Source organism: Dipodomys merriami, unplaced genomic scaffold, assembly GCF_024711535.1.
Source record: "Dipodomys merriami isolate MVZ:Mamm:240054 unplaced genomic scaffold, mDipMer1.0.p SCAF_782, whole genome shotgun sequence".
NCBI lineage: Eukaryota > Metazoa > Chordata > Mammalia > Rodentia > Heteromyidae > Dipodomys > Dipodomys merriami.
Window position 1 is genome coordinate 352,449 of NW_027206382.1, and position 72,089 is coordinate 424,537.

The window sequence follows — 72,089 nt, forward strand, 5'->3', positions numbered from 1 at the left end:
TATGTGGTTTGTGAATTTAAATAAATTTATTTTCGTATAGTTCTAAACATATTTGTACATGTAACAAATACTGTATTTTCAAGAAGCACATACTTTATTTAAAAAGGCTTTATTACTTGGTCACTTTTTGGAAATATTTGCACTTGAGTTAAAAAAATGTTTGAGCTAGGCATAGTGATTTGTGGTTTCCATTTTCTAACTATTGGGGAAGTGTAAATAGGGTTTGTAATTCGGAGAGACTGAGAAAATATGAGACCTTATCATAAAATTTCCAGAGTGAAATGATTAGAGATATAGCCATCCCTAGCAAGATATAGAGCACCTGGTTATCATATTCTAAATCTTGAGTTAAAACACTAGTAACATCAATCTTTTGTCAAAATAAAAGGACACATATTTCAAAATGTTTATTACTTAAAACTTTATTTACAAATTTCTCATGTCCTTTATTTCTTAATTTTCAATTTACTTAATATATAAGAAGCCACTCCCAAATTACTCAAGCTGATTCAAAGCTTTGGCAAATTACAAGGGTATAAAATTAACCCCCCAAAGTCAATGGCTTTTCTGAGAAAAGTGTGGCTGAAATTAGGAAATCAACTCCATTTGTGATAGCCCCACAAAAACTAAAATACCTAGGAATTAGCTTAACCAAAGAAGTGAAGGACCTTTATGATGAAAACTTTAAAAACTTGAAAAAGGAAATCAAAACAGAACTTAGAAAGTGGCAAAAACTCCCATGCTCCTGGATTGGAAAGGTTAACATCGTGAATTGGCAATACTTCCCAAGGCTATCCACAAATTCAATGCGATACCTATCAAAATTCCAACATCATTCTTCAAGGAAATAGAAGAGGCAATCCAAAAATTCATATGGAACAATAAAAGACCCCAAATAGCAAAAACGCTCCGCAACAGAAAGAACACCGCTGGAGGAATATCAATACCAAATTTCAAACTCTACTATAAAGCCATAGAAATAAAAACAGCTCTTTACTGGCATAAGAACAGACCTCAGGACCAATGGAATAGAATTGAAAACCCAGAAATGAACCTACAGACCTAGAGCCATCTAATCTTAAATAAGGGAGCTAAAAAAATAGAATGGAAGAAAGACAGCCTCTTCAGTAAATGGTGCTGGAAAAATTGGTTAACTACTTGTAGAAAACTAAAGCTAGATGCATATATATATCACCTTGCAGCAGAATCAACTCCAAATGGATCAAAGACCTTGGAGTCAAAGCAGACACTCTGAAAACATTACAGGATGGAATAGGAGAAACTCTAGGTCTCCTTGGCACAGGCCAAAATTTTCTTAATAGAGACCCGGAAACACAACAAATCAAAGGAAGGTTAGACAAATGGGATTGCATGAAGTTGCAGAGCTTCTGCATGGCAAAGGACGTAGCTAGCAAGATCAATAAAAAGCCCACGGATTGGGAGAAGATCTTCAATAGCCATACAACGGACAAGGGTCTCATATCTAAAATATACTTGGAACTCAAAAAATTAAATCCCAGAACAACAAATCCTCAAAGAAATAACCACCCAATAAAGAAGTGGGCTAAAGGCTTAAAGAGAAACTACTCTGAAGAAGAAAGAATGATGGCCAATAGACACATGAAGAAATGCTCAACGTCCCTAGCCATAAAAGAAATGCAAATCAAAACAACACTGAGATACCACCTCACACCAGTTAGAATGGCAAACATCAAGAACTCTAATAACAACAGACGCTGGAGGGGATGTGGACAGAAGGGAACCTTACTTCATTGTTGGTGGGAGTGTAAACTTGTTCAAGCACTTTGGAAAGTAATATGGAGGATCCTCAAAAGACTTCACATAGAGTTCCCATATGACCCAGCAATCCCACTTTTGGACATTTACCCAAATGTTTACAAACAAGACCACACTAAAGCTACGTGCACAACTATGTTACTGCAGCATTATTTACCATTGCTAAGATATGAAACCAACCCAGATGCCCCGCTGTAGATGAATGGATCAATAAAATGTGGTATATATACACAATGGAATTCTATGCCTCCATCAGAAAGAATGACATTGCCCCATTTGTTAGGAAATGGAAAGACTTGGAAAAAATTATATTAAGTGAAGTAAGCCAAGCCCAAAGAAACATAGTTTCCATTGTTTCCCTTATTTGCAATATCTCGTATATGTATGAGTCAAGCAGAAAAGGTCAGATAAGGTGATGTTAGGAAAATGAACCCTTAGATAGGTATTTAATTGCTTTTTCTCTGATGCATTGCTTTCTAACGCATTTATAAGATTATTTCTTTGTTTCTTTGTATGTCCCTCCCCCACAGTGTAACCCCTACTTTCACTGTATTTGATGTCGGTATAATTTGTGGGGGGGGGAGGGGTAGAACAAGTGGTTTAAATAAGGATACAGGTGGACCCATTGCAACAATGAGAAGTACAAGTTTTCATGTCGAAAACGAACTTTACAACTTTGGTGCCTCGGGGCTGGGGGAGGCTGGGGAGGGATGTGAAGGTAAAGAAATGAGGAAGCTACAATGCTTGATAAGAAATGTACTCATTATCTTTCCCATGAAATTGTAACCCTTCTGTACAATATGTTCACAATAAAGAGTAAAAATTTAAAAAAAGAATCCAAGAATCTTGTGACTATTTTATTTCTACTAAACTTTTAAATAGTATGAGCAATATTATGATTTCATATTTTAAAATAATTTTACTATTTGTAGAAATTTCCTGTTTAATATGATAGTAACAAATGTGTGTATGTGGTGTGTGTGTGTTTGTTTATGTGTTTTTTTGTGTGTGTGCTTTGTGTGTACTTTGTAATGCTTGGGAGATCACACAATTGCTTCACATATGTTAGGCCAGTGGTTTACCTCTGAACTATACTATCTACTTATAATACAAATTGTATTTTAAATTATGACTTTGAAATTTTCATTCCTAGTATGTTTTTTCAAAATTATGTATGATAAAATGTGATCCATCTTCTATCCACGTTAGCAATTGTTATTGTTATTCTTTCTCTTATTTATTTGGAAATTAATTATATTCCTAGTACAGCTTCTTTACATTATAACAGCTCTACTCAATGCTTTATTTTCTATTTTATTTTTCCCATGTTATCTGACTTTCAGTCCAATCTATCAGGTGGATTACAAAGAAACTAGATTCAGGACACTTTATTTTTCTCCTTCTCTTCTCTGATTTCTTTCTGTTTTTTGAAACAATACCAATGACATAGAGCTCCTCTGTGGTCCACCATTCTTCTCCCTCTCACTCTGTTCTGCAGTGCAGCTGAAGTAGTTATCATTCAGCTTTATTATGCTGTACTGCTATCTAAATCTTAACTCATGCCTTAGTTAATTTTAGTTGCACTGAGCAGTCTCTAAGACATTTTCTATATATAATATCAGGGGTTTGTATTTTCACAAGGTGTGAAATATGAGTGACTATCAAATATTTAGATATCTCTGTAGAATATTGGTCCACCTGCTCAATAATCTCATATGTAAATTCAAGGAATACAGGTCAGTCAGAGAAATCTTGTAAAATGGTGTAGCTTGAGCCTTCATAATAGCTTTTAATAGTATTACCATGTTTAGTAGTGAAGACAACATAGTTCTACTATAAGAACAGACACATAGAAGAAGGTAACAGATTTGTCAAAAATAAATTCTTAGTTTTATGATCCACAGATTTTGAAAAGGATGCTATGACTTTATGAAATAAAAACAGAAACTTAAATGGTTGTGTTGGCACTATTGCCTCTCTACATTTAAAGAATGATCTTAGACTACTGCCTCAATCCTTTGTTTGTTTGTTTGTCTGTCGGTCATGGGGTTTGAACTCTGGGCTTGGGCGCTGTCCATGTGCTATTCAGCTCAAGGTGAGCACTCTACCACTTGAGCAACAGCAAAAACTTCCCGTTTTCTAGTGGTTTATTGGAGATAACAGTCTCATGGACTTTCTTGCCCAGGCTGGCTTTAAACCACGATCCTCAGATGTCAGCCTCCTGAGTAGCTAGGATTACAGGCATGAGCCACTGGCACATGGCCTACCTCAAACCTTATAAAAAATGATTATCAAACTAAATGTGAATTGTAAAAACCTATAAGAATTAAATGTAAAAATTCATGACATTGATCAGTAAAGGTTTCTAAAAATTTGACATGGAAAACATTAGGGGCTAAAGAAAAGCAAGAAGTGGATTATATCAAGTGATAACATTTCATAACTCAAGGGACAGTATAACAGAAATGAAAACATATCCAACAGAGGGCACAGATTTGTTAATGCTACAAAGTTAATGCTATAGTGATTCTGAAACTTAAGTATTTTTCTATCTTCTAATTCTATATAAATTTTTTCCTGAATAAGATATTTCTTTAAATAACATATGTAATTTAATAGTCAATAGGAGGAACATATGAAATAAGCTTCCCTTTAGTGTCTAAGAAATAATAAAAAGAAAACTCACTAGTATGACCATAATATAAAAAGAAGACCCAAAATATAGTAATGCATTTGTGGATAAATTGATATCCTTCTCATAGTGATCGATTTGTATAATACTGCAATCATTTTAGCAAACAAGTTTTCAAATCTTCAAAGGTGAAGGAATTGTACAGGATTCAGGTATTACACTTTTATGAATGTATGAAACAGAAGTAAAAAACTTTTTTGGACAGAGAATGTAGTTAATTGACAGTGAACTTGAATAGTAGGTGTGAGACCCTGGATATGATCCCCAAAGACAAAGTTTGAAAAGACACACTATAGAGAATATATGCTGGTCAAATTCCTGTAACTGAATTTTATATCTATTTTAATGTCTGTTCTAAAATTTACAGCATTTCTATTTGAAGAAATACAAGTTTGTGAAAATTAGGGTTTGAAAACCTATGAAGGTACAATTCACTTCCAAAGCACTAAAATGTATACAATAAAAGGAGATATTATATTGTAAGTGAATTGCATGTCAGGAAAAAAAACTATTGTTAAAACTTCTTCACACAAACTGCAGAATTGCTAAAAAGATATTTTTGGTGCTGGCTAAATACTCTTTGTAAACTGCTGCATTTAAAACAAAGATGTGATTTCTGTTTATTTTGAGGGTATTTTGTCCGTTTGAGTTTATACAGAGATAACTCAATCCAAAAGTATATGTGATAAGTAATTTTTATTATTTTTATTGTGAAAAAACTGTACAGAGGGGTTACAATTACATAGGCAAGATAATGAGTACATTTCTTATCAAGCATTGTAGCCTACTCCTTTGTTTGCCCTTCCTATCCCTTCCCATCCTCCCCTGCCGCCCCACCCAATCCTCCCCGCTACCGCCCCCCACTGTTGTAAGGTTCATTTTTCGACTTGTACATCTCACTGTTGCAATGGGTTCACCTGTATCCCTATTTTTCCCCCATGGTTTCCCTTATTTGCAATATCTAGTATATGTCTGAGTCAAGCAGAAAAGGTCAGATAAGGTGATGTTAGGGAAATGAACCCTAAGATATGAATTCAAATGTTTTTTTTTCTTTCATGCGATTGTTTCTAACACATTGATAAGATTATTTCTTTGTTGCTTTGTATGTCCCTCCCCCACAGTATAACCTCTGCTTTCACTGTATTTGATGTCGGTATAATTTGTGGAGGGGAAGGGAAAAAATTTCTAATTAATTGAGAAACTTTTCTGGAGGAAACTTTTAGCAAATGACAGAAGACACAAATCTATGCATCTGCATTTTATGAAAGTCATATGTTACTTGTTCAATCCAATTGCTTATCTCTACTTTGCTAGGAAAAACGTATTCTCAAGATAAGAGCCCAAAGCAATGAAAAGAACAAAATACACAATCATCTTGATTTATTGGTGAAAGTAACAATAAAATAAAGCAATTCCACTTAAGGGAATTCAATATTAGTGTATGTGAAGATGTTGCTGAATGCCAATATCCATTAAATTTTTGGAATTTCAATTTCTACAAACATATGAAAACTAGAACAATAAAACAAATATAGACTTAGAGTGAACCAACCTTGAAATCATTTTCTTAATTGTTTTGAAATCACAAAAGAATTGATACTCCTTTGCTTTGGAAATCATTTAAAAACATTTATCACTTATGATAATTCAAATACCAAGCAAGAGTAATTTTATATAAGCATTGTAAATATCATTTTATTACTATTGTAAAATAGAATAAAAAATAGAATAAAAAACCACTCCCAGTATATGACCTACCTATCATTATTCTTAACTTCTAATGATTACCTAAATATCTTAAACAGTATAAATAGTCATGTCTTTAACACAGACATAAATATTCTATACTTTTTTACTTAACATTTTCCAGGGGTATGTATTCATGTTTCTAAGAAATGTTCACAGCAGTTAAAAGATGCCTTTGTGAAATTAATATGATACAATTTGTTGTTGGTGGTGTTGTTTGCAAGGCCTGGGCATTGTCGCTAAGCATTTTTATGCTCAAAGACAGCACTCCAGAAATTGAGGAAAAGAGCTAATTCCTGTTTTCAGTGGTTAATTGGAGATAAGAATTTAATAAGTACTTTTCTGTCTGGGCTGGTTTTGAAAACAATTCTAAGATCTCACCACCCAGAATAGCTCATATTATTAGGGTGAGTTACCGGCACTTGGTTTCATGAAGTATTTTTATTAATTTTAATTATGTTTTAAGATGTTTGTTTCACTAGGATTTATATCATTCTGCAAATAAATTTAGATATATGTATATATTTCTGATGACAAATAATCTCTAAAAATGTACTATTTTACACATAACATTTATATATATATGTATATATATATATGTATATATATATATATATTTGACAGACACCCTCTAAAATTTTCATGTTACTATTCTTGACCTTTTTCATTTCAAAGATATACACTCTATTTTTCTAAAAGTTTCCTAGATTAAAATAACTAATATTTCAATAGAAAGTAGAGTTTATTACTTTCAAGGGAATTTAAGATATACATATGATATTGTAGTAATATTTACAGTGTATTACTTGAAAAGGTTCTGCCCAAACTTAAATATTTGTTTGTTGTAAAGGAGAGGGAGGAAGTTAATTCATACTGATTAGGAATTTTCAATGCTTCAAAAAATCTATTCCATAATTTGTTATAAGCACATAGTGAAGCAACCTGATATGGTTTAGTTTTTTTTGTTTATTTGTTCAAAATTTCAATATGGATGCATGCAGAGTGGTAACATTAAAATTATTAATCAAAAGACAAATAATAATAAAATCATAGACACATATCCAACGTTCAATAATTAGCACTTATGATACTAATAATAATTTTTATGGAGAGGATGATTACCACAGTGTAGCCCGATAATGACGATGTTGTGATTGAAAAGGAAAAAAAAATCTTTAAATATCTTTGAAGCTAAATTTCCCACATTGAATGCATAGTTATAAACAGAGTTGGATTACATACAATAACAATAACAAGAGGAAGGCTGGGAAGCTGACTCAGAGGCAGAGTGATGGCCTTGGCTACATGAGGCTCTGGGTTTGAATCCTCAGCACCACATAAGCAGAAGAAGCGGGAAGTGGCACTGTGGCTCAAGTGGTAGAGTGCCTTGAGCTGAAGAGCTGAGGGACAGTGCCAAGCCCAGAGTCCAGGCCCCATGACGAACCAAAAAGAAAAAAAAACGAACCAGAATAACAAGAGGAGAGTTTGAATATCAAGAAATACAATCACATAAACAGGTAGAGACAGTAAAAACCGTAATGTTATTCCAGCGGTCTTTCTAATGTATACTCACTGTTCTTGGTGGTATTATTTTCTTATAAATAAAATCATTTATTTCCGTATTTTGATGGACTAAGATGTAGGTTTCAACTTAGTGTGATTAGTTCAAATAACATTCTCATATAGATACTATTCAATAATCAATGTTTACCAATGATATATTAAGAACATGTTCTTCATGACAGCTATAAATACATGATACAATTTACATAATACCACTTACATAACTGCAGTTACCATAAAAGGACACAAGCTACAGAGCCAGGAGTTAAAATTTATTTTTATTTCTGCATGAAACTATTTCTGACTTTATACCAACAAACTGAATTTGACTCTTTCCTTATTTGTAAGCTAAGGTAGAAAATGGAAGGACTGTTTCCTTTCTTTTTCCTTGCTCTAGAATTCAACAAATATAGTCTTCAATATTTCTAGTAGATTACATCCATTTACAGATGAGAAATATAAGACCAACAGTCAATGTTGTTAGTAAATAATGGTACTAGAATTTTTCTCTTAGTTCTTTACTCTGTGTGCTTGCAAGGAGAGTCATTTGGTGAAGGAGAGGACCAATATGAAAAGACTATGGGGAAACATGCATACTTTGTAAACAGTTGTTTTAGGACTGAGTGACTGGTGATGAGTATTTGCAATAGGCTGGTGTCAGGGGCATAAAAAGGAGTACATAGAAAATACATTATGACAGAAACTGAAAAAATCTTGATCATTCATCTTATCTATGGATGGAGGTAGGGTAAGAAGAAATATAAAGTGTTTTCACATCTCTGTCTCCTAACTGTGTTAGTTACATTCTTGGTGATAAGGATTTCAGGAGGAAAAGATGGATTTAAATGAAAATAAACTCTCTGATAGTTCTAAGGTTTATGTTAAATAGATGCCAAGATAGGTCTATTTGAACAACATCAAAATATCCACGAACATGAATATGAAATGTAATGATAAATTCAGGGACATTATTAAAGGGAAGAGGAAAAGGAAAGTTCTGACAAAAGTGTGAACAATGTGAGTACCAGTGTGGACAAGATTGGAGGAAAGAGACAAATAAGGAAACAAAAAGGTAATAAACACAGATTTACAGAAGAAAAAGAAGGAAAGAAATTTCAGTAAGGAAATCTACTATTTGGATTTGAAAAGTAAAAGGACATCGACAAGATCAATAAGAACAGTGTTTTGGTGAAAGTCATATTGATAAAATGTTGAGCTATGAATGTGAAGACATAAAATTCTGGACCAATAAATTCAACAGGTCCTGTTGATTCTCAATGTTGGGAACAAATGCTTTAATCCTGACCTTAGAAATATTATACAGATATAACTGTCATGAACTTTTCTTAGAGGTATTCTGTGAACATTTTTGAAAACTTTATTTATCCAGGAGATTATAGATTGAACTAAAGCACAGACAAGCGTAATTTGTCCTACAGTTCCAATTAGTGACTCATCTATCCATATCAGTTCGGGATTTTATTGAAATATATTTAGATATGTTTGGATATCTTATCAGCCTACTCATTATAAATGTAGGACAAGTAACACCAAGTATTAAGTTGAACATACAGCTTTACTGATGTGACTGAAGACTCCTCAAATTGATTCTTCTTTAAAATAGAAAATGCTTCAATAGCTATTGACACATCATAACTTCCAAATACTGTATTGAAATGTAATTTTTGTTAGGTATATCTCCATGCTGAAATAACCCTGTCTATCAACCTGACACAAATTTGTATATGTAGGAAAGTGTTCTTATAAATTTCAAGCTTTTATTGAATGAAAGAGTTCAGACATTACCCTCACCACTAGGATTAAATGCCTAAAAAGATAAGACATTTTGCTTTAATGCCTTTCTTTCATTTTCTCATACACATTGCCAAGTTGTGAAGGTTTCTGTTGTAACAATAATACAATCATGACTTGTATTAAAACAACATCTAGGATCTAATGTTAATTTGGATACTTAGTAATTAGCTCCAAATTTTGTGGATATTTTTATTTCTTTAGGGTAAACTAATGAGCTCCAGGAAAATTTCCCTAAGGAGCCTTTCACTTCTAATATCACTGTCTCCAAATACTTTAAATTCTACATCCTCTAATGTGGGCATAGGATTATATTGTGGAAGTTTTCTCCTCAGAGAGTGACTATTACTCTATTGCTTAACATGGACAAAGTACTTTCATACATAGACTGGGCATGAGCAAACAAGAAGTGGTAGTTGAACAATGTTCTTTGCAGTTTGTACAGATGAAATGGAAATAGAGCAACTATGAACTCAAAAGGAATGTGCAAAAAAGACAAAGGCACAAAGTAGAATGTGCCAAGAAAAACTGAAGTATAATTTCAAATAATGTGCTCAGGTGTGAGGGTGTGTTCAAAGTACAGTTTGACAATGTAGTTGGATGTCTTGGGGAAAAACGGCTTTAAACTATTCTGGGATAATTGTACAATAGAAGCCCCTAACTCTGACTCTAATCAGCCACAACACCATCTACTTAGGGACTATTTTCCAAGTGCAAAAATCAAACAAAGAGGGCTTATCACAGTTAGTGTTCAAGTTGAAGCAATGGCAATCACATAACTTTTCTTATAAGTATTCATTTATTTTGGAGCATTAGAGTAGGAAAAAGCCAAGTAAAATTCTGCATTTACCTAAATTAAGTGGGACATATTATATTGGGATCTTTTAATTTGGTAGTTATAGATTATATTTTTTTGTACTGTAACTTGGGAACATTGTCTGCTGTCAGTTATTTTCTTCTCTTACCCTTATTTTGCCCTTCCACTTACATGATTATTATGTAAAGAGTCATCATTGAGCTTGCATTTCTAAATTTTTCAAATTATCTGAACTAATTCATACTTCTGGCAGCCTCCTATATCTTTCTCAAGGGAAATATTTTGTCACTACCATTTTTATCCTATATGATATTGGATATCTTCCTGCCTAATTCAGTGCAAGATATACATTAGATTCATTCAGATATCTCAACACTTCTGCCACCATAAAATACTGTTTTATTTGGAAATCATGACATTAGTATATCTGCTGAGTTGCCATCTGTCATTTTGAATGGCCTTAAGTGATACTTACATGTAATCATGTTTTAAACCGATATACCACTCAGTAGATGAGGGAATTGAAAAAAATGTGTTTTATATATGTACGGAGGAATTCTATGCTTCCAATTCATAAGGAAATGGAAAGAGCTGGAAAAATCCTACTAAGAAAAATAAGCAAGACACAAAGAAACAGATTCCATGGTTTCCCTCATTTGTAATAACTAGGAAATATCTAGGATAGTCCTAGCAGATAAGTAGAATGGCTCAATAGCTATGTATAAATGACCACAGAAAATGATGCTGAGCAAAATAAACTCCTAGATATTGAAAGAGAGGTTTTACTTTGTGGTTGTTTTTTTTAATGTACTATGTGATTTCTTTTTTCTTTTGTGTTTTCCTCTATTTTTTGTCCACTGTTGTATTTGATTTCAGTATCCTGTGTATTATATATACATTTATCTTCATTTGGCAAGGGAAACGTAACAATAAAATGGCCCAACAAAGGACAAATGGAAAACCAATGCAATAGCAACACTCACAAGACAACATGTTAGAAATTTACTTTACAACTTGTGAGGAGTATTGGGGTGAAGGAGAAGTGTGAGAAAAATAAGGGAGGGGGTAAAAATTTTGAGATGTTATATACCCACTACCTTACAATTACTGCAACTCCTTCTATATATCACCTTGACAATAAAATTAACTTAAAATGAGCTGCATAATATATAATTTCACTGTATTGGTATAGTAAATATTATTCTATGTGTATTATCTTTTATAAAAATGAATATTTGGCCTGCTAATTTGAGTTACCTCTTTATTTATCAGAGGGACATCAACATGAATGTTATCAAACTATACAATATTGTCAGAATACACTTGCCATTATTTTTTTAAAAACATTATTTTAGTATTGTCTCATACTAAAACAGAAAACAGTTCAAATCTATGGAAACTACTAACTTTGAAAACTCACTAATTGTTAAGAGGACAGAATATATCTGTTCCTCAACATTCCTATGACTACTAACTACTCATTTTCAAATTCTGAACATGCCATACCAGAGACATTCAAAACAGTAACTGTTTGCATTTTAATTAATTCAGCAATAGATGCAGTTTCCAATGAGGCATTACATATTTAAAAGTCAACAGGAAAAATAGACACGTTCTGGTAAAGGATAACACTAGAAGTATCTATAATAATTAATTCCTTAAGAGTAAACATTTCTTCATCAGAGTAAGCTATTATTTCTATGACAATCAATCCCAAATTTTCTTCCATAAAGTCATTCTAGCCCAACAATTTCCAACTTGTAAGGTGCACCTTAAAATTCCCTAAATTCACATCATGACTACTTTATCACTATAGTGAAAAAATACTACACTTATCCTAATGTGATGCCCTTCCTATTGTGGCAAGAATACTACACTAAACTTTGCTACATCATTTTCACCACAGTGGTATTCCTGAGATCAGAACACTTGCAAATATTATTTATTTTTATTTTATTTTATAATTATTATATATATATTATCTATCATAGATATTCAGGAGATCTGTATATATTAATATTAATATTTGAAGATTATGGTTGAAAGCCCACCCAGGCAGGAAGCTTCTTTAGATTCTTACCTCCAATAAAGTCATAAGGAAAAGCCAGACCCAAGAGGCACTGAGGTTCAAGTGGTAGAGCAGTAGCCTGGAGCAAAAACAGGCTCAGGGACAGTGCCCAAGCCCTGAGGTTAAGCCCTAGGACAAAACAAGCAACAAAAACAAAATAAAAACAAACCTCCATCCTAGCATTTTTCTCATTGTATACAGAGGTACATAATTAAGAAAATTTCTTCCTGTGTTATGCATAGGTAGAAAAAAAAAGATGTCACACAATTACTCTCTTCATACCACATTACACCAAAGTCTCAAAAGATTGCTCCTTTTCTATATAAATTAATATAATCAATTTGTTGACAGTTTGTCTAGATTATTCACATTATCTTCTTACACATGAACTGTTGGAATTATCTATTAACTAAGTTCTTATTATACCTCCCTTGAAAGAATATTATATTTTATTTATGAAGGTCCGGTTGTGGGGCCTGAAGTCTGGGCCTGGGCACTGTCCCTCAGCTCTTCAGCTCATGGCTAGTGCTCCACCACTTGAGCCACAGCGCCACTTCTGGCTTTTTTCTTTTTGCTTATGTGGTGCTGAGGAATCAAACCCAGGGCCTCAGGCATGCAAGGCAAGCACTCAACCACTGAGCCACCTTCCCAGCTGAAAGAATATTCTAGTCAATTAGAATGCCAGACTAATTAGTGAATTTGTAAATTAAACCTTTTACTTGAAAAGAATTTTGTAGTATCCTATATAATATTAAATCACAAACAAAAAATATCTATTTTAACTCTAAATTCTAATTTAACCAGGTCTACAAAGTCCTACATTAAATGAACTTTCCTATTTCATCAGGCTTAAACTTTTGTAATCTTTCATCATTTCTTGGCACTCTAACAGAATGATACTTACTTTTTCAAATTTTTGGTTGGGAATCATGAGCTCTCTTGCATCTAGAAATGTTCTGTAATTAAGACAACATTTAAAACACCATTGAGGATTATATATGAGTTGCATTTCAATAGGAAACTTGACTTCTTAAAGCATAATGACAAAATTAGCCCAAATTTCCAACTGTGTATTCCTTTCTTGTTTATTTTTTATTCCTTTCTTGTTTGGTTTTATTGAGACAAAATTATAGTCTTCAAGTTGGCCAAGTTTCTGATCAGTTCACATAACTTGGGAGTGGAGTCCATGGGGTCCATTAAATACAAGATCATGTCATTTTCATATTTTTTTTCTTTTTTGCTATTTTTAAATTTATTATTTTTTATTGGGAAAAATTGTCCAGAGGGATTAAAATTACCTGGGCAGGATAATGCGTACATTTCTTCTGAAGCGTTGTATCCTCCTGCTTTGTTTCCCCTTCCCATCCCTTCCCATCCTCCTCCCTTGCCCCCACCCAATCCTCCTCCCCACCACCAAAGTTGTAAAGTTCGTTTCCGATATAATGACTTGTATATCTCATTGTTGCAATGGGTCCACCTGTATCCCTATTTAAATGATTTGTTTTTTTCCCTTCCCCTCCACAAATTATACTAACATCAAATACAGTGAAAGCAGGGGTTATGCCATGGGGGAAGGAATACAATGCAACAAAGAAATAATCTTATAAATGTGTTAGAAACAATCCCATGAAAGAAAAAAAAAAGATTTGAATATATGCCTTAGGGTTCATTTCCCTAACATCAACTTAGCTGACCTACTCTGCTTGACTCAGACATATACTAGTTACTGTAAATAAGGGAGACTATGGGACCTATGTATCTTTGGGCCTGGCTTACTTCAGTTAATATAATTTTTTCCAAGTCTTTCCATTTCCTAACAAATGGGGCAATGTCATTCGTTCTGATGGAGCCATAGAATTCCATTGTGTATATATATCACTTTTTCTTGATGCATTCATGTACTGAGGGGCATCTCGGTTGGTTCCATATCTTAGCTATGGTAAATAATGATGCAATAAACATAGTCATGCTGGAAGCTTTAGTGTGGTCTTGTTTGTGAACATTTGGGGAAATGCCCAAAAGTGCGATTGCTGGGTCATAGGGGAGGTCTATGTGGAGTCTTTTGAGGAACTTCCATATTGCTTTCCAAAGTCCTTGAAAAAGTTTACACTGCCAACGACAGTGCAGTAAGCTTCCCATCTGTCCACATCCCCTCCAGCATCTGTTATTAGAGTTCTTGATTATAGCCATTCTAGCTGTGGTGAGGTGGTATTTCAATGCTGTTTTGATTTGCATTTCTTTCATGGTTTGAGAGTTTGAGCATTTCTTCATGTGTTTATTGGCCATCCTTCTTTCCTCTTCAGAGAAATTTCTCTTTAAGTCTTTAGGACATTTATTTATTGGGCAGTTGATTCTTTGAAGATTTGTTGTTGGGGGATTTAATTTTTTAAGTTCCAGGTATATTTTAGATATGAGACCCTTGTATGTTGTATGACTAGTGAAGATCTTCTCCCAATCCGTGAGCTTTCTAGTGATCTTGCAAGCTATGTCCTTTGCTGGGCAGAAGCTCTGCAATTGCATGCAATCCAATTTGTCCAACCTTTTTTTGATTTTTTTTGTGTTTCTGGGTCTCTATTAAGAAAATTTTGGCCGGTGCCAAGGAGATCTAGGGTTTCTCCTATTCCATCCTGTAATTTTTTCAGAGTGTCTGCTTTGACTCCGAGGTCTTTAATCCATTTGAGTTGATTCTGGTGCAGGGTGATAAGGATCTAGCTTTAGTTTTCTACAAGTAGTTAACCAATTTTTCCATCACCATTTACTGAAGAGGCTGTCTTTCTTCCATTCTATTTTTTAGCACCCTTATCGAAAATTAGATGCCTATGGGACTGTAGGTTCACTTCTGGGTTTTCAATTCTATTCCATTGGTCATCTTGGATGTTTTACATCATATTTCCCTATTTGGATTCCCTTTAAGTTTGCATCTAGTCTGATTGCCCCAGCTAGCATTCTAATACTAAGTTGAAGAGGAGTGGAGAGAGCAGACATACTTATCTATTTCCTGAATTAATAAGAAATGCCTTTAACTTTTCACCATAAAGTATAATGCTGGATGTAGGTTCGTCAATTCTTAGCAGAAAGAATAGCACTGGAGAAATATCAGTTCCAAATTTCAAACTATACTAAAAAACCATAGTAATACAAACAGCTTGGTACTGGCACAAGAACAGTCCTGAGGACCAATGGAATAGGACTGAAGACTCAGAAATAAACCCACTGACTTATAGCCACGCAATCTTTGACAGGGGAGCATGTTAATCAAATCAAAATGGATCAAAGACTTCAAAATAAAAGCAGACACTGTGAAAGCATTACATGAAGGATAAGAGAAACTCTAGGGCTCTTTAGAACAGGCCAAAAACTTCTTAATAGGGAACCAGAAACAAAACAAATCAAAGAAAGGTTGGAGAAATGGGATTGCATGAAACAGCAGAGCTTCTGCATGGTAAAGTTCATAGATAGCAAGATCAATAAAAAGCCCACTTACTGGGAGAAGTTCTTCATAAAACAGACAAAGTCTTATATCTAAAATATACTTAGGACTCCAAATCATAAATCCCACAACAACAAATCCTCAAAGGAACAACTGCCCAATAACCTAGTGGGCTGAAGACTTAAAGAAAGACTTCTTTGAAGAGGAAATAAAAAATGTCCATTAGAGACATGAAGAAATACTCAATTTTTCTAGTCATAAATGAAATGCAAATCAAAACATTGAGATTACACCTCACTCCAGTTAGAATGGCTGTAATCAAGAAATGTAATAATGACAGATGCTGATGGGGATATATCTAAAAGGGAACCCTACTGCATTACTTGCAGCTGTTTAAACTTGTTTAACCACTTTGGAAAACAGTATGAAATTTCTTCAAAAGACTCCACCTAGAGCTCCCCAATGACCTAGCAACCCCACTTTTGCTCACTTACCAAAATGATCACAAAACTACCAGCACAACCATGTTTATTGTAGTATTAGTCACAATAGCTATGATATGGAACCAACCCCAATGCCCCTCAGTAGATGAATGGTTCAAGAAAATGTGGTACACACACACACACACACACACACACACACACACACACACACACACACACACACACACACACACACACACACACACACACACACACACTGGAATTCTATGCTTCCATCAGAAAGAAGTAAGCCAGACCCAAAGAAACAGAGAACCCATGGTTTACCTTTCTTTGCAAGGATTAGTACATGTCTAGGACAAGTAGAGAAGATCAAAGCTAGGTACATATGACCATACAAGATAATGTTAAGCAAAATGTACTCCAAGTCAGAGACACAATTGTTTTTTCCTTTCTTTCTTTTGTTTTTAGTATGATTATAATGTACTCTATGATCCTTTTGTACGTTATTCCCCCACGGTAAAACCCTGTTTTCACTTTATTTGATTCCAGTGTTCTGCACCATATATATATATATATATATATATATATATATATATATATATACACACACACACACATATATATATGTATATATATATATACACATATATATATGTATATACATGTATATATATTTATTTATATATATATATTTGTAATTTGGGGAGTGGAAGGAATATAGCAGGATGCTTAAATGGGGATGCAGGTTGACCATTGTGATAATGAGATGTACAGGACACTGTGTCGAAAATGAGTTTACAATGTCAGGCAGGGGTTGAGGAGTGAGGAGTTGGAGATGTGGGGAGGGAAAAGATGGCAGGGGAAAAACAAAGGAGGAGGTAACAATGCTGTATAGGAAATGTACTCATTATCTAGTTCTGTAACTCTGAGCCCTCTGTACAGTATTTTTACAATAAAAATATATTAAAAATGTCTACCCGATATAAATTTCCAGTGCTGCCTTCAGAATTGCATTTTCTGCTTATTCTGGCTGTGGTTAGGTCCACCTGCCCAATGGATCAGTAGTCTTCAAGGCATCTTGGTCCTGCAGTGGGACTTGGATTATCCAGTGGTGTTTGGAACCAGGCCAAGGACAGGACAAAACCACTTCCAGGACATGGCTTCGTCATTGCCCATGCAACTAGGATTGCAAGCAGAATTTCTCTGAATTTGACTACAGAAAACAATCAGTGAAACAAAAGGCAAGGCCACCAAACACCTCCCCCCTCCCCCAACCATTTCCTCCTTTCTCCCTCCCTGGGAATGTAGAAAATAATTTTGCATGTTTTGACACACACACAAAATTCCCACCATCTCCCCTGGTAAACTTGGTTTCAAGTCACTAAGTCATGTCAACGGATAATGCTGCATTCATTATTCTGGACAAAATCTTCAGGTTGTTTGATGCTTTAATTTGTTGTTGCTGTTGTTGATGTTGTTGGTAGGGGTGCCTGAACTCTGGGTCTGGGTGCTGTCCCTGAGCTGATCAGCTCAAGGCTAGTGCACTACCACTTTAGCCACAGTGCCACTTCCAGTTTTTTCTGCTTATGTGGTGCTTAGGAATTGAACCAGGACCTCATACATGCAAGACAACCACTCTACCACAAGTCTTCTTCAACCCTAACGATTTAATTCTTTAAAATTTCTTTTTGTCAGTCATGGGCCTTGAACTCAGGGCTTGGGTATTAACATATCCCAGAGTGCTTCAGCTCAAGGGGAGCCCTCTCCCAATTGAGCTACTGTGCCTCTTCCTGTTTGGAGATAAGTGACTCACAGACTTTCATGCCAGGATTTGCTTTGAACAGGTAAATTTTTTTAATATTATTTTATTTTATTTGAGAACATACTGTACAGAGGGGCTACAATTACATGGGCAGGATAATGCATACATTTCTTACCAAGCATTGCAGCCTCCTCCTTTGTTTACCCTTCACCTCCCTTCCCAGCCTCCCCCCTCCCCCCACCCAATTATACCCCCCTCCCCCCCCGACATTGTAAAGCTGGTTTTGACATGACATTTTGTACTTCTCATTGTTGCAACAGGTCCACCTGAATCCTTAAACGACTTGTTTGCCCCCATCTCCTCCACATGTTATACTGACATCAAATATAGTGAAAGCGGGGGTTACACTGTGGGGGAGGGACATACAAAGCAACAAAGAAATAATCTTATAAATGCGTTAGAAACATATGCATGAAAGAAACGAAAACATTAAAATACATATTTAAGGTGAACGGGTAAATTTTTAAATTATATTTCTTCTAGGTGTTTATTGGTACATTACAGTTTTTCTGGAATTTAAAGTTTTCTGTAAACCTTTGTCTTCAAGTAATGCAACAGCATTAAATATTACATTTCGAAGCTATCCTTTAGCACATCCATTTTAAAATTATTATCTTAAGATGAAATTCTAATTCTTTGTAGTAACAACCCATTAAAATCCCAATGGGAAATATGCTAATTTCAGCAGCCTTGACTCTCCTTCCTCTTTTTTTTTTCTCTCCAGTATCTTTTCTTGTTTTGGAACAAGTGTCATGGACTGTCCAACCATTCAAAAGGAAGATTATTCCATTAATTTAATAGAAAAGGAATCCAGCCTGCCTGCATCTCAAGGCAACTTTGAGTATAATGTTAATCTAATAATTCATGTCAGTGGATTTTCAGTCATTTCAAAAATTTTTTCTTTAACCACTCATTAAAGAGGTCCCAAAAAGCTAGAATCAAAAATCATGTTCTTCTTTCTAAGAATGTTTTAAAAAGTAGTGATTCAACAAGACATATTCTATTCTTCCAAGATTCCTATGTGAAGAATTTCTGTTTTATCATAGCCCTTACCACTGATCCCTTCCCTTCAAAGTTGTAGCTTTGTTCAGTTTTCTTGTTTCAGCTTTCATTTTGGTATTAGCCTCAGTAATATCCTTGTAGTATTTGACAATGAAATCCCATTTATTGTTAGAGAGCTCAATTCATATTGCCAAAGGCAGACTCGTGAGCATATCATAAAGCATAAACTATTGAGTATCATTAACATGATCATATGCAAATATTCCATAAATTAATATAAGTACCACATAAATTTGCAACTTCTTAAACTTTTAAAACTGCAAAGTAGTTACTTATCTATGTCATAAAATAATTCAGATCACTGGTAGAAGAGATTAAGCTGGAACTTTTGTTTATATCATTCCCAATATTTTTGTCAAATTTTCTTTTCTCATTAACATTCACCTTAGGGCCTGCTTTTCCTAGCAACAAGTTACAAGTTGATATCCTTGGATTTTAGTCCCCTCTGAGTAACGTCTATAGTTTCCACCACTAGTTAGTTCCTCATGTTAAATACCTGAGGAATAACGTCCCATTGTGCCTGCAAGAGTAGTACCCAATTCGACTGTCTGTGCCTACTCTTGCCTTGCTTTGTTTGGGAATGTGTTACCAGAGACAGGGATATCAGGGATCAGGTAGCTGGAACCATGGTGTTAAGAATTATGGGTAGCAAAATGAGTAGGAGAGAATAGGATAACATGGAAAGGGTAATTATGACTGTAATTGCTGAGTTGTATTGTCAGTAAATTGGGTAGCAGCAACAGCTTTGCAGGGTTTGGGGTAGCTAATACAGGCATCCAGAACAATTTAGCATTGACAAGGAAGCATAGACAAAGTGAAAGATAAAAGTTGTGAGGCATTGTGGGAATTCTTTTCTACCCACGCTAAAAACATGGAGGAGGGTTATTTTAAACTAAAACTACAAAAGATAATTTAAGGTCTTGGTGCTAACAAATCTGTCCAGGTGTTATTACTTTAAACAGAGAATTCAAAGTGGATTTTCTTCATGAATACAGAGATCAAAGGTATTATAATTCTTCTTTCAAAATGCAAATTAAAGGGAAAATTAGTCAGGAGGTAAAATTCATATTGAATGTTAATATTTAAGAGGAAAAGAAGATCCTAGATGGCAGACTAAAGACAAAGCAATATCAGAGCATTATATGTTCAATAATAAAGTAACTTTAATTGAAAAATTGAGCTGGAATGTACACATAAGGCAAAGGCAAGCAATCAGCCTAACACCAACAAAGAAACACCATATTGTATATCTCAGAAAAAGGAACCAAGTTCCTTATCCTTGATTTCAATGATACACACACAGGCGCGTACGCGAGTGTGCGCGCGCGCACACACACACACACACACATACACAAATGTATGCAACAGCTCAATCTACTCACATCGATTCAACATGAATCAAAGATCTTCAAACATTAAAAGTTTGAAGTCATACTCTGAAAACATTACAGCATGGAATAGGAGAAACCCTAGGTCTCCTTGGCACAGGCCGAAATTTTCTTAATAGAGACTCAGAAATAGAAAAAAAATCCAAGACAAATGGGTCAAATGATATTGCATGCAATTTCAGAGCTTTCGCATGGCAAAGGACATAGCTAGCCAGATCACTAGAAAGCCCATGGATTGGGAGAAGATCTGCACTAGACATACAACGTACAAGGGTCTCATATCTAAAATATACCTGGAACTGAAAAAATTAAATCCCTCAACAATAAATCTTCAAAGGAACAACTGCCCATTAAATAAGTGGGCTAAAGACTTAAAGAGAAACTTCTCTGAAGAAGAAAGAAGGATGCGCAATAAACACATGAAGAAATGCTCAACCTCTCTAGCCATAAAAGAATTGCAAATAAAAGCAACATTTTGGTACCACCTCACCACAGTTAGAATGGCAAAATCAAGAAATCTGATAACAACAGATGCTGGAGGGGATTTGGACAGCTGAGAACCTTACTACATTGTTGGTGGAAGTGTAAACTTGTTCAACCACTGTGGAAAGCAGTACGGAGGTTCATCAAAAGACTCCACATAGAGCTCTCCTATGATCCAGCAATCCAAATTTTTGGGCATTTAACCACATGATCACAAACAAGACCATACTAAAGCTACCGGCACACCTATTTTTTATTGTAGAATTATTTACCATAGCTATGATATGGAACCAACCGAGATGCCCCTCAGTAGATGAATGGATCAAGAAAATATGGTATATATACACAATGAAATTCTATGCACCCATCAGGAAGAATATCATTGCCCCATTTGTTAGGAAATGGAAAGTCTTGGAAAAAATTATATTAAGTGTAGTAAGCCAGACCCAAAGCAACATAGGTCCAATGGCTTCCCTTTTTTGAAATAACTATGCTGAGTCAAGCAGAAAAGGTCAGATAAATTGATGCTAGGGAAATGAACCCCAAGATAAGTATTCAATTATTTTCTTTCATGCAGTTGTTTCTAACATATTTATAAGATTATTTCTATACTGCTTTTCATGTCTCTCCCCCTGCTTTCACTGTATTTGATGTTGGTACAATTTGTGAAGTGGAAGGGCAAAAACAAATCGTTTAACTAGGGATACAGGTGGACGCATTGCAACAATGAGATATACAAATCATTATGTCGAAAAATTAACTTTACAACTTTGGTGGGGGGAGGATGGTTTTGACCATCTCCTTTCCAGTTGAATTATAGGTGTAGAAGCAAAACGAAATACAAAGCAATACAAACCAGTTCTTACGATACATCATTTTTCTCTGAACATCTTAAAAATAAATTAAGACAACATGAAATAAAAAATCCATTGATACTATCAAAATTCCAACCTCATTCTTCAAGGAAATAGAAGAGGCAATCCAAAAATTCATATGGAACAGTAAAAAACCCCGAATAGCAAAAACGCTCCTCAATGGAAAGAACACTGCTGGTGGAATATCAATACCAAATTTCTAACTCTACTATAAAGCCATAGTAATCAAAACAGCTTGGTACTGGCATCAGGACCAATGGAATAGAATTGAAAACCCAGAAATGAACCTACAGACCTATAGCCAACTAATCTCTGATAAGGGAGCTAAAATAATAGAATGGAAGAAAGACAGCCTCTTCAGTAAATGGTGCTGGAAAAATTGGTTAACTGCTTGTAGAAAACTAAAACTAGATCCTTATATATCACCCTGTACCAGAATCAACTCCAAATGGATCAAAGACCTTGGAGTCAAAGCAGACATTCTGAAAATATTACAGATGGAATAGGAGAAACCCTAGGTCTCCTTCGCTCAGGCCGAAATTTTCTGAATAGAGACCCGGAAACACAACAAATCAAAGAAAGGTTGGACAAATGGGATTGCATGAAGTTGCAGAGCTTCTGCATGGCAAAGGACATAGCTTTCAATACCAATTGAAAGCCCACAGATTGGGAGAAGATCTTCACTAGCCATACAATGGACAAAGGTTTCATATATAAAATATACTTGGAACTCAAAAAATTAAATCCCCCAACAACAAATCCTCAAAGAAACAACTGCCCAATAAATAAGTGGAATAAAGACTTGAAGAGAAAAATCTCTGAAGAAGAAAGAAGGATGGCCAATAGACACATGAAGAAATGCTCAACCTCCCTAGCCATAAAAGAAATGCAAATCAAAACAACATTGAGATACCACCTCACCCCAGTTAGAATGGCTATAATCAAGAACTCTAACAGCAACAGATGCTGGAGAGGATGTTGACAGAAGGGTACCTTACTTTATTGTTGGTAGGCATGTAAACTTGTTCAACTACTTTGGAAATTAGTATGGAGGTTCCACAAAATACTTCACTTAGAGCTCCCCTATAACCCAGCAATCCCACTTTTGGGCATTTACCCAAATGTTTACAAACAAGACGACACTAAAGCTACCAGCACAACTATGTTTATTGCAACATTGTTTACCATAGCTAAGATATGGAACCAACCCAGATGCCCCTCAGTAGATGAATGTATCAAGAAAATGTGGTATATATACACAATGGGATTCTTTGCCTCCATCAGAATGAATGTCATTGCCCCATTTCTTAGGAAATGGAAAAACTTGGAAAAAATTATATTAAGTGTAATAATGCAAGCCCAAAGAAACATATGTCCCATGCTTTCCCTTATGTGCAATATCTCGTATATGTATGAGTCAAGCAGAAAAGATCAGATAATGTGACGTTAAGAAAATGAACCCTTAGAAATGTATTTGAATGTTTTTTCTTTCTTTCATGCATTTGTTTCTAACTCATTTATAAGATTATTTCTTTGTTGCTTTGTATGTCCCTCCCCCACTGTATAACCCCTGCTTTCACTATATTTGATGTTGGTATAATTTGTGGAGGAGATGAGAAAAACAAGTCATTTAAGGATACAGGTGGACCTGTTGGGACTATGAGAAGTACGAGTTGTCATTTCGAAAATGAACTTTACAACTTTGGTGAGGGGAGGGGGGAGATTGGGTGGGGGAGAGAGGGAGGCTGGGAAGGGATGTGAAGGATAAACAAAGGAGGAGGCTGCAATGCTTGATAAGAAATGTACTCCTTATCTTGCTTATGTAATTGTAACCCCTCTGTACAATATGTTCACAAAAAACATTAAAATTAAAAAAGAAAAAAAACCCTAAGCTTAAAACATCCTTCTAAACAAGTTAAAGAAATAATGAGAACAAGTATTTTTAGAATAATTTCAGAGAGCTTGAACTCAGGGCCTGGGTTCTGTCTCTGAGATTTATTACTCAAGACTAGTGCTGCCACTTTAAGCCACAGTGCCACAGAAAAGTCTCACCAATTTTTCTCTCCAGACTGGCTTTGAACTAGGATCTAGAGGTTTCAGCTCTCTGAGTAGCTAGGATTATAGGCCTGAGCCCCTTGCACCTGGCTAGAATAATTGCTTACCTGAGACAGAGGCTAGTTAGTGTTAAATGTCAATCATGTTTAACTTTGTAAAATAAAGTTAACTGAAATGCCTTCCACTAGAAATAAGGAATTGAATGTGCAGATGCATTACAAAGTTCTTACCAAAAGCTACATATTTTCCTTTTTTTTCTTCCAAAATTGTTTGCTTTCCAGAATCATACCTTATCTTTCCTTGCTGGTTTCTTTAGTTTATTTCATACATGCCCACAGCTCTTTCAACTATCAGTTCTTATGTTAAGACCTTGCTAATATCTATTTTCAGTCCAAACTCCTTGTATGTACCTCTCATCCATATATTCAAGTGACATAAAAACTTGTGAAACAGTAAATATCTCTTATCATTACTGGATATTAAAGTGTAAGTAAAATTTAAGAAAATAAAGAATACCATAAATAAACATAACATGATTTTAATAGTAATGCTAAACATAAATAAAACGTTGATTATTTTCCCGAGCAATTTAATAAAAACCTCAAGGAAAAGAAATCAACTTTTTTGAGGGCTGATATTATGGTTTAAAATTAGGACCTAACCTTGTCACTTAGGCTTTTTCCCTTAAGGGTGGTGCTCTGTATTTTAACGACAGCTCCCTTCCAGTTTTATTTGGGGGATCATAGAGAGAAAAGAATCCCATGGAATATAAATTATTTGTGTCCCTATCTTGGGGTTCATTTCACATAACATCCTCTTATACAGTTATATGGTACCATGTACTAGTTACTCCAAGTAAGATTAACCATGGGACCTATAGTTATTTGAGCCTGGCTAATTTCACTTAATATAATTGTTTCTGTGTCTTTCCATTTCCTAGCAAATGGGGTGATGTCATTCTCTCTGATGGAGGCATAGAATTCCAGTGTGTTTGTGCGTGTGTGTGTGTGTGTGTGTGTGTGTGTGTGTATCACATTTTCTTGATCCATTTATCTACTGAGGGGCATATAGGTTGGTTCCATATCTTAGCTATGGTAAATAATGCTGCAATAAACATAGTTGTACCAGTAGCTTAGTATGGTTTTTTGTGATCATTTGGATAAATACCCAAAAATGTGGACTGCTGGATCATAGGGGAACTCTAAGTGAGGACTTAGAAAACATTATATCAAGTGAAGTAAGCCAAAACCAAAGAAACATTGCTCCTATGTTTTCCCTTATTTGCAATAACTATTACATGTCTGGGGCAAGCATAAAAGTTCAAAAGCTATGTACATACGACCAGATAAGATGATGTTAAGTGAAATGAAACCCACGATAGGGTTTATAATCTACCAAGTGTTTTTTTATTCTTTTTATGTTCCTCCCCCATGGTTTAACCCTTGTTTTCACTATATTTAGTGTTGGTGCCCTGTATCTTGTATACACCCTTCTCTAGCTTGTGGAGCGGAAGGGAAAAAACAAAATAGATAAATAGTGATACAGGCTGACCCATTGTAACAATGAGATGCACAAGACACTATGTTAAAAAAAAAGAGCTTTACAATATAGGCGGGGAAGAAGGGAAGGGAGTACAGGGGATTGTAGTTGTGGAGGTGGGAGGGGAGAGTAGGGGAAAAACAAAGGAGGAGGTAACAATGCTTGATAGAAAATGTATTCATTAACTTACTCATGTAACTATAACCCCTCTACACAGCATTTTTAAAAATTAAAACCTCATTTAAAGAACAGAAGTTGTGCCGAACACCTGTGGCTGACCCCTGTAATCCTAGCTACTCAGGATGCTGAGATCTGAGGATCATGGTTCAAAGACAGCCCTAGAAAGAAAGTCTGTGAGACTCTTATCTCCAATAAAACCACTAGAAAACAGATACTGGCGCTGTGGCTCAAGGGGTAGAGCACTCCCCTTGAGCTGAAGAGTGCAGGAACATCGCCCAAGAACGGAGTTCAAGCCCCACGACCGACAAAAAAAAAAAAAAAAAAAAAAAACAAAAAAAAAAAACAGGTGTCATGTACACCAAGTATAGTAGCTCCATCTGTAATCCCAGCTGATTGGGAAACAGAAATGACAAGGATCTTGGTCTGAGGCAGGCCAAAGAAATAACTGCCAAGACAGCCATCTCAACAAATGAGCTGGCCATAGTGGTTCACATCTGTAATCCTAGCTAATTATGTGGGAGGCATAGGTAGCAAAGTCTTAGTCAATCTAAGATCTGACCAGGGCAGAAGTTCAAGACCTCAAGTAAATAAAATGGACTAGAAGTATGGCAAAAGTAGTTGAGATGCTTGGTGCTATACAAAGTCCTGTCTAGCAAGCAGAGAACCCCTGAATAGAACCCTAGTAATATTCCTTTCTTCCACCAAAAAGCCTAAATAACTTTGTCCTATTTGAACATCTAATTTCAAGGCCACTGATAGATCAGAGATGATGAAATTATCTTAAAAATTAGGTTTGCAAAAGAGACAAAATTCTTTAGGTTTTGAAAAAATTGAAAAGGTAGGAAAATGCATGTGATATTTGTTAGCTCCATAATTCTTGAAAACATAAAATGTACCCAAGTATTTAATGTATATCCACATGTGTGCATATATCCTTGTATGTATATATATATATGTGTGTGTGTGTGTGTGTGTGTATAATCATATATATATATATACATACATATATATGTATGGTTCATCTCTTTTCTGTGTAGCAAATGGTACAAATGAATCTGTACAATCACTACTCAAAGGCATGCATAGACAAAGAGAATGAGCAGAGAACTCATACTCAGGAATCTATGGTTAGCCCATAACCTGAAAATCTTTTACATCAGTTTGCATGTGTCAGTTACTGCAGTACAGGGACAATACGATGGCAATGAGATACCAGGCAGATGAAATGATAAATGAGAGATACAAATGGTACAATATTAATTCTGATGAGTAAGAATAATTTCCAGTGTGTGTGTGTGTGTGTGTGTGTGTGTGTGTGTGTGTGTGTGTGTGTGTGTGTGTGTGTGTGTGTGTGTTACATTTACTTGATTCATTTCTCTTTTGAGAAGTATCTGGGCTGATTCAGTAAGCATGGTTGTGCTGAAACCGTTACTATATCCTGGTTTGTATTTTTTCCGGTAAATGCCCAGGAGTAGAGTTGTTGGATTATATGGAAGTGGGTAGTCAAAAGAGGAGTGAAGTGGGAAAAGGCAGAAGATTGAATAGGAGAAAAGGTGTAAAATGCAGAGAGGAATCCAGTAAATATCATATAAAATTAAGAAGAGTGAAGGAAGAGCTGTATAAGGGAGGGATGGAGGGATGGATGAGAATGTTGAAAGGGTTGGCATTGATCAACGTGTATTGTACGCATAAACTGCTTTGTTAAATGATAACTGCTTTGCTACTCAAAATAATAATTAAAAAATCATGTCACTAAAATATTATGCAATTAGAAGCAAAGCATGAGAATCTGCTCAGATAATCTCTAGGGTCAATAAATCTTTTTTGGTTAGGATAAGTTTTAGAACAACACTAATGATACATATCATTTGAAGAAAATTTAATGATTTCCAGCTATTTAAAATAATCATTTGTGAAGACATGGCTCAAGTGGTCGAGTGATACTTAGTGAGCAGAGCTGTAAGATAATGAATTCAAGTCTCAATATCGAACAAAATTAAAAACAATCAGTATAATTCAGGCACTTTCCAGTGCACTAGTAGCTCATGCATTAATCCTACTTTAAATCAGAAAGCATAGCTCTGGGGATCTCAGTTCAATGTCAGCTTAGATAGGAACGTCTGTGAGAGTCTCATCTCCAATTCACTGTCAAAGAAAGCTGGAAGTGGACTCATGGCTCAAGTGGTAGAATTCTAGCCTACAGCAAAAAGCTCAGGGGCAGAACCCAATCCTTGTGTTCAAGCCTTAGAATAGTGCATATACATCACAAACAAAGTAAGTCACTCAATTTCTCAACTTTCCATTTCCCTAATTCTAACTCTAATTTTGGACAGAACCCTAAGAGTAATCTTGATGATAATAGTAACCCAATCTTAAAATTAATGGAAAATCCTCCTGTTTAGATACATTCTAACAGATACTCATTGCTTTTGAAATGATTTGCAGTTTGCTCCAAATACTAGATTCCATGACTTGGACTATGAAATCGTTCCCTGTTATGAATCATTAACCTCAAATCTTCATATTATGAAAACTATCTCAGTTTCCACTGATCTTAACGTTTACTGAACTCCTATATCTCCAAAAAGAAGTTGCAGGTTTATTTAAAATCTACTTTAGTACCTAACCCTAACTATATATAAACCTTACTAGAAACCTAACTCTAAATTTAACCCTATTCAACCTTGAATAGGAAACTTAGGAAAACTCTGTAGTTTTTGTTAAATTTCAAACTTATTATACTTGAAAATGTTAGCAGAAAACTCAGTTTTACTGTAAAGCTTACCCTTCCCTAAGCCTAAGTCTAACCTGAACTAGAACAGTAACCCTAACCCTAGAATTAATAGCCTTTGGATTCTAAAAGCCATACAAATACATTAGTTTTTATTCATCCTAACTTTGATTCAACTCATCTTTCTAAAAACAGTTTGTAGTTTTACTCAGTATCTTGCCATTTTTGTAACCCGAAACCTAACTGGAATATTGAGACTAACCCTCACACTAATCATACCCTAATCTTAATATTATTAGCACTTTCTTATTTCACATTCATCTGAATTCTAACTAGACTTGTTATTTGAAGATTTACTTTCAGTTTGGCCCTAAACTTTCCATTTCCCTAAGGCTAACTCTAACTTCAGCTGGAACTGAAACCTAACTTTCACTCTAATGATAGTCCAATTCTAATGTTTAAGAAAAAAACTCTAGTTTTTAATCATTCTAATGGATACTCCAATTTCACTCAGGAAATGCATTTCAATTTGCCCTAATTCCCACAAAATTTTTGACTCTACCTCTGAAGTTATCTTGTTCCCTAACATGAAGTATTATATTATTTGTCCTCAAATTCACTTATCAGGAAAAATACTGTAGTTTCCAATGATCCTACCTTTCCCTGAATCCCTGTACCCTAAAACAATTTCAAATTTACTTGCCATCTAATCCATTACTTAACACTAACTCTTAAGCTAAACCTGGCTTGAAAACTCTCATTAATCATTACAAGAATGATCACTGAGAAATAAATATAATGATAATGCTCTAGTTACTATTCAATCTCTCATTTTTGCTCCTACTTGTTAGTGAAAACTGAATTTTTTTTGGTCAGTCATGGGGCTTGAACTCTGGGCTTGGGCGCTATCCCTCAGCTCTTCAGCTCAAGGCGAGCCCTTTACTGCTTGAGCCACAGCACCACTTCCAGGTTTTTGGGTGTTTAATTGGAGATAAAGAGTTCTCGTGCACTTTGCTGCCAAGGGTGGCATCCAAATGCAGTCCTCAGATCTCAGTCTCCTGAGAGGATAGGATGACAGGCATTGAAAAGTATGTTTTGCTGGGTGCCAGTAGCTCATGGCTGTCATCCCAGGTACTCAGGAGGTGAGATAAGAGGACTGGGCAGGAAAGACCCTGAGACTCTCATCTCCAACAAACCACCAGAAAACTGGAAGGAGTGCTGTGGCTCAAATAGTAGAGTACTTGCCTTGAGCTGAAGAGCTCAGGGACAGCACCCAGGCCCAGCATTCAAGCTCACAATCGAAAAAATGAAAGAAAGTAAAACATCTTCGCTGCAAAGATGTGGAGGTGTGTGTGGGAGGGTGCTGTGATTGAGAGACCAGGTGCTGGCCTCACTTTACAGACATTCTAAGAACTCCCCAAATTTGCACCTGTTTGAAGCCACAGTAGAATGGATGGTGTCTTACCAAAAATTCAAGTGGTCAAGGCCTATGGCAGGCAGGGAGTGGGCAAATGGGTGCAGGGGTGGGATTGTTGTGTCTGTATTCTCCCTAATGAAGGATGGATTTGGATGCTGGGTGTCAAAGTTTGTGGTCTGATGAAATGGGTTTTCTCTGGGTATATGAAGATGGATGATGTCTGGCACCTCTGGTGGCTCACAACTGTTATCCTAGCTACTCATAAATCTGAAATGTAAAGATCATGGTTCAAAGTAGCTTGGGCAGGAAAGTCTGTGGGTCTTGATATCCAATGAGCCACCAGAAAACAGAAAACGTCACTGTGGCTCAAAATATAGAGTGCTCATCTTCTGCTGAAGAGCTGGAGACAGCGCCCTGACCCAGAGTTCAAACCCCATGACCAACATTAAAAAAAGGGGTTGGCTGAGTTTTTGACATTGCAGTGTGTGCGGTAGGAAATTCCATGCTGGGTTCTGAGACATTCCAGATATGAGAGGCTCAATGATGTGTCTACAGTTAGTCTGAGTATGATAGTGCCATCTTCTCATGGGTTGGATGTGATCCTAATAGAGGGAGTTCATGGTTTTGTTCTCAGGAACTTCTAAGGGCTTGGAATATTTGTGTGTGTGTGTGTGTGTGTGTGTGTGTGTGTGTGTGTGTGTGTGTGTGTGTGTGTGTGTGTGTGTGTGTGTGTGTAATTTTACCTCGTCTTTTTCTGTCCCTTTCCTGGTTGCTGGTCTGCCTCTTTCTGATCTCAGATGGTGCCTATCCTTCACACCGACCTTGCTTTAGCCACCTATTAGGGTCTACAATGAGTCCTAAATTGCCACAGTCCTGTGTTCCAACTTTTCTCTGGCGCACAAGTCTGGCTGTCCCAATATTTGGTCACCTTCAGCGGATTCTGGGTCAGTGATGCCAGCTGGCATAGGGTCTCCTCTGCCGGAAAGGGAGGGCCTCAGTCATGTGATGTCCTATCCTTTTCCTCAACTGGGCCTCTGACTTCATATCCCTCTCATCAGGCTGGCAGTGGAGTGTGGAATGGGGGATTGCTGGTGGCTCTGGCCAACTCGAACTTGACAGCTGACTGAAGACTGCCCAAGCAAGGAGGATCCAGTGCTACATGGGAGGTGAGGGCAAGGTGGCTTGGAAGTATAGGTCAGTTTCTAGGAAATGTAAACGTACTTTATCACAGGACAGTCTATCTTCTGGCCCCAGCTGTGCCCCTCAGGTCCTTCTAGGCAATTCCAGGTGCTCAGAATACAGAGGCACAGACTTTAGATTCCAGGGCCAGGGAACTGGGGGAATGAGAGACTGGTATGGCCAATACCTCATTGTTTTGGGGTATTAGTGTTGTTCCCGTTAGTGGGATTCCTGCAGTTCTCTTTGAGTGTTCTCAGCCTGCTCACGCCATTCCTCCCTTTCTCTTTGAGTATTCGCAAGTTGTTCATGCAAATCCTGTATCAGTTTTTGAGTAGCTTCCTCACACTTATGATATTCCTGTATAAGCTTTTGGAATGCCTCCTCTCTATCCCTTTCACGCTCATACAGAGTCCTTTGTAAGTTGTCAAACTTCTCATTTATCATGTTTGCCAGCAGTGTTTGTAGAGCTATTTGGGAACTCACCTCTGGATTATTCATTATCTGTTCTGACCCCTGTTTATCAAGATTGGGAATTGAGATATCCATATTTGCCATTTTTCTGGTGTTTTTCCGGCTTACTCTGCCCATTTGAGATGAAAATAGCACCAGTTTTGTGTATCTTAAGGCAGTTTTGTGTATCTTAAGGCAACCATCAATCAAAGTTTGCATTTGTACAGTCAATAGTCTACAGATACAATCTAGTTCAACAGATACATCTATTCAACATCAAACAACTATATGTTAATGGGCTTCGAACCGCAGACAAGAATTTGGAAAACCAGAAATTAGTAGGGTTAGGGAGAGATGCGGGTAAAAAATAGGAATAGATTGGTGTGGGGAGGCATAGGTAGAGTTAACTATGTCCTAATCCCAATGCAGAAAATAGGTTGGGTAGGATGCAAGTAGAGAGAGAGAGAAAAAAAGAAGAAAGGGAAAGGGAAATGAAAAAAGACCAGAAAAAAATAGAAACGTAAAAATTAATATTATTTTGGAGATTAAAAGACCATCTATTTAGAGAGGAATGTGAGTATATGAAGGGGAGGGAAGGGACATAGTGGAGAAGTGAAAAACTGAAAAAATGCTTAAAATATTATATAGGTATAAAGAGGTAGTACTGCTATTAAGGGATTTAAGTATCAGAGGTTTTGAATTGAGTAATAAATTTGTGGATTAAGTGTTTACACAATGGGGGATAGGGTCTACTAGTTAACCACGGGTTTATCTGAGGATGTGCAGGACAAAAGCTAAGTCACATAAAGAAGATCAAAAGAGAGGAAAAGGTGAAAAGGATAAGAAAAGGAGAAAAAAGGTCAGAAGTTCAGTAGAGCTAGACAAAAAACAAAAAGATAGTTAAGAAAGAAAGAAAAAGAGAAAGAAGACAAGAAAAGAAGGAAAACGCACATTCACGTATTCCTAAAATAAAAATTATAAGAGGAAAAAAAAGTTACTGGAAAACAATAATTTTTTCAAAAAAGACAAAAATTAAAGATTAATAAATTTTTTTAAAAAAAATTTTTTTAAAAAAATTAAAAAAAAATTTATATATATTAGGTACCAAAAAAAGAAAAGGAAAAAGAAAAAGAAAAGAAAAAGAAGAAGAAAAAAAAAGCTCTTTGATTTTTTTTATTTTTTTGGGAGGGGTGGGAAGAATCCTGTATCTCCCTTTTGTCTGTAACCAGCCTCTTTTTGGAGTCTCTGGTCAGCTTGAGGTCTTGTGGCTTGATTGGTTTCATAAGTCAGTTTGTTGGAACAGGCAGAAAAATGCTCTGCTTTACCCAAAATTTTGAGATCCCCCTCCCAGATTAGTTTAATGGGAGGGTGATCTGCTTTGAGAATCACAAAAGAGGGGGATGCAGTGGTGAGGCTAGACTCTGGGTAGATTTGAGGCCTTTCAACAAACAGTAGCTTTTCCATGGGGCTATTTTGTGAAAAAAACTCACAGAGCCCAGCCTGGAGCCTTTCTCAGGGTTTCTGTTTTTCAATTGATTGTTGAGGCTGCTAGAGGGAGGGGCAGCCTCTGGCTCTGGTTACCCAGTGAGGAAAGCCACTCCAATGGCTGGCGCCTGAGCTGGGTGACTTTTCCCTGGATGGAGCTGAGTCTGGCAGGTCACTTCGCTGTTAAGTTCTTACGACCTGCTAAATGACTCGTTTTACTCCAAGGCCTTAGTTGGAGCTTGCAGCTCCTCCAAGCTTTGTTGGTATCCAAGATGGAGATCACCGGTGCTGTGGGGGGAGGGGTGGCCTTCCCTCCTCTGCTCCCTGAGAAGGAGTGAGGACGTCGGCCTTCTACTCACGCTGAGTCTTGGATCCTGGGTCGTCTCTGGTCTGCAAACTGCAGGATGAAGATGTCCGCTCCTTGTCGGTTCTTGCTGGTGTTGTGTAGAATCTGCTTGTCCACTGCGTCTGGCTCCTTCATCCTGGACTCTGTGTGAGTGCTCAGGTATAGCCCTGGCTGCGGTCTCAGCCGGGACCCTGCTGCCGCCGCCGCGGTGGCTGATGGCAAGCGCTCAGATGTGTCTTCTTGCCTTGGCTTTCCCTCTCTTGTCTAACTCTCTGTCCTGTGATGGCACACTTGGTGTGATTCTCTGGCTTAGGACTCTTCACTGGAACTCTAAAACTGCTTTCTATGAGAGAGATTATTCAGAATCCAGCTTCTCCTCCGCCATCTTCCCGGAACCCCTATAGTAATATATTCTGATTTATTACTTTATTTGTAAAAGATTTTAAACATTTTTCTTTTCTGCTGAAGTTTAAGTTTTTAAATAGTATCATCAAAATATATTCCTTGGTTACTTGGTGCAGTTTTTTATAAAGTTTTTAACTAATGGCTTCTAAGAATTCTTAATTGCTATATTATCTGTTTTAATTTTAATTTCAATATAATTTTATTTAAAGGTAATGTACAGAGGGGTTACAGGTACATAATTAAGGTAATGAGTACATTTTTTTGGAAGGAATATTGTTATCCCCTCCATCGATTTTTGTTTTGTACACTCAATTACTGATGCTTTTGCTGTTGGTATTGTTCAAATGTACTTTTGCTTTCTTTGTTCAAACTTTTTTATTATAAAATTAATATAAAAAGGGTTTACAGTTACTTAAGTCAACTAAAGGGTACATGTCATTTTATTTTCTATATTTCAAATTTTGGTCTTAATTAATTATTTTCTTGTTTTTGAAGATAATTCTTTTTTCAGAGTTTAGGATTATTTCATTTAATTTTGCATGATTTTTACACATGTAAATTATTCACATATATGTTACTTTTAAAATATTTAACATGTGAATATTTAATATAATTTTCTTAATTATTATATGGTTGGTGAATTTACATAAATTGGTTTTCTTATAGTTCTAAACATATTTTTCCCGGTAACAAATAATTACTTTATTTTCAAGAATCACATACTATATTAAGAAAGGCTTCATTTCCTGGTCACTTTTTTGTAAATATTTGTACTTGAATTAAAAAAAAAGTTTGAGCTGGGCATGGTGATTTGGGTCTTCCATTTTTTACCTATGGTAGGAACTGTGAATAGGGTTTGTAATTCGGGAGATCCTGAAAAACTATGAGACCTTATCATAAAAATATCCAGAGTGAAATGATTTGAGATATAGCCACCCATAGCGAGATATAGAGCACCTGGTTATCATATTCTAAATCTTGAGACTTAAACACCAGTAACATTAATCTTTTGTCAAAATTAAAGGATACATGTTTCAAAATGTTTATTATTTAAAACTTATTTACAAAGGTTCTCATGTCTTCTATTTCTTAATTTTCCATTTACTTAATCTATAAGAATCCAAGTATATTGTGATTATTTGATTTCTACAAAATGCTTAAATAGTATGAGCAATATATGATTTCATATATTAGTCTTTTTTTACTATTTGTGAAAATTTCCTCTATTTAATATTATAATATCAATATTCCAAATGTGTGTATGTGGTATGTGTGTGTATGTGTGTGTGTGTGTGTGTGTGTGTGTGTGTGTGTGTGTGTGTTTATGTGGTTTTTGTGTGTGTGTGCTTTGTGTGTACCTTTGTAATGCTTGGGAGATCACACCATTATTTCACATATGCTAGGTCAAGATTTTACCACTGAACTATACTGTGTAGTTATAATGTAATTAGTGTTTTAAATTATGACTTTAAAATTTTCATTCCTAGTATGTTTTTTCAAAATTATATATGATTAAATGTGATCCATTTTCTATCCATGTTAGCAATTTGTATTGTTATTTTATTGTTATTTAGAGTATTTCCACTGTTTTTTCACTTCCAAATTCTTGTGTTTGTTATTGATAAAGGTTTTACTTTGCTTCTTTTCTCTCTTCATTCTTTTTGCCTTTAGAGTTTACCTATTGTTTCTTTTATTTCTTTGGAAATTAATTATCATATTGCTATTACAATTTATTTACATTGTAAGAGGTCTATAAAATGCTTTATTTTCTATTTTGTTTTTCCTATCTTCTCTGACTCTCAGTCCACACTATTAGCTGGATTAAAAAGAACTTGATTAAGGACCCTTTGATTATTTTCCTCCTTCTGTTCTCTGAAGTCTTTCTGTTTTTGAAACACAATAACAATGACATACAGCTCCTAGGTGGTCCATCATTCTATCCCCTTTCACTCTTCTCTGTAGTCGTTATCATTCACCTTTATTATTCTATAGTGTTATCTAAATCTTAAGTCATTCCTAAATTAATTTTAGTTGTTTTAAGCATTCTCTAAAGACATTTTTCACTATATAATATCTGGGGTCTTGTGTTTTCACAAGGTGCAAAATATGAGTGACTATCAAACATCTAGATATCTGTAGAATATTGGTCCACCAACTCAATAAACTTGTATGTAAATTCAAGGAATACAGGTCAATCAGAACAATCTTGTAAAATGGTGCAGCTTGAGCACTCTAACTAGATTTGAATTTTATTACCATGTTTATTAGTGAAAGAACCGACACATAGAAGAATGTAACAGATTTATCAAAAATAAATTCTTAGTTTTATTGTCAATTGATTTTGAAAATGATGCCATGACTTAATGAAATAAAAATAGAATATTAAATGGGTATATTGGCACTACTGCCTCTCTAGTTTTAAAGAATGATCTTAGAACACAGAGAGTCCGGGACGAAGGAGCCAGACGCAGCGGCCGAGCGGATTCTACTCAACACCAGCAAGAACCAACAAAGAGCGGACATCTTCACCCTGCAGCTTGCAGACCAGAGACGACCCAGGATCCAAGACTCGGCACCAGAGACGACCCAGGACCCAAGACTCAGCGTGAGTACAAGCCCGACATCCTCACTCCTCAGGGAGCAGAGGAAGGAAGGCCACCCCTCCCCCCCCAGCACCGGTGATCTCCATCTTGGATACCGACAAAGCTCGGAGTTGCTGCTAGCTTCAGCTCAGGCCTTGGAATAAAATGAGTCATTTAGCAGGTCACAAGAACTTAACGCCGAAGTGACCTGCCAGACTCAGCTCCATCCAGGGAAAAGTCACCCAGCACAGGCGCCAGCCTAGCCTCACTGGGTAACCAGAGCCAGAGGCTGCCCCTCCCTCTAGCAGCCACCACAATCAATTGAAAAACAGAAACCCTGAGAATGGCTCCAGGCTGGGCGCTGTGAGTTATCACAAAATAGCCCCAGGGAAAAGCTACTGTTTGCTGAAAGGCCTCAACTCCACCCAGAACCTAGCCTCATCACCACATCCCCCTCTTTTGTGACTCTCAAAGCAGACCACCCTCCCAGAAAACTAACCTGGGAGGGGGATCTCAAAATCTTGGGTAAAGCAGAGCATTTTTCTGCCTCCTCCAACCAACTGACTTAAGAAACCAATCAAGCCACAGGACCTCAAGCTGACCAGAGACTCCAAGAGACTGGTTGCAGACAAAAGGGAGATACAGGATTCTTCCCACTCCTCCCCCCCCAAAAACAAAAAAACAAAAAAAAAAAATCAAAAGACTTTTTTTTTTTTCTTCTTTTTTTTTTTTCTTTTTTTTTTCTCTTTTTTTTCTTCTTCTTCTTTTCTTTTTTTTGCTTGTTTTTTGTTTTTTGTTACCTTATATATATATATATATATATGTATATAATTTTTTTTCCCTTCTAAAACTTTTATCAATCTTTAATTTTTGCCTCTTCTGAAAAAATAATTGTTTTCCAGTAACTTTTTTTTCTCATCTTATAATTTTTATTTCAGAATTACGTGAATGAGAGTTTTCCTTTCTTTTCTTGTCTTCTTTCTCTTTTTCTTTCTTTCTTAATTATCTTTTTGTTTTTTATCTAGCTCTACTGAACTTCTGATCTTTTCTTCTCCCTTAAAGCTTTTCACATCTCCTCAATGTCCCTCCCCTTCTCTGAACATATTCACATTCCTCTCTAAATAGACGGTCTTTTAACCTCTATAATAACATTAATTTTTACGTTTCTATTCTTTTTCTGGTCTCTCTTTATACCCCTTTCCGTCTCTTCTTTTTCTCTCTCTCTCTACTTGCATCCTACCCAACCCATTTCCTGCACTGTGAGTAGGACATAGTTAACTCTCCTTGTGCCTCCCCACACCAATCTATTCCTATTTTTTACCCACATCTCTCACTAATCCTAATAATTTCTGGTTTTCCAAATTCTTTTCTGCGGTTCGAAGTCCTTTAACATATAGTCGTTTGATGTTGAATAGATGTATCTGTTGAACTAGATTGTATCTGTAGACTATTGACTGTACAAATGCAAACTTTGGTTGATGGTTGCCTTAAGATAGTGTTCTAGCACAAAACTGGTGCAATCTTTATCTCAAATGGGCCGAGTAAGCCGGAAAAACACAAGAAAAATGGCAAATTCGGGTATCTCAATTCCCAACCTTGATAATCAGGGTTTAGAACAGATAAAGAATAACCCAGAGGAGAGTTCCCAAATAGCTCTACAAACACTAATAGCAAACATGATAAATGAGAAGTTTGACAATGTACAAAGGACTCTGTATGAGCGTGATAGGGAGAGAGAGGAGGCATCCCAGATGTTTATACAGGAATATCATAAGCGTGAGGAAGCTTCTCAAAAACTGATACAGGATTTGCATGAACAACTTGAGAATACTCAAAGAGAAAGGGAGGAATGGCGTGAGCAGGCAGAGAACACTCAAAGAGAACTGCAGGAATCTCACAGAAGGGAGGAAACTAATCAAAGAGTAATTCACGAATTAAGAGACCAGGTAGAGAATACACAAAGATCACTAAAGACATTCATGGAATCCATTAACAAAGAGCTGAAGGAAGTCAGGGAGACCACAAAGGGAATGTTGAATGGAACCCAACAGAAGGAATGGGAGCCCAAAGAAACCATAACCAATCAACTAAGTGATTTGAGAACAAACACTGAACACCAAATTAAGGAAGTAAAGAAATTCATACAAGACCTAAAACAGAGCTTCAACAAAGAACTTGAAGCCATCAAAGCTGACCAAGTAGAAGGAAAAGAGATAAAAAACAAAGTAGAGAGTCTTGACAGCAGGTTAGACCATGCAGAAGATCGAATCTCAGGGATTGAAGACAGCCTAGATATTATAGAGAAAGAACATACAACCATCCAAGACAAGTCCAAGAAATATGATAGGTCTATCCAACACCTGGAGGACACCATCAGAAGGCCCAATTTAAGGATAATGGGTGTAGAGGAGCACCTAGAAACAGAAGTTAATGGTCTAGGAAATTTGTTTAACAGGATCCTAGCAGAGAACTTCCCAAACATACAAAAAGATAGGCCTATTCAGATACAAGAAGCTTTTAGAACCCCAAATAGACCAGACCAGAATAGGACATCCCACCGTCACATTATAATCCACACAGGATCAACCCAGACCAAGGAAAAGATCCTTAAAGCTGTCAAGGAGAAAAGATTAATCACCTATAAAGGGAAACCAATTAGAATTACCTCAGATTTCTCAGCAGAGACAATCAAAGCAAGAAGAGCCTGGAATGACGTATGCCATGCCCTAAAAACAAACAACTATCAACCAAGAATACTGTACCCAGCTAAACTCTCCTTCATAACTGAAGGCCAAATAAAAACCTTCCATAGCAAAGAAAAATTGAAACAATACATCTCCACCAAACCAGCCCTGCAAAAGATTCTTAAAGATGTCCTACACATAGAAAACCAACAAGAACGCAACAAAGGCCAAGAAACTGCACACAAACGGAGAATCCAAGAACCTTAGGAAGAACCCAGTTTTCACAGCCCCCAAGAAGGTGGATAACATGGCAGGAACTCCCAAATACCTCTCAGTCCTATCTCTTAACGTTAACGGACTGAACTCTCCAATTAAGCGACATAGACTGTCTAGTTGGATTAAAAAACAAGACCCTTCTATCTGCTGCCTGCAGGAGTCACATCTTGCCCGTAAAAACAAACATATTTTCAAGGTTAAAGGCTGGAACAAAATCTACCAAGCAAACGGCCCTCATAAACAGGCGGGAGTTGCAATCCTAATATCAGATAAAATAGACTTCAAATTAAAATTCGTGAGAAGAGATAAAGAAGGTCGCTACATACTAATTAAAGGATCTCTCCTTCAGGAGGATATTACAATTCTAAATATCTATTCGCCAAACAATGGAGCACCCAAATTTATCAAAGTAACACTACTTTCCCTCAAATCCCAGATAGATCCAAAGACATTAATCGTTGGGGATTTTAACACACCACTCTCCCCACTAGATAGATCAACTCGGCAAAAACTCAACAGAGAAACCGCAGATCTAAACAGCTGCATAGATCAACTAGACTTAACAGACATATACCGAACATTTCACCCAGCAGCATCAGAATACACGTTCTTCTCAGCAGCACATGGAACGTTTTCTAAAATAGACCACATTTTAGGCCACAAAGCAAACTTGTCTAAATTCAGAAACATTGAAGTTATACCTTGCATTCTCTCTGACCACAAGGGAATAAAATTAGAACTCAACACCAAAAGCCACCAAAGAAAGTCCGGTATCACATGGAGGCTGAACAACACACTACTGAATCATGAGTGGGTCATGGAAGAGATTAGAAAGGAAATTCAAATGTTCATGCTATTCAACAAAAATGAACACACAAATTACCAGCTCCTCTGGGACACAGCAAAGGCAGTACTCAGAGGAAAGTTTATAGCTCTGAGCTCCTACATCAACAAATTGGAGAGATCTGAAACTAACAATTTAATGACACATCTAAACCTCCTTGAAAAAGAGCAGCAAGATAAACCCCAATCCAGTAGACGGAAAGAAATAATCAAAATTAAATCAGAATTAAATGAATTAGAATCCAAAAAAACTATAGAAAGAATCAACAAAACAAAGAGTTGGTTCTTCGAAAAACTTAACAAAATTGACAGACCCTTAGCAAACCTTATCAGAAAAAGGAGAGAGCACACCCAAATTAATAAACTCAGAGATGAGAATGGAAACATCACCACGGAAACAACCAAGATTCAGAACATTATAAGGGAATACTTCTCAAAACTTTATGCTAATAAGTTTGAGAACTTGACAGAAATGGACCTTTTCCTAGCAAATATTGACATGCCAAAACTAAACCAAGATGAGTTAAACCAGCTTAACAGGCCCATATCAAGCATTGAAATAGAAACAGCAATAAGAGACCTCCCAGCTAAGAAAAGTCCAGGACCAGATGGTTTTACAGCGGAATTTTACAAGGCCTTCAAAGCAGAGCTCACACCAATACTCCTCCAACTCTTCAATGAAATTGAAAGAGAAAGCTCACTACCAAACACATTCTATGAAGCCATCATAACCCTCATCCCAAAACCAGGCAGGGACTCATCAAAGAAAGAAAACTATAGACCCATTTCTTTGATGAACATTGATGCAAAACTTCTCAACAAAATTTTGGCCAATCGACTTCAACAATTCATCCAAAAAATCATACACCATGATCAAACAGGATTCATTTCAGGGATGCAAAGCTGGTTCAATATACGCAAATCAATTAATATTATTCATCACATCAACAGGAGCAAGAATAAGAACCACATGGTTATCTCAATAGATGCAGAAAAAGCATTTGACAAGATCCAACACCCCTTTATGATGAAGGTTCTGGAAAAATTAGGAATCCATGGAACATTCCTCAATACAATAAAGGCTGTATATGACAAACCTACAGCCAGCATTATACTCAATGGTGAAAAACTAAAGCCATTTCCTCTTAACTCAGGAACAAGACAAGGATGCCCACTCTCTCCACTTCTCTTCAATCTAGTATTAGAATGCCTAGCTACAGCAATAAGGCAAGATGCAGACATAAAGGGGATCCAAATAGGGAAAGAAGAAATAAAACTTTCCCTCTTTGCAGATGACATGATCTTGTATTTAAAGAATCCAATAGACTCCACTCCCAAATTACTCAAGCTGATTCAAAACTTTGGCAAAGTAGCAGGTTATAAAATTAACCCCCAAAAATCAATGGCTTTTCTATATGCCAACAATGAGAAAAGTGTGGCTGAAATTAGGAAAGCAACTCCATTTGTAATAGCCCCACAAAAAATAAAATACCTAGGAATTAACTTAACCAAAGAAGTGAAGGACCTCTATGATGAAAACTTTAAAATCTTGAAAAAGGAAATCAACACAGAACTTAAAAAATGGCAAAACCTCCCATGCTCCTGGATTGGCAAGATTAACATCGTGAAAATGGCAATACTTCCCAAGGCTATCTACAAATTCAACGCGATACCTATCAAAATTCCACCCTCATTCTTCAAGGAAATAGAGGAGGCAATCCAAAAATTCATATGGAACAATAAAAGACCCCGAATAGCAAAAACGCTCCTCAACGGAAAGAACACTGCTGGAGGAATATCAATACCAAATTTCAAACTCTACTATAAAGCCATAGTAATCAAAACAGCTTGGTATTGGCATAAGAACAGACCTCAGGACCAATGGAATAGAATTGAAAACCCAGAAATGAACCTACAGACCTATAGCTATCTAATCTTCGATAAGGAAGCTAAAACAATAGAATGGAAGAAAGACAGCCTCTTCAGTAAATGGTGCTGGCAAAATTGGTTAACTACATGTAGAAAACTAAAGCTAGATCCTTATATATCACCCTGCACCAGAATCAACTCCAAATGGATCAAAGACCTTGAACTCAAAGCAGACACTCTGAAAACATTACAGGATGGAATAGGAGAAACCCTAGGTCTCCTTGGCTCAGGTCGAAATTTTCTGAATAGAGACCCGGAAGCACAACAAATCAAAGAAAGGTTGGACAAATGGGATTGCATAAGATTGCAGAGCTTCTGCAGGGCAAATGACATAGCTGGCAAGATCAATAGAAAGCCCACCGATTGGGAGAAGATCTTTACTAGCCATACAACGGACAAAGGTCTCATATCAAAAATATACTTGGAACTCAAAAAATTAAACCACCCAACAACAAATCCTCAAAGAAACAACTGCCCAATAAATAAGTGGGCGAAAGACTTAAAGAGAAGCTTCTCTGAAGAAGAAAGAAGGATGGCCAATAGACACATGAAGAAATGTTCAACATCCCTAGCCATAAAAGAAATGCAAATCAAAACAACATTGAGATATCACCTCACTCCAGTTAGAACAGCAAAAATCAAGAACTCTAACAACAACAGATGCTGGAGGGGATGTGGACAGAAAGGAACCTTACTTCATTGTTGGTGGGAATGTAAACTTGTTCAACCACTTTGGAAAGCAGTATGGAGGTTCCTCAAAAGACTTCACATAGATCTCCCCTATGATCCAGCAATCCCACTTTTGGGCATTTACCCAAATGTTTACAAACAAGACCACACTAAAGCTACCAGCACAACTATGTTTATTGCAGCATTATTTACCATAGCTAAGATATGGAACCAACCCAGATGCCCCTCAGTAGATGAATGGATCAAGAAAATGTGGTATATATACACAATGGAATTCTATGCCTCCATCAGAAAGAATGACATTTCCCCATTTGTTAGGAAATGGAAAGGTTTGGAAAAAATTATATTAAGTGAAGTAAGCCAGGCCCAAAGAAGCATAGGTCCCATGGTTTCCCTTATTTGCAATATCTAGTATAGGTATGAGTCAAGCGGAAAAGGCCAGATAATGTGATGTTAGGAAAATGAACCCTTAAATATGTATTTTAATGTTTTCGTTTCTTTCATGCATGTATTTCTAATGCATTTATAAGATTATTCCTTTATTGCTTTGTATGTCCCTCCCCCACAGTGTAACCCCCGCTTTCACTATATTTGATATCAGTATATCATGTGGAGGAGATGGGGACAAACAAATCGTTTAAGGATTCAGGTGGACCTGTTGCAACAATGAGAAGTACAAAATGTCATGTCAAAACCAGCTTTACAATTTCGGTGTGGGGGGGGGAGGGGGGTATAATTGGGTGGGGGGAGGGGGGTAAAATTGGGTGGGGGGAGGGGGGAGGCAGGGAAGGGAAGTGAAGGGTAAACAAAGGAGGAGGCTGCAATGCTTGGTAAGAAATGTATGCATTATTCTGCCCATGTAATTGTAGCCCCTCTGTACAGTATGTTCTCAAATAAAATAAAATACAATTTAAAAAAAAAAAAAAAAAAAAAAAAAAAGAATGATCTTAGACTACTACCTCAAACCATATACAAAAATTTTTAAATAAAAAATGATTATCAAACTAAATGTGAGTTGTAAAATCCTACAAAACAAACATGTAAAAATTCATGACAATGGATCAGTAACGGTTTCCAAAAATTTGACATGGAAAGCATTGGTGGCTAAAGAAAAACAAGAATAAACTAATATCAACTGATGACCTTTCTTAATTCTATGAAAGTAGTGAAAACATATCCAACAGATAGAGGGTACATATTTGTTAATGCTACAATGTTAGTGCTACAGTGATCCTGAATCTTAAGTACTATTATATCTTCTAATTCTGTATAAATTTTTTCCGAACAGGATATTTCTATAAAGAACATATGTAAATTAATAGTCAATAGGAGGAGTATATGAATTAAGCTCCTCTTTAGTATCTAAGAAAAAAGAAAAAGAAAATTCAGTAGTATGACCATAATATAAAAAGATGACACAAAATATAGTAATGCATTTGTGGAGAAATTGATATACTTCGTATAGTAGAATGATTTGTGTAATACTGCAGTCATTTTATTAAGCAATTTTTCAAGTCTTCAAAAGGTCAAAGAGAATTGTATATGTTCTAGCTATTACACTTCTATGTATGTATTAAAGAGAAGTAAAAAACTTGTATGGATCGGGAATGTAGTTCATTGACTGTGCACTTGGACAGTATGAGTGAGAACCTGAAATAATTCCTCAAAACTAATTTTGAAAAGACACCTATAGAAAATGTATGCTGGACAAATTCCTGTAACTCAATTTTATATCTATTTTAATATCTGTTCTAACATTTATAGCATTTCTATTTGAAGAAATCCAAGTTTGTGAAAATTAGGCTTGGAAAACCTATGAGTGTACAATTCACTTCCAAAGCACTAAAATGTATACAATGAAAGGAGATAATATATTGTATGTGAATTTCATGTCAGCAAAAAAATAAACCTATAGTTAAAAATTCTTCCTACAAATTGCAAAATACCTAATGTTTTTGGTGTTGGCTAAAAATTCTTTGTAAACTGCAGTTTCTAAAACAAAGATGTGATTTCTGTTTATTTTGAGTTTTTTGTCTGTTTTTATACTTTATGCAGAGATAACCCAATCAAAAAATGTATGTGATAACTGGAATATCTAGGAATTATACATCACTTATACGTAATTGATAACCTTTTCTGGAAGAAACTTTTAGCAAATGATAGAAAACACAAATCTATGCATCTGCATTTTTTGATATCCATATGTTACTTGCTCAATCCAATTGCTTTTCTCTACTTTGCTAGAAAAAAAGTATTCTCAGGATAAGAGCCAATAACGTGAAAAGAAACAAAACATACAATCATCTTGATTTATTTGTGACAAAAACAAATGAAATAAAACAATTCCACTTAAGCGACTCCATTATTAGTATTTATGAAGATGATTCTGAATGCCAACATCCATTGAATTTTTGGAATTTTAATTTCTACGAACATATGAAAATTAGAATAAGAAAATAAATATAGTTTTAGAGAAAACCAGCCTTGGAATAATTTTCTTAATTGTTTTGAAATTACAAAAGAATTAATACCATTAAAATTATCCTTTCCTATGGAATTCATTTAAAAATGTTTATCATTTATTATAATTTAAATACCAAGCAAGAGTAATTTTACAGATTAATTACAAATATTGTATTACTATCATAAAATAGAATAAAAGACAGTCCCAATATATTATCATTATTCTTAATTTTAAATCATTACCTAAATATCTTAAACAATCTAAATAGTCATGTCTTTAACATAGACGTAAATATTCTATACGTTTTACCTAACATTTTCCATTGGCATGTATTCATGTTTCTAAGAAATGTTCACAGCAGGTAAAAGATGCTTCTGTGAAATTAATGAGATATATTTTGTTGGTCTAGATGTTGTTTGCAAGGTTATGCATTGTCCCTAAGCAATTTTGTGTTCAAAGCCAGCACTCTACAACTTGAGGTATAGAGCTAATTCCTGGTTTTAGTGGTTAATTGGAGAATCTAACAAGTACTTTTCTGTCTGGGCTAGTTTCAGAAACAATTCCAAGACCTCATTACCCAGAATAGCTCGAATTATAGGTGTGAGTCACTGGCACTTGGTTTAATGTATATTTTTAATTTTAATTATGTTTCAAGATTTTTTTATGGGTTTTTATGTGGACATCTAATTTTTCTTTTTCCTTTTTTTATTTTTTTTATTTTGTTTTTAAATTTTATTTTATTTTATTTGAGAACATACTGTACAGAGGGGCTACAATTACATGGGCAGGATAATGCATACATTTCTTACCAAGCATTGCAGCCTCCTCCTTTGTTTACCCTTTACCTCCCTTCCCCGCCTCCCCCCTCTCCCCACCCAATTATACCCCCCTCCCCCCACACGCCGACATTGTAAAGCTGGTTTTGACATGACATTTTGTCCTTCTCATTGTTGCAAGAGGTCCACCTGATGTTTCAAGATTTTTGTTTCATTATAATGTACATCGTTCTACACATAAATTTAGATATATGTATGTATTTCTGATGACAATCTCTAAAAATGTATGTCTTTCTACACATTATATATATATATATATATATATATATATATATATATATATATATATACATTTCTGAAGACAGACTCCTTCTAAAACTTCTTATGCTACTATTTTTTTACCTTTTTATTTCAAAGATATACAGTATGTTTTTCCAAAAGTTTCCTAGAATAAAATATCTAATATTTCAATAGAATGTAGCGTTTATTACTCTTAAGGGAATTTTAGATATACACATGATATTGTAGTATATTACTTAAAATAATTCTGTTCAAACTCAAATATTTGTGTGTAGTGGTGAGGAGAGAGGAAGTTAATTCATACTTGTTAGGAAATTGCAATACTTCAAAAATGTATTCTATAATATGTTATAAGCAAACAGCCAAGCTACCTGTTTTGGTTTAGTTTTTTGGTTTCTTTGTTCAAAATTTTAATATGGATGCATGCACAGTGATTAACATTAAAATTATTAATCAAAAGACAAAAGGAATAATCGCAAAATCATAGATACATATCAGAGTTTCAATAGCTACCACTTATGATTCTAATAATAATTTTGATGAGGATAATGATGATCACAGAGTATCCTGATAATGACAATATTGTGATTGAAAAGGAAAAAAACTTTACACATTTTTGAATCTATATTTCCCATATTAAATATATAGTAAAAAATAGCGTTGAATTACATACAATAAGAATAACAAGAGGAGAGTTTCAATATCAAGAAATACTATCACATAAATGGGTAGAGACAGTAAAAACCCTAATGTTATTCCTGAAGTCTCTCTAATGTATACACACTTTTCTTGGTGGTATTATTTTCTTATAAATAAAATTATTTATTTCCACATTTTGATGGACTAAGGTATAGTTTTCAGCTTAGTATGATTAGTTCAAAAACATTCTCCTATAGATACTATTCAATAACCAATGTTTCCAATGATATATTAAGGGTATGTTCTTCAATACATCTGAAAAAACATGACACTATTTATTTTTACATAGTACCACTTATATAACTGTAGTTACCTTAAAATGACATATACCTTAGAGCCAGGAGGTAAAATTTATTTTTATTTCTGCAGGAAACAATTTGTGACTTTATACCAACAAACTGAATTTGAGTCTTTCCTTATTTGTAAGGTAAGGTGGAAAATGTAAGGACTCTTCAATTTTCTTTTTTCCTGCTCTAGAAGTCAACCCATATATTCTTCATTATTTCTGGTAGATTACATCCGTTTATAGATGAGAAATGTAAGGCCAACTGTCAATGTAGTGAGTAAATAATGATACTAGAATTTGTGTCTGAGTTATTCACTCTGTGTGCTTACAAAGAGAGTAATTTGGTGATGGAAGGGACCAATATGAAAAGACTATGGGGAAAAAGCATACTTTGGATATGGTTGTTTTAGGACTAGGTGACAGTGTTGAGTAAATGAAACAGGCTGGTGTCAGGGGCATAAAAAAGGAGTATATAGAAATCATTTGAGTGGGGGCTGGGAAGGTGGCTCAGTGATAGAGCGCTTGCCTTGCATGCATGAGGCCCTGGATTCGATTTCTCAGCACCACATAAGCAGAGAAAAAATCCGGAAGTGGTGCTGTGGCTCAAGTGGTAGAGTGCTAGTCTTGAGCTGAAGAACTGAGGGACAGCGCCCAGGCCCAGAGGTCAGGCCCCACGAATGCACCCACCCAAAAAATAGAAATTATTTGAGTGACAGAAACTGAGAAAATCTGGATCATTCATCTTATCTAATGGGAGGGAGTAGAAGGGTAAGAAGAAATCTTAATGTGCTTCCACAGGTTTGGCTGGCAACTCTGTTAGTGCTACTCTTAGTTATAAGGACCACAGGTGGAAATGATGGATTTAGGGGAAAAAATCTGATAGTTCTAAAGTTTAGTTGCAAAGATGGCTCTATTTAGACATCATCAAAATATCCACGACCATGAATATGGAAAAGAATAATAAAATTGGGGGCATTATTGAAAGGAAAAGGAAAAGGAAAGTTCTGACACAGGTGTGAGCAATGTGGGCACCACTGTAGACAAGATTGGAAGAAAGAGATAAATAAGGAAATAAAAAAGTAACAAACACAGATTTACAGAAGTAAAGGAAGGAATTTGCAAGAAGATATTGAAAGAAATATGCTATTTGGATTTGAAAAGTAAAAGGACATAGACAAGTTCAATAAGATCATTGTTTTGGTGAAAGTCATATTGATAAAATTTTGGGATATGAATATGAAGCCATAAAATTCTGGATCCATAAATTCAACAGATCCTGTTGATTTTAAATGTTGGGAACCAATGCTTTTATCCTGAACTTAGAAAAATTATACAGATATAACTGTCATGAACTTTACTCATAGGTATTGTGTGAATATTTTTGAAGACTTTGTTTATTCAGGAGTTTGTAGATTGAACTACAGCACAGACAAGCCTAATTTGTCCTACAGTTCCAATGTATGGCCCATGTATCCACATCAGTTTGGGATTTTATTGAAATATTTTTAGATATGTTTGGATGTCTTATCAGCCTATTCGTTATAAATGTAAGCCAAGTAACACTAAGTATTAGCTTGAACAAACAGCATTACTGATGTGACTGAAGACTCCTCAAATTGATTCTTCTTTAGAATAGAAAATGCCTCAATAGTCATTGACACATCATAACTGCCATATACTCCATTTAACTCTAGTTCTTGTTAGGGATATCTCCATGGTGAAATAACCCTGTCAATCATCCTGCCACAAATTCTTATATGTAGGGAATGCTTTTATAAACTTCAAACTTTTATTGAATTGGAGAGTTCAGATTTTACCCTCACCAGTACGACTGAATGCCTAAAAAGGTAAAACATTTTGCTGTAATGCCTTCCTTTCATTTTCTCATACCCATTGGCAAGTAGGGAAGGATTCACCTACAATGCTGACTTTTACTAACACAACATCTTGGATCTAGTGTTAATTCGGATACTTACTAATTAGCTTTAGATTTTGTGGCTATTTATATTTCTCATGGGAAACCTAATGAGCCCCATGGAAATTGACCTAAGGAGACTTTCAATTCTAATATCAGTTTTTCTCAAAATGCTTTAAATTCTACATTCTCTAATGTGAGCATAGGGTTACACTGTGGAACTTTTCTCCTCAAAGAGTGAGTACTACCCTATTGCTTAATATGGACAAAGTACTTTCGTACATAGACTGGTCTTGTGCAAACAAGAAGTGGTATTTGAACAATGTTCTTAGCAGTTTGTAAAGATGAAATGGAAAGAGAGCAACTATGAACTCAAAAGGAATGTGCAAAAAAGCGAAAGGCACAAAGTAGAATGTGCCAAGGAAATGCTGAAGTATAATTTCAAATTATGTGCTCAGGTGTGAGGGTGTGTTCAAAGTACAGCTTAAGAAAAAGTAGTTGGGTATCTTGGGGAAAAACTGCTTTAAACTCTTTGGTGATAATTGTACAAGTAGAAGCCCCTAACTCTGACTCTAATCAGCCACATCATCATCAACTTAGGGACTATTTTCCAAGTGCAAAGTGAGAAAAAGAGGGCTCATCACAGTTAGTGTTCAGGTTGAAGTAATGTAAATAACATAATTTTTCTTATAAGACTTCACTTATTTTGGTGGGTTAAAGTAGGAAAAACTCAAGTAAATTTTTTGCATGTACCTAAATTAAGTGGGACATAGTATATTACTCTCTTTTTAACTGGGAAGTTGTAGATTACGTCTTTTTATACTCTAACTTGGGAAAATGATCTCCTGTCAGTCGTTTTCTTTTCCCTCCCCATCTTTTGCCCTAGCAATTACATAATTTTTATTTAAAGAGACATACTTGAGCTTGCATTACTAAATCTTTCAAAATTATATGAACTAATTCATACTTCTGGAAGCCTCCTCTTTCATACTCAAGAGAATATTTTGTCACTACCATTTTAACCCCTATGATATTGGATATCTTCCTGTCTAATATGAACTAATTCATACTTCTGGAAGCCTCCTCTATCTTTCTCAAGAGAATATTTTGTCACTACCATTTTAACCCCTATGATATTGGATATCTTCCTGTCTAATTCAGTGCAAGATATACATTAGATTCATCCAGATATCACACTTGTACCACCATGAAATCCTATCTTCATTAAAATCATGATTTTAGAATATCTGGGGAGGTGGCATTTGTCATTTTTGAATGACCTTAAGTGATACTTACATGCAATCATGTTTTAAATCAATATGCCTCTCAGGAGATGAACGAATTGACAAAATGTGATAAATATATCCACTGTGGAATTCTATGCTTGCAATTCATATGGAAATGGAAAAATCCTACTAAGTAAAATAAACAAGACACAAAGAAAGAGATTCCATGGTTTCCCTAATTTGCAACAAGTAGGAAATATCTAGGATAGTCCTAGCAGATGAGCAGAATGGCTCAGTAGCTATGTATAAGAAGATGATGAACAAAATGAACTCCTACATATGGAAACAAAGGTTTTCTTCGTGGTTGTTGTTTTTAATGTACTCTGTGATTCCTTTTTCTTTTGTGTTTTCCCCTATGGTTTGTCCCCTGCTGTATTTGATTTCAGTATAATGTGTTATTGTATATATATTTATCATAATTAGGGAAGGGAAGAGGAACAACAACATGGCGTGACAAAGGACAAAGTATAAACCAATGTAATAGCAATGCTCACAGGACAACAGTATGGAAATTTACATTACAACTTGGGAAGGGTATTGGGGTAAAGGAAAACTGTTAGAAAAGTGAGGTAGTGGATAAAAAGTTCTACATGTTATGTATTCACCATCTTACAATTACGGCAACCCCTTCTATATATCACCTTGACAATAAAATTAAATTAAAAAATAACTTACATAAAATATAATTTCACTGTATTGGTATAGTAAATACCACTCTATTCCCCCTTTCTTTATCAGAGGGTCATCAACTTGAATGTTATCAAACTATACAATATCTTCACAATATATTTGCCTTTATGTTGAAAAAACCATTACCTCATATTAAAACAGAAAAGTTTAATTCTACGGAAACTCCTAACTTTTAAAACTGAATAATTGTTACAACGACAGAATATATGTATTCTTCAAAATTCAGATGACTACTAACTAATCATTTTCAAATTCTGATCATGTCATGCCAGAGACATTTAAAACAGTATCTGTTTGCATTTTAATTAATTCTGCAATAGATGAAATTTCCAATGTGATGTTACATATGTAAAAGTGAATAGAAAAAATAGCCACATTCTGGTAGAAGATAAAACTATGACCTATCTATAATAATTAATTCCTGAAGAGTAAACATTTGTTCATCAGAAAAAGCTATTATTTCTATGACAATCAATTCCAAATTTTTATCCTAGCCCAACAGTTTGCAACTTGTAAGGCGCACCTTAAAATTGCCTAAATTCACATCATGACTAGCTTATCACTATTGTGAAAAAAATACTACACTTCTGCTGTGATGCCCTCCCAATTGTGCAAAGAACACTACACTAAACTTTTCTGCATCATTTTTCCTCCAGTGGTATTCTTGAGATCCGAACACTTGCAAATAGTATTTATATTATTATTTTATATTAATTTTATTATGTATTATTTTTATCTATCGTAGATATTCAGGAGATCAGAATATCTGAATATTAAGATCTGAAGATTAGGAGATCAGAATATCTGAATATTAAGATCTGAAGATTATGGATCAAACCCACCCAGGTAGCAAGGTTCCTTATATTCTTATTTCCAATAAACTCATAAGGAATAGCCAGACACAAGTGGCACTGAGGTTCAAGTGGTAGAGCAGTAGCCTTGAGCAAAAACAGGCTCAGGGACAGTGCCCAGACCTAGAGGTCAAGCCCTAGCATAAACTAAACAACAAAAACAAAATATAAACAAGCATTAAACCTAGCTTTTTTTCCCTCATTGTATGAGTAATTACGAGGTACGTAAGGAAATTTCTTCCTGTGTTATGTATAGGTAGAAGAAAAAAGATGTCATACAATTACTCTATTCATACAATGTTACACCAAAGCCTCAAAAAATTGATCTTTTTCTAAATTTATATATTAATAGCATCCATTTGTTGGCAACTTTGTCTAGATTATTCAGATTATCATGTTATACATGAACTGTTGGAATTATGTATTAACTAATTTCTTATTATACCTCACTTGAAAGAATATTCTAGGCAATTAGAATGCCAGAACCATTTGTGAATTTCTAAATTAAATCTTCTACTTGAAAACATTTTTGTAGTATCCTAGAGAATATGAAATTACAAACAAAAAGCATTTATTTCAAATCTAAATTCTAATTTAGGCAGGTCTCCAAAGTCATACATTAGATGAACTTTGCTATTTCTCCAGGCTGAAGCTTTTGTAATCCTTCATCATTTCTTTAGAATCCAACAGAATGGTGCTTACTTTTTCAAATTTTCGATTGGGAATCATGAGCTATTTTGCATCTAGCAATGTTCTGTAATGAAGAGAGCATGTAAAACAGAAGTGAGGATGATATATGAGTTGCATTTCACTAGGAAACTTGACTTATCAAAACATAGTGAAAAAATTAGCCCAAACTTCCAACTGGGTATTCCTTTCTTGTTGTTTGGCTTGTTTTATTGAGACAAATTATACTACCTGGTCCAGGGAAGGTATCGCTATGTAATTCCACTCTCTAATCTCCTATCTTAGTCTGAGTGCTAGAATTCCAGGCTTGTATCACATTGCCCTGCCATAGTTTGTTGGTTTATTTAATCTAGAAACAGGCTAGCAATTCTGAACTTCTCCGATGATCTTATCCACTAGACTGACTGCTTTGACTGTTTATGTACAATTTTCAAAGACGTTCTAACATTTGACACAGGATATGAACATTTTCAGATGCACCTGCATTGTTCTCTGATTCATTCCTCCATGGATCTGATCCCTTTAATAGTGATTACTTGACTTTCTTAGTATCTCTGGTCCCTATCTTTGTAATATTCTTAAGCTTTTTGGGGGAAAGTTCACTTGAGGACTTTCTAATATTAAAATTATCACTTGTCGTAGTCTTACTCAGGACATATTTACTGTTATTTTCCAACTTTTTCTACACATTCTGAGAGTTGTTTCATATGTGTGTTTACACATATATGTGCCTCTGTGTATGTGCATGCTTGCGTATATGTATGCCAAAACCTCAAGCTCTTATTCAGCAGTCTTGCTCATACCTAGTATTCCATCACTTCAGACATTCTTACAATGCAGGTTAGCCTGGTTAATTATAGGTATTGTGGCAAATACTTTTTTTTCTCAGGCTGGATGCAAACTGAACTTCCCAGAATCCTTTACATTCTTAGGTTTTATATTTCCAGGGGTGTCATTTTTTAAACTTGAAACAGTTTTGTGAGTGTAAAGTCTAACCTGTAGCCCAGATTTTTAACTTAAGAATTCATATAAAGATAGATGACCATACACATTACATACATTGAGTGTACACTGTTAGATATGTGATCTTAAGCCGGATGACAGTGGCTCACGCCTATAATACTAGCTACTCAGGAGGCTGAGATCTGAGGATTGCAGTTCAAATCAAGCACAAGTAGGAAAGTTTCTGAAGCACTTATCTCCAATTAACAACCAGAAAACTGGAAGTGGCACTGTGGATCAAGCGGTAGACTGCTAGCCTTAAGGTGAAGAGTAGAGGAAGTGTGCCCAGGCCCAGACTTCAAGCCCCACAAATACCAAAGGAAAAGAAAAGTAAAGAAATAAAAGATATGTGAACTTAGCCACCAGTTCATTGCTAGTATAATTCCTGCTCTCACCACATGGCTTTCTTTTTCCAGTTAAGTCCATGCTCTTATATATGATTTGCTTTGAAACTAGAATTATTCTTCCATTCTAGTTTTTACAAATTTTCATGATTAGTTGCCATGATTTAGAGATAGAAGAAGAAACAGAGTGGCCTCATCCTTCATGTTCCACTGAGTAGTAATGCTTTCTCTATATCACTCCCATAGATATACATACTGGCCTTGGCTTTATTGTTACAAATTTGTCTTATTTGCAGAGTCTTCTATACTGTATTGAACAACCATACTTAAACACAGAACTTCTTTTTCTCCTATTATTCATATTGTTTCTCCTACTGTAAACTTATGCACACTTGTGAAAAAATGTACAACACACACACACATATTTCTGAGAACCTTCTTCTCACTTAAAATTGGTCTTAATTTATAGAGCACTTAGGAAATTTGAACTTAATGTACTCCAGGATAATGGTTTTTCATGTTTTTATTGTAAAAATGTTGTTCAGAAGGGTTAGAGTTATATATGTAAGTTAATTAGTACATAATCTATCAAGAATTGTTAACTCTTCTTTTGTTTTTCCCGTCTTCCCTTTCCTCCTCGCTGCCCCAAATCCCCCCTCTCCTCCCCAAGTTATAAAGTTCATTTTCTACATAGCGTCTTGTAGAACTCATTGTTACAATGGATCATACTGTACTCTTCTTTCAGCATTTTATTATTTCCCTTCCCCTCCCCACATTAGAAAAAGGTATATGCATGATGCAGATCACCGACATCAAATACAGTAAAAACAGGGGTTATAACATAGTGGTAGAAAATAGAAGAGAAAAAAAAAATCACATAGTACCTGTTAGGTAACAATAAAGAAAAATCAAGTTGTGTACTATCTTGGAGTCCATTTCACTTAACATCATTTTATATGGCTATATGTACATGTATAATGTTTTATAAGTGATTTAAATTCCGTATTTTCTCATGACTAAGTTGTTTCTGAAGCGCTTTATCTCATGTACAAAGATGTACTTGTGCTATTTCAATGAAGCCACAAAACGTTCATTTTACCTGGAGCAGCGCCATAGATTGTTACTTGAAGTAACTGGAAGGAACTGTTACTGGAAGTGGAAACTGATTCCAAGAGAGGAATTGAACATAGAGAAATGACAAGTTCAACTTAATTTGTGCGCTCGCTTTACTGTACAAGAAAAGAATTCAAAGCTTGAAGGAAACTCTGTCCCTGACTTTTTCGAGTGTGTTCTTTACTCACATAAAACTTGTTTGCAAATTTCTAGTTAAGAGTATTACAAAAGGAAACAATATGCCATTTGAAGGCCAACATAGATAAAAAGGAAATAAGGTTGTTTTAAAAGTGTTCTACTGCAAAGAAACAAAGACATGTAGGTTTAAAGGTAACTTATGCCTCAATATTTCACTCCTGACATGATTGTCTTGTTGCAGGATTCAGTTATCCATTACTTTAATCTGGTCCTGAGTTCACCATAGCAATAAGGATTCCAAAAATCAGGATCCAGTGAGTATGATCAGCAAAAGGAGCCTGTTTTCAAACCAGTGCTTTAAGGATGGTCCAAAATAAATATGTGGACGTTTTTTGCTTGCTTGTTTGTTTAGTTTGTGCTGGTTCTGGTGCTTGAACTCAGAGTCTGGCCCCTGTCCCTGAATAGTTGTCTTTCCTGCCCTCCTGCCACCATAGTTAGTACTCTACTGCTTGAGCCAAAACTCCACTTCTGGCTAGTTTGGTGTTTAATTAAAGATAAGAGTTTGACAGACTCTTCTGCCTGTTGGCTTTGAGACTGTAATAAATCCAAGTGAGATCAATTGTATGCATTTCTCTTTTGAACCAAGACATGTTAGATGAAGTTTATTATAAAGCTAATATTCGACAAATTTTTAAAAGAAGAGAATATATTCAGCAAAGAAACCATAACTTAACTCAGCAAAAGAAGGTGCACTGAATTATTTTGGAATTATGTTCTCTGCTTGGGAAGATTAGTATTGACTTCGTCGTGCCTTTTGAGGAACTTTTTCTGTTAGTCATGGGGCTTGAACTCTGATTCTGGCGCTATCCCTCAGCATTTCAGCTCAAGTTGAGGGCTCTACCACTTAAGTTACAGCACCACTTCCAGATTTCTGGTCGTAATTGAAGATAAGATTCTCATGGATTTTCCTGACCAGGCTGGATTTGAACCACAATCCTGTGGTTTCAACCTCCTGAGTAGCTAGTATTACAAGTGTGAGTCACCAGCACCCAGATCATATTTGCATTTATGTACACTTAATGACACTATGTTGACAAAGAATGGAAATTTGAATCAAATGATGTGACATTGCAGCTTTTCAATAAAATGGATGTAGCAATAAATATGTCCTCTTTTTCCATGTTCTTACATTAATGACTCATGACCTATGGCACTCTTACATTAGCATCCTCTGTTGTCTGCATATGTGGACTTAGTATCAGAAATTGTTCATAGAGAAATAGAGAAAGACAGATTTGTAGAAAGCAAAGGAGATCAAGTATGAAAGAGCAGCATAGAAGTATATACAACTTATCACACAGAGATTACGGACTAGCCTAAGTTATTTGGTTATTTATAATCAAAAATGGTTCTCTAGAACAGTTTATGGTATAACTTAGTTATTATTATCATTTATACCTTCCATCTGGAGTTAGTCCTTCTGTCAAAACTATCAATTAACCTCTGCCTTTTTGGTGCCATAACTTACCAAAAAGATTTCCAAATCTCACTTATACTACTCTTCTGATTGTGATTAGCAGTGCCCACTCAAGAGCCTGGAATCTTTAAATTTCCAGGATTAATCTTCACTGATATCTAAGCACATTCTTGGTCTTAATTGCCATGACCTATTAACAAAACTTTTTTTTGTTCAACACAGTATTCTAATATAGGTAAAGTACATGAATTAAGGACTATTGATAGGTATCAGTTGGAAGGAGCAATTATATATTCCAAGTATGGGTTCTTTATTTTGCATTTCCTAGCTAAATGACTCTTTTGACAGTCCTGGGTCTTGAACTCAGGGCCAAGGAACTGTCCTTGAGCTTCATTTTTTTTATCGAGGCTAGCATTATACCACTTAAGGCAAAACACCACTTCCAGTGTTTCTTTTTCTGTTTATGTGGTTTCATGCATGCTAAGCAATAACTTTTCCATGAAACCACATTCCCAGAGCCCTAAATGACTTTCTTTTTTTATGTTAAGTTTTTTGTGTGAAAATACAGTACAGAGGGGTTATAATTACATGAGCAAGGTAATGAGTACATTTCTTATCAAACATTTTTGCCTCCTCCTTTGTTTACCCTTACCATCCCTGCCCTCCGATTCCCCACCCATCCACCGCCAAAGTTGTAAAGTTCTTTTTTCGACATAATGTCTTGTTGCAATAAGAATTTCTTAAGATGACATTACTTTTTCATTCGGTTAATATGTATTACAATTTTGGACAAGTGATAAGAAAGGAAGTGGAAAACAATACTAAGTCCAGTAAGGCTGACATTCCGATCACATCACTAAGGAAGTAGTGTTAAGACCTGCAGGACTCTTAGGGCTGTTGTATGTGACATTATTATGTAAAACACTATTAACTGTCATCCCAGACATCCATAACATTCTGCTTCCACTTTCCAGGTCAAGAACCAAATATGTACGCCTTTTTATTGATTGGGTGTGTTCCCTAGGAAGGAAGAAGGAGGATGTAGTAAGTGATGGTGGAAAAATATGTATATTGGCTCCCTGTCCACATTTTTTGCATTTTTAAAAAGTGCTACTGATGAACTCCCACTTACATCTAATTGACTTGCTGTTTGCACAAGATGCAGATAAATGAAGACATTTATTCTGGAGGATAATCACATATATTAACAAAATCCATTTCTGGAAAAATAAAATACTAGTTAAGAAATTACAAATTATTGTCTATAAAATGGTTTCTTTTCTTGGAGAACAAAAGGTAGTATTGAAGTGATTACTCCAACTTTCTTTGAAATTTTATGCTGTTTCAGTATCAAAATGTTCTCTAATTTCTGTAACTTCCAAACATAAAAGACATGATTTGAAGATCTCAGTTGTTTTAGAAAATAAGGAACATAATTGCATCCTTTCTGCAGAGACATGTGATGACAAGTATGATTGATTGTATTATGGTTCTCTTTTTTTCCTCTTTATCTCAAGTGTTGCATATCTTGGCATATTACTCTATGTCCTGAATCAGCTTCCTGTAGGTGAGATTTACCTCTACTCTGCAGTGTCAAGATGGGTCATGTGACTTACTTCAGCTTACAAAAGTGAACCAGAAGTGGTGAAAGGCTATTTCTAGGGGAAGATTTCTATCTCATTATCTGTGTCTTTTTCTCCTTAGCTATAAAAATAGCATATTTCCAGAGAGAGTCTTCTTTCAACTTATGTGTTGGAAGAGTGTAGCATGTGAAAATGAGGCAAAACTCAAATACAGCCTCATACATATAACACAGGCAGAACTAAGCTAATATTAGAATATATTAAGATGCTAGTTTCTTACCATTCTTTTATATATATATATATATATGATAGCTGGCTATAGCACACCAGAATTCAACAAATCCTAAACAAGAACTAAACAAATTGATAACATTTCCTATTGGAAGATATTACGTTTTTTTTCAGGTAAAGGGTAGGTTTATTCAGTAGACCTGCTGGGACCAGGCAAAGTTGGCACTCCACGTGGCTGGGAAAGGCCTGGGAAAGAGCGAGAGCTGGGAAAGAGAGGAAAGAGAGAGGAAAAAGTGATAAAAGAGCAGAGAGAGAGCGTGTCTGGGAAAAGTGGGAAAGAGAGAGAGCTAGGAAAGAGAAGGGAGCTAGAATAAAGAGAGGAAAGAGCTAGAAAAGAGCAGAGAGAGCAGAGAGAGCTAAAAAAGAACAGAGAGAGAGTGTCTGGGCTTGAATTAGGCCTTATGTGTGGAGAAAGGTATTGCCACATCAAATTCAGATGTGACCTCTTCCAGGTGTCCAAGTTGCCTAGGTAACACAGGTACTACATGGAGCATTCCGGCTGGCACCAGGCCATTTTGGTATTCAATGCGGTGGGGAAAGGCATGGGAAAGAGAGCTGGGAGAGCTGGGAAAGAGAGAGAGCTGGGTAAGAGAGAGAGAAGAGCTAGAAAATAACAGAGAGAGCCGAGAGCAGAAAGAGCTAGAAAAGAGCATAGAGAGCAGAGAAAGCTAGAGCAGAGAGAGAGCAGAGAGAGCTAGAAAAGAGCAGAGAGCGATATTACAATTTTTTTATAAATAAGCATTCTCCATGTGATCACTTGTGGGGTTATCTATTTCTATAGATGTGTTTAATCACTCTAGAGCACTGGATCTAATATCCACAATAATTATCCAGATCTTGTGATTGAGATGAGGAAGAAAAAGATATCTAGATTTCTCCTTCTCTTTTCCTCTTTTATGTCATTTTGAGTTACAGTTGTTAATGTAATAAAAAAATAAGGTAAAACAGATACAAAAACTCAATTTTCTATTCCTCCTAACTTTCCAACAGCAATTAGAGAATCCAGTAAATGTACAGGTATCCCAGGATGGTATAGGATGGAATAGGATCACTAGATGGTCAAAAAGAAGATAACAAAAATCGTTCCCCTGGAACAATTTGAAACAAAATCTACATCTGCAGATTGTGATATAGCTAGAAAATAGTTTCTACTATTCCAAGACTTTGATATTTTAGGTTTCTTTGCACAGCATCTTTCCACTCTTAAGAAATGACCCTTTATTAACACTCAAGTGTTTGCAGTTTATAACCCAGAAACAAACAATGCTTCTAAATGTAAAGAAGAATGATATTAAGAGTAATCAAGACTACTTTCATAGCTACAGCTGATAAATAATAATGATATTGGGGAATAGTCAAATTATCTTGAACTTTCTCATAACTTTACTCTTCTCCAACACAAGAAGTCCTAATCAAAATATGATAAACATTAATAGAGGATTTTTATATTTTTATTGTTCACTCCAAAGCAAATACACTTTCCTCTTTGCAAGCCTGACTTTGAAAGAGTTAGACCCTCAAAACTATTTTATAGACAAAAGTTTACTGCTTTGATTTAGGTGTTTTCCTGCCTTTGGATGTTGTTCTCTATTATTTTGGCAACTGCATCGAAAAACAAGATAAATCCATTATGCTTGTGTTGAATTGTTCAAAGTCAAGCTGTCTTCAAAGTTTTCTGTTCCCTTCTTCACTGCTAATTAAAGTTTAATTATTGCTCTTTAAATGCAACAAAACGTGATACTTTTCCGTACATTCTCATTGAAATTGATGAAAACAAGAGTGTCTGTGATTGCTTTTTTAATAGTTTTCAAGTATTTTCCTTGGCTATTTTCATTATTGCCTTTGTTCCGGTCTTCTAATCAGGAACAGAGGGTTACCAAAAATATCTTCCTAAGATATAGGATGTAATGTAGAAAAAAATAGATGTATAATTAAAGATTTTCATCTCCTTAAAGACTGAAAAGCTCAGAAGACATTTTGCTATTACTGGCATTATTAAGATGATTTGAATGTTTTGGTTCTTAAACTAAGTGAAATACATGTCAAATGTTACTTGTTCTAGCAATGATTATGGCTTATACTTTTTTTCTCCAATGAGATGAAACGTCTGACTATTTTGGAGGGCATATTGATTTTAGGATAGGAGGCTTAATTATAGAAAGCCAAGGGAGATTCCTAAAACAGTATTGCCTTTCACTTATCACTTAATTATACTTAAAGTATGTAAGTATAGAAATATACAAATATGAATTGAGTGACAAATGTGTGATTTACAAATTTGACTCAATGACAACTAATCCAGAAAGCAATTCTTTATATTTATATAAACTAGTATACCTAGTAAGGATTTAAAAATTGTTAGAATATATTTTTAACATTTATTTCAAAATATTTGTTTATTTGTAACTGTTTATTTTTAATTTTTGTTGGTAGTGGGGATTGAAATCTGGGCCTGGACATTGTCCCTCAGCTCTTCAGCTCAAGACTAGTGCTCTACCACTTGAGCCACTGCCAGTTTTCTGGTGGCCCATTGGAAATAAGAGTCTCATGAACTTTCCTGCCTAAGCTGGCTTTGAACCATGAGCCTCAGTTCTCAGCCTTCTTAGTAGCTAGGGTTATAAGCATGAGCCACTGACTCCTAGCTACACAATTATTTTTTACATAGCTATGAAATATTGCTTGATAATCCCATTCATTTATATGTTGTGTAATAATAAAGCTACATCATATCCATTAATTTCTGCATGTAACATTTCTTTTTAGAGAGAATGCTCAAAAACTTATCTTCTGGCTAGGATTAAATATCTATTCTTAACTATAATCACTTTTCTTCTTGTGGTATACAATTAATATATTTAGTTTTAGTCCTGGAAGTCTGCTAATTAAAGTTACATAAAACATGAATTGTAAAGTGAAAGAAATTCATGGTTCCATTACTTGTTTTAAGAAAACAATTATGCCTTTTGTTTCCAATTATATTTCTGTGGGAATGTGTAATATTCATTGATTTAATTGTTAAAATTTATAACTGTTACATTATATCAAGTTGATTCAAACTTGTTTGGTCCTGGGGCTTGAACTCAGAGTCCCTGAGATTTGTTGCAATTTTTTAACAATTTACCCTTTCAGTCATGCCTCACTTCTGGCTTTTTTGCTGATTAATCAGAGATAAGATTATCAGGGAGTTTATTTTGTGGGCTGCCTTCAAACAGCAAAACTCAAATCACAGCCTCCCAAGTAGCTAGGATGAGATACATGACACACCTGCTCACCACTTGTATATGAACTTTCATAGGCTAAATTGTTTTACACTTTCAATGAGTTCAACTCTTTCATTTTCCTTTCCTATAATTTTAATGCCAAATCTCAAAATTGTCAAAACATCTTCCGTTGCTGTATATTTCCATCTCTTTTTGTTTTATATGCCACGTTTTAATCCTGCTTGAAGTTAACATTTGAATAAATTGTTATGTTTAAGTCAATGTTCACTTTTTAATTTTCCCAAATACTTCCTAATGTATCATCACTTATTAAACAGAACATCATTCCACAAATGTTTGGTTTTACCCCTTATTAAATATTCCTTGATAATATTTATGTGGATCTAATCTGGTGCCCTACAGACCGATTGAGCTGGATAATCTTTCCTCTACAAATATAACAATTTTACACTAATAGCTTTAATATTGGACAGAGAAATATATTCCAGATTACTTTTCTTTGTGAATGACTCAAAGAGTGCTAGTCAGGTGTTCTTAGAAATTGTCATAAACATAAATAAAACTGTGAAGCTGAGTGCTGTTGGTTTATGCTTGTAATCCTAGCTGCATAGGAGGCTGAGATCTGAGGACTGTGGTTGAAATTTAGCTGGAATGGGAATGTCTGTAAGACTGTTATGTCCTATTAACCACCAGAAAACCAGAAGTGGCACAGTTGCTCAATGAGTAGAGCATTCACTTTGAAATGAATAGCAGAAGGACAATGCCAGGACCAGATTTCAAGCCCCATGAATGACCAAAAAAAGGGGAAGAGACAATTTATATCTTTTCTGAATTGTATCCTCCACTCGACAAAAATTATCTCCATTTATTTAGATGTTTGCTTTTATATTCAGCATTGTATAATTTTCAATGATGGTGAGTAAATAGCACTTTAATACATTTTGACAATGTGTGAAGGTAGCATAAAGAAATTCAAAGAAAACAGTTGAAATATAAAGGGCAATGGAAATGGAGAAAGCCAGAAACGGGTTAATCAGGCCCTTCATCAATATGTGAGAATGTAAGATATTGCAGTAAAATATCTTCATATAATTAATATGCACCAATTAATAACTATCTTCCAAAGGCTTTGGTATTCAAGTATGACATAAAGGATAAATACACATTCTGTGGTGAAATGAAAGAAAGATAGATGAGAAAATGCATACTTATAATGATTGTGTAAATAAACTAAGAAATTCAGTCAACATTCTGAGGGCTCATGGCTCATTGGACTCGAAAGTTGCTGGTATCTAAGATAATTCTAAAATGTTAGACTTGATCCTATCTTTAAGAGTGTTTAATACTATTGCTTTTTGAGTCAGTATTCTTTTCCTTGTTGCTGGTTGTGGTGGTGGTTCTGGGCCTTGAACCCTGGGCCTGGGCTCTGTCCCTCAGCTCTTCCACTCAAGGTTAGAGCTCTACCACTTGAGCCATAATATCACCTCTGGCTTTCTGGTGGTTTATTGGAGATAAAAGTCTCATAGACTTTTCCTGCACAGGGTGGCTTTGAACCATGATGCTCAGATCTCAGCCTCCTGAGTGCCTAGAAATACAGGCATGAGCCAATAACTTACAGACAAATAAAAATTATAATATATGTATCTGTATATATACATGTATGTACACATCTGTATATTTTTATATATGTATACATATATGTATTTGAATATATACACATATAAGTATGACTATATGCATATGTACATGTAGTGTGTACACATATATATTTATTTAAATAGACTTGAATCAGAAATATATTAAGAGCATATTAATGCCAATGAAATACTTTAACCATCCTGAATATGTTATCCAAAAATCCAAATACATATCTCTATAGTAATATAATAACAATCAAGGAACATATGGAAAGATCATACCATACCTAGACATTACATACATATAGAGATTAGTGGAAATAGAAAGAATAAAATAGCCCTGCACAACCATTATGAAGAAATTACAATCCTTATACATTGGTGCTTGGCACCTAAAATGATATAGTCAGTTTCTTAAATATACTGGAAATCTTTAAGACATTACACATAGAATTGTCTCTATGATCCAGTATTTTGAATTATAATTTTATATACAAAATAGGTTACAACATATGTCCAATGAGACACATGTACAAGAATATACATAGCAAAACCCTTCATAATATCATATAATAAAACATGGAAATGCTCATTGAGGATGTTATTCCAATATACACATGCATGCAAAAAATATGCTCTATCCATGAGAAAAATTTACAGGGACTTACTTTGGAAACAGTGATATTACATGGGAGAAATGGATAAAATAGACTACATTTTCTAATTATATGAGGTTTTTAAAATGGGCACATCTGTAAAGGTAGAATATGAAATAATAGCTGCTCAAAGGGAGAGTAGGTTGAAATGATGACAGGAAATGACTATTAATAAATATTTGAGTATTTTGAGAGGGTAGTAATGATAAAATGTTCCTGAACTGAAGGTGATGTTCTTACTACAACTCTTTAACACTCTAAGAATCATTGGACTTTATCGAAGAATCACAGATTGCATTTGCATTAACATTAGGAAAATTTTTAGAATAGTAGTGGGTTAATCTGAGTGATAATTTAGAATTCAAAATCACAGAATTCTATAATGCACAACTTTAGTATGTTGATGAATAAGACTATCAAGAAAATATGACCTGTGATATGTCCTCTGAGTGCCTATATATGACATTAAGAGACAGTGAGTATTCTACAAATTCATGTAAATTGAGCTATGAGATAGGATTGAGAAGGATGAGGGATAATGATCATAAGATGCATTGTATTGGCTATGGAATGTGGCTTATTGGTAGATGCTTGACTTGCATGTGTGAAGCCCTGGGTTTGATTTCTCAGTACTACATAAACTAAAAAGCAAGAATTGGCACTATCACACAAGTCATAGAGTACTAGCATGAGGAAAAAAACTCAAGGACGTTGCCAAGGCATGAATTCAAGCTCCAGGACTAGGCAAAAAAAAAAAAGGTGCATTTTATTAAGCAGGGCACTAGTGGCTCACGGCTGTAATCCTAGATAATCAGCAGGCAGAAAATTGAGGTTTGAAGCCAGCCCAGGCAACAAAGTCTGTGATATTCTTATTTCCAATTAAATCTCAGAAAAATCAGAAAGTGCTGCTGTGCCTCAAGTGATAGAGTTCTAGCATTCATCCAAAGGAGCTCGGGGACAACCCCCAGACCCAGAGTTCAAACTTCAGGAGAGGAAAAAGAAAAAGAAAACTCACTATACACTGTTAATATACTGCTTTGTCAAACAGCAAGTCCCACACAACTACTTAAAGTTAATTAAAAAAATGATAAAATACAAGTCATTTTGGGAACCAGACAAAGATGGTATACAGGGGACAAAGTAAATATTATATCATGCAGTTTGAGTTGAAATTTGTTCTATAGTCTTCTTAAATCATTTATGAAATTGACAATACTGCCAATTATAGGTCAATTTCCTTGAGGAACAGATTGTATGCTGCTGTCTTTTATACGAAATTATAGAGGTGATATTTTGCCTTGTATTGAACTATATCTGATATTTTAAAGTAGATTTGTCCTAATATAATATTAATTTAATCAATCATTTCATTAGGGTGATGTTGGTTAGATTTTTTCCAGTAAATCTTATCCCCTATAATAAATGAGAGCATGCTGTGACAGTCTCCTATTAATATGAAAAAATACTTTATAAAATTAACTTAAAAGGGGGAAAGATTAAACTTGACTTCTGATTTTATACATTTCAGATTATGTTTCTTATCCTCATTGACTTGGGTTGGTGGTGGCACAGTACCCCATGTCAGGAATATGTGTTGAAATATGTGTATTCGTGGAAGACAGGAATAGGAGTGGGAGAGGGCGAAGGAGGAAGAGGGAAGAGAGAGAGGGAGAAGGAAAAGAAGAAGAAGGAGACAGAGAAGAAAAAGAAGGAAGAGGAGGAAAGGACTTTGATCTGAACACCTTTAATCACAAGTTCTCAGCGACCAAATCTCTATAACTATGCCCACATGAAAGGTTTCACCTCTTTATGGCAACTTAGTGAAAGCTAATTATTAATCTCAATCCTTTATGATTTCAGATTTAATTTCTAGAGTGGTGGGTAGATATTTCTATACAATGTGATAACTTCTGTTCCTAAATATTTACTTGAATTAATCAAAGAAGCTATTTGGCATGGAAGTGGTTTGGTTATACCATTGCTGGAGAAACATTTTGAGTGCAAATACATTTTATTTAACAGATAAGGAAGCTTTAGAGATTTCATTTGGTGATCTTCAAAAATGACTATTTCAGTTAACTCATAATGACTTTAATTTTTCATAATTTTATGACATTTCTATTCAAGATTTTGTCATCTATAATTAGATTCTTTCTTTCTAGTTGAAGGAAAAATAAATACTATCACAACCATTTATTTCTTAATTATTCCATAGAGTAGGAATAATATGAATTTCCTACCATTCAAAAATAAGTTATATTCAAGTCTATAGGAATAATTGCATGTAATGGAATATCTTGCTTTATTTTATATGGAGACTGATTCAATTTCTAAAAATCACTGTTGACATAAAATACATGAAATTCAGTGTTTCTCTGAAATGTCTCGGTACCCAAACCTCAGAAATAAATAACTAGTAATTAAGATTTTTATATACTCCAAAAATGTATGAATCTATATTTTATGTCAAAAAAAGTTTTGGTTTAAAAGAAGAGAAAATCATGTGAGCACAGTCGATAATATTTAATTTAATGAAAAATTACTTCATTCACCCTAACAGAGCCTATTGCTTTTAGCTTACATGAGAAATTTGATTAACGATCCCTTCATCACTTTTGAATATTAGAGTATTTCAATTTGTGCAAACATTCTGTCATTTTAACCTTTGAGTGTATATTTTTTCATAAAAATGAAAACTTTTTTCACACTGCGGGTTCAGATTCACTAACTAAATAAATATCTAAAAATTAATTTGTTAAATTGAGCCTCTAGAAGTCAAATAATAAGAAATTTATTTTATTCTTACATATATTATATCAGTGCTGAATATGGGTATCGCAAGCTTGTAATCCTCACTACTCAGGAAGCTGGGGTTCAAAGCCAGCCTTGACAACAATGGTATCATCTTATAACTAAGTTAGAAACAATTACAAGAAAAAAACATTTGAATACTTATTTTGGGGTCCATTTCACCTAACATCAACTTATCTGACCTTTGCTGCTTATCTCAGATATGTCCCTCCCCCACTGCTTTCATTGTATTTGATGTTGGTACAATTTGTGGAGTGGAAGGGAAAAAACAAATGATTTAAATAAGGATAAAGGTGGACCCATTAAAACTATGAGGTGTAAAAGTCGTTATGTTGCAAAATGAACTTTACAACTTTGGCCTGGTGAGGGGCGGAGGGGGGGTAGATGGGAAGGTTTGGGAGGGGGAAACAAAGGAGGAGGCAACAATGCTTGATAAGAAATGTACTCATTACCTTGCTCATGTAATTATAACCCCTCTGTACAGTATTTTCACAATAAAAATTGAATAAAAAAGGCCAGACTTGCCAAGAGTTTGTGAGTCGCATCTCAATTAATCACACACACACATCAGGACACACGCAAACACACACAAAGCCAGAAGTGGAGTTGTGGTTCAAATGTTAGAGCAATGTCCTTGCTAGGTAAAAAATCAAGGGATAGGTCTGGAGTTCAAATCACAAGAACAACACACACACACAATATTATGTATAAATTCTTATTTTAGTTTAAAGAAATAAACAATATCATGGAAAGTAATATTTGTTACATATCCTGAAATTTTGTGAATTTGTTTTTATTATCATTTGTCTTAAGATATAACTTAGGTTATTAAAATTAATGATAATATAGTATATTTATAATTACTCATAACACCTTGGAGTATAAGAGTTGGTAATTTTTCTATAGCCATAAGAGATAGTCTGAGTAAAAGAAAGAAAGGAAGAAAGGAAGAAAAAGAATGAAAGAAAGAAGGAAAGAAAAGGAAGGAAGAGAGAAAGAGAGAGAGGAGTAGGGATGAAGGGAAGGAGGGAGGAAGGAAAGAAGAAAAGAAGGAAGGAAGGAAAAAAGGAAGGAATTAAGGAATTAAGGCACAAAGAAACGAAGGAAGGGAGGGAGGAAGAAAGGGACAAAAACAATTTAATTTATAAAATGTGCTATTTAGCCCAATATAAACTTGTAATTAACCCTTTAGTAAATGCAAGTTTGTAATTTTCATTTCTCTGCATGTTTCCAATGCATGAATGAAACCAACAAATGAAGGTTCAGAAATAACCAGGTGAATCTGATTGCATCTGTAGTAAATATGTATGTAAATATTTTTCTCATTTTCCATACATCATCAAATAATTATTTGCAAACAATTTACATTTAGTTATAAATATTCTAAAAATTCAAGTAACCAAGGCATGTCAATATATTATATAATGTGAATACTAATAATTATAATGCTATTAATAATAGTCTTTATGTTATATTAATTGTAACAATTTTATTATGTGTTTTATCAGAGAAATTGGCATACTCTGATTTTGGTGTTTGTGGGAGTCCTAATAGCAGACAGTAATTAAAATGAAAGGAGATCTGTATTTGTTGGCACAAATGAATATTTCTGAAAGCAATTAACTCATTGGAGATTGTTCAAATACATCAGAAGGGCCTTAGAAAGGCTGTACCACGTTAACATGGTTACCGATGATTTGATTCAAGAGCCACTAAACAATCATACTTCATTTTGCCATCACTATAATTATTCCCATTGTAACAAGAATAATTCACATAATTTACATGATATAATCTTGACCTTAAGTTATTATGTTCTATGAAATATTATCCAAATGTACACCACACTGAGTTAAAGAAAAAGTAGCAAAGTGTTTTGGACGATGTAACTCCTTCCAGATACACATGTTAAAATTCTATTCTCCTGTCTGGTGACATTAGAATCTACCTTTCAGAGATGACCCTGCAATAATGATTCTGATGAAAGAAGCCCAATATAACTACTCTGCCATGTGAACGCCCAGCAAATAGATTATTATGAATCAGAAAGTAGACCCCCATAAGACAAAAATTGCTTTGAATAACCATTTTTAAAATCAATGTTTAAGCTTCTGGAGTATGGATAATATACTCCTGATATTTTTAAGCCACTTACTTTGAAATATTTTAACAGCCCAATGGCTGACAAAAAGCAAAGTTCTGATTTAAATTTCACAAATTCTGATAAAAAAGATTCATAAGGTTTTATTATTTGAATTTTATTCTCCAAGTCTTCGGGTTGTAAATAGGAATTGAATTGAGGTTCAACTCTCTATTGAACTATCAAAATTAATTTTTTGAATATTTTAATTTTCTTTAGTTGTACAAAGGGGTTGCCATTCACTGAAACAGTATATGGATACAGTGCATCGTGATCAATGTCACCCCTTTCAACACTCTCATCCAATCCTTATGTATCTCAATATTATATTATGGAATTTCTTGCCATTTAACAAAGCAGTTTAGGTGTACAATGCACCTGGAATTGTGTCACCACTTCAACATCTTCAACCTCATTTCAAACTACCCCTTGCTTTGTATATTTCAATTCTGGGAAGTATACAATGGATTCTTGCCTGTATTCTATCCTTTTCCCCTTCAATTTCCTACCCCTCTCACATTGCCCCCCACTATCCTCTCTTGCACTACACATTTACTGGTATTCATTTTGTTGGCTTTCACTTAGCCTTTTAAGAGAATTATAGTATTTGCACTCTCCATGGACTCTGACACTTCAGCTAATTCATTTGTACCTCCTTGCATACCATCCAATGTGTTTACTTTTACATTTATAGACACTCCTATCTACCACAAGTGAGGAAAGTCATGCAAAATAAGTTTCTCTGGGTCTGCTTTATTTCACTTAATATTATTTCTAAGTGTTTCATTTTTCCTTTAGAATGGTGCAAAGTTATTCTTTCTGATGAATGAACAGAATTCCATTATGTATTTATATGTTTGTATATATATTTATATGCATATATGTTTGTATACATACATTTATATATGTACATATATACTTGTAAATTGGGACCAATAAAATTATATATATATATATATATGTATATATAATCTATATATACATATATATTTCTTGATCTCTTTTTACAATGAGAGGCATCTGGGCTGATTCCATATGTTGGCTACAGAAAATAATGTGATAATGAACAGCTTCAGTGTGGCCTTGTTTCTGCTCTATTGGATAAATGACCATAAGTGGAATTGCTGGATCATAGGTGGGTAGCTCTCTATTCAGTTCTGTGAGCAATTTCCATACTGTTTTCCAAAGTGATTGAACAAGATTACATTCCCACCAACAGTGTAATAGAGTTTCCTTTTGGCCACATCCCTATTAGTATCTGTGATCGTTCGTTTTTTCATAATGACATTGTAAGAAGGGTGAGATGAATCTCAGTGTTGTTTGGATTTGCATTTTTTTATGGAGAGAGATGCAGCTATTTGTCATTCTTACTTCTTCTAAGAAGTTATCTTTAAGTCTTTATCCCATATATTAATTGGGTTCTTGTTTATTTGAGGGTTTATTTTGTTGGGTTTAACTTTTTGATCTCTAAATATGGGTTAGTTATGAAAACACTTGTCTAATGCTTAGGTAATAAAAATCTTCTTCCATTCTGTTCTCTTTCTATATATCCTGCTAACTTTTTCTGTTGCCATGTAGAAACTCTTCAGTATGATGCGATTCTATTGATCCAGAAAGAATGATATTACACCATTCATAAGGAAATGGAAAGCCTTGGAACAAACTTATATTAGGTGAAGAAAGACAGACTCAAAGAAACATAAGTTGCCTAATTTCCCTCATATCTTGTAGTAGAACGTGCCTCTAATTCTACAAGTAAACACAATCGGATGGTAAAAGAGAAAACATTACACTTGGACATGATAAATTTTATGGGATTCTAAACATTTATACAGTGAGATCAAAGGAGGATGCCCTTTGGAGAGGATCACAAAGGATCAATAGCTGTACGAATATTATCATATAAAATAATATTCATTAAAATGATCTCCAAGAAATGATTATGAGAGTTTCTTTATTATTTTGCTTTTTCCTTCAGTGTTCTGATGCCATTTTGTTAATTTCTGCACCTTTGGTCTTATATGTACGTTTGGATAGGGCAAGGGGGAATACAGAAATGGTGGGACAAAGGCTTAAATGCAGCAATGCTACTCAATAGACATTACATAGTAAATGAACTATACAACTTATGCGAGAGGGCGTTTGAAAGGGAAAAACTGGGAGAATATGTGTGAAGAGGTGACACTGTTCAAAAAGAAATGTGCTCATCATCTGACTTTTGTAATTGTAACCCATCTGTAAATCATCTTTACAAATTAAAAATGGACCTCATAAACAGACGAGTAGCTATACAAATATTAGATTAAAATGGCTTTAAAATAAAAGTGGTATGAAAATAAAAAGAGACAAAGAAGGACATTAAATATTGACAAAGAAAACTCTCCATCAGAAGGATATAAAAATTCTAAATATCAATGTCATGAATCCTAGAGAAATTCATCAGAGAAATACTACTTACCCTAAAAACATGCATATATCCTAATAAACTGTTGGTTGCTTGAACAAATCTGGACAGGCCATCCAGGTGAAAACTTAGCAAAAATTTTTAGAGCTAAATAATTGTATTGACAAGTTATACCTAACAGATATCTACAGAGTATTTCATCTACCAGTGTCACAATATATATTCCACTCAGCAGCCCAAGAAATGTTCTCCAAATTAGGTCATATTTTATATCACAAGGAAAATCTTTCATAATTCAAAAATAAAAACGAAACTACTCTTTGTATCCTGTCAGACCATGATTGTACCAAATTAGATCTCGACACCAAAAGGCATCACATAACATTCTGAAACCCACAGAGATTGAATAACAAATTGTTAAATCATCAGTGAGTCACTGAAGAGATATACAGGAAAGTTCCAATGTTTATGGAATTCAGTGGAAGTGAACACACAAAATACTACCTCCCCTGGGACACAACAGCAGCAC